The sequence below is a fragment of the Saccostrea echinata genome, unplaced genomic scaffold (assembly GCF_033153115.1).
Source record: "Saccostrea echinata isolate AGI-Se365-2 ecotype Australia unplaced genomic scaffold, CSIRO_AGI_Sech_v1 ptg000025l, whole genome shotgun sequence".
NCBI lineage: Eukaryota > Metazoa > Mollusca > Bivalvia > Ostreida > Ostreidae > Saccostrea > Saccostrea echinata.
This window is the reverse complement of record NW_026889774.1, coordinates 7,214,733-7,286,821: the sequence shown is the minus strand read 5'-3', so window position 1 is coordinate 7,286,821 and position 72,089 is coordinate 7,214,733. Positions and strand designations below refer to the sequence as shown.

Here is a 72,089-nt window from a genome sequence, read left to right as displayed (position 1 = left end):
CAATTTTGCTCAACGACATTTTTCTGACTTAATTTGAATAAATTTTTAATAAGATTACATGAATACATGTCAAAATTGACTTTCTTTGCCCGTTGCTATGGAGAACCTGTTGTTGCTATGGAGATAAATAATTATACAATATTCAATAATTTGCTAGGAAGTCCTTTAATTCTACTATTTTAAAATATGTTGATCGTTTTTGTAGATAACAATTCATTTGATTTTTCCATAAACTTTTTACATTGTTTCTCATTTTATGTATCAAAATGCCCATATTTGTGGCTAGGCAACAGATTTGATTTTCAAAAAGGCCCATGGATTTGACTTCAAATTCTGAAAGAGAAATTCATCTGCTTTTATGTGAAATACACGCAACAGCTGTATTAATCGGCCTTTTTTTAAATTTGGCCTTGAATATTGCCAAAATCACGAAAAATGCTGAATCAGCAGAAATTGCAAAACATGTGTACCTTCCAATGGCTAGCACAGAACTAACTTAAGACCTAAATTTCTTTCATTGCATTATTAAAACACTTTAAATGTGTATCTTTATTACACCAGTAATTGAGAATAACTTTCATGGTATTAAAATTTTATTTTAAGTCTTAAAGATAGGTGAATTTTTGTCCATCAACATGGAAAAAATTGCCGGTTGCTAAGGAAATTTCTTTGGCCGGGTTTCCATGGTAACCATGACTCAAAACATTTTTCATTTTACATACATTGTTCATATTGCAAGAGAAATTTATGAGTGAAAAATCATCGAATTCTGAAAACCTTCATGTATCACTTTCATACTATTTCGTCTGAATTTTATGTGGACTGGTACTTAAAAAGAACCAAAGCTATTAAAACGTAATCAATTTTTTAGCACTACGAAATATGTAATAATTTTTTCTTTAAAAAATTCAAAATCATTATCTCTGTTTGCTTTGTGCAACGTTTGACTGAAATTTTCTCTAAAGTTGGTTGATAAATGTTTAAAAAATACAATCATATATATTCAAACGACTGAATATGAAAAGTAAATCAAATATCTTTTGCACAAAGGACGTAAAAAATTCAAAAGTGGTTAGATTTTTTCCCAGCAAAACATTAAAAACTTTGAAGAACGTTTATAATTGTTTTGCATAGGAGTGAGCTCTTATAAAATCTATCATTTGCGTTCTGTCCAAATTAGATTATGAAAACTTTGGTGGAATATGACAATCTGACACAGCATCTCATTACAATTGATGTCAATGTTAACTAGTTTATAAATAAATGAGAAAATTAGAGGAAAGGTAGTTATGACAACACAATCCTAACGTTAAAATGTAAAACTCCGATCTATCAAATGCAAAAAGCTGTAAAATGTTAATTATGAATTGGTAATGAGACAAGTCTCTCATTCTGGTATCTTCTTTGTAGATAAGTAAAAAAATATTAAAGTTTAACTGCACAAGAAGGCAATTTGAACTTTTACAGTTTTCGCACAGAAAGAAACGGTAAAATGAACTTAAGATATGGGGTTCCCATAAGAGCTCTTTTCGCTTCACGATGAAAAAATCAGAGAATCACACAGCTCTGATTGTTTAGCAGATGTGCACCGACAACATTATAAAATTGAAGGGTACTGCAGAGTAACTCGATCGATAGTCGTCTTGCAAGAGAAACTCAAATTGAAAATGCATCGAGTCCAATAAGTATAATAGTATAGGTTCACTTTTCCAATCATTTCTATCTGGGAAGAAATTAATATATGACAATAAGTACAACATTTACCTACACAATACATACAAAATTATCTTATCTGCTTTGGACTGCGAAAATTTTACTTTTGTATAAATGAGGCTTAAGACAGAAATGAAGGTATATAATATTGCAAGTCCGGTGGCAATGGGGCAGAGGGTGGCCAGTGCGATATCGGTAGCATTCCTATGTCAGTTATAAGCACAGCGTACATGTTTGTGAGAAGCGAGCTAGAGATGATATAGAACACACGGAAATAGGAAGCTACTTATTAAATACGTGGTGATGAAATAAGAAACGCGTTGCATGGTTGTCGTGACAGTATGGTATGGTGCATGTAGTAAAAACACTCTCATCGTTTTTTCACGCACGTTTCTGCACACATCTACAAATTAGAAAAGAGGAAGTCCTTGCAATAAAAGTCCAGGTGATAGATGGGGTGGATGTGTGGATACCTTTCTCCCTCCTGTCACACCCTAGGCCTTTCCTCCCCTCCCCCTTTTCCTTGTTTGCTCCATATTTCATTTAGCCGTTGCGTTTGTATGAATTATTCAAATAAAATTAATGTTTAAAATGTGCGGTTATATATATATATATATATATATATATATACACACACACACACACACACACGAAATTTGGTGGGGTGGGTGGGTATTTCGGTCTTTCAATATATTGAGAGAATTTATTGATTTTAGAGCCGATATTTTTTTTAATAATCCTCCATTACATGTAGATTTGTAGAAACAATCTATCAAGTAATCCACCCACCTAATTTATTTATTTACAATATCGCTTTGTACAGCATCCCAGAAAAATGTTCGACTATACAGACGAATGTACATGATTTTCTCAACCATCATTTTATGCATGGGACTTACTAAATCTATTTACTTAGTTGAAAATTTGAAGACAGTCCTAGTTTTTAAGACACACATTGTGCAGCTCAATTACAGTCAAACCTCGTTATCTCGATGGGACCGAGAAAAAACTTCGAGATATTCGAAGGTTCGAGATATCGAGGGCAAAATACTTGAGAAATATGTGGTTAGGACTTCCCAATCTCTTCGACATATCCATGGTATTCGAGATATCCGTGTTCGAGATACCGAAGTTCAACTGTATAATGATTACACAAAAACAATTATTTATTGCAGGTTTTGGTCTCCAAACACAACAAAGGATTCTTCAAGTTTTTAAGAGTTGGAGAAAGTAAATTCATCTTCAGTATATAAATTTATAGATTCTTTGTATTCAGTATAACAGATATCCTTAGGCAATGATTTCGTATTAATATGTAAATAAGATATTGATTCAAATTACAAGTCTAGAAATGAAAAAAAGAATTGTCCGATAACAATGGAAAAATGATGTCATTTCTGAAGAAAAAAATTCACCGATAATTCTCCGGCAGTAATTCTACCGATCAATATACACAGCTGTTGATTCAACTTTACGCCTTCGTAATAAAGCAGAATGAAAATATTTAATGAAAAATCCAGATTTCGGTAGACCGAAAAAATTACTAATGGACGTCTGGGTACAATTTCTATAGCTAATACGGCGCAGTGTATTTCAAAGATCCTAATAGTTCATATATTCAATAATCCAGTGGTAATAATTTTATCATACTTTGTACAAGGCAAGGGTCGTTCCAGATAATTTTTTTCTCTTGCTAATATACCTTTTTTCTCCAGGAAAAAAATATTTCACTCTGTGGTAGAAGATATACAAATTTCTTCAATAAAGATTATACTAAATGTCTTACCTTTTATGTTGTATTCATAATAAACATTTTATCTCCTAATACAAATAACTAAATAATTTTTTGAAAAGCAAATAAACAAAAAACAGCAAACTGCCTGTGTGGGAGAGGTGTAATTCACCGCATACCTCTGCTAATTTTTACATTTTCATCGTTTTAAACAGCTTCCTGAAAATAGAGACTGCACCATTAAGTGATTTGTTATCGTATTCAAAATAATATCAACAGAATGTTTGAAAGCATTTTATACCAAAATATTGCACATTTATTCCATTAATAAACCAACGAGAGGCCTAAAGGCCTTGATGGTCAACTGTTATTAATGCGGTACGTGTTCTTTTTTAAGTTTTGTTTTCAAAATTTTTAGAACCCTTCTTATCTTCTCTTATTTACATTTGCAAATATTTTTCTTAGATGAACCTATAGAAGAGAAAATATGTTCAATTCTGTATGAACTTATTAGGGGGTCAGAGGTCATGGCGTGACCGAATCACACAGCGAGACGATATCTTGTCTACATATTTCTGTCACAGTGACACTGGTTTCGGAACTTCTGAACCGTCAAAGCGATGAAAAAGATAAAATTATTGAAACATATATTTTTTTTTCGTTCAACAAATGATCGTTAGATCTTTCTTCGGTGTGAAGAATGTTTCTAATTAGCCTAAAATCACGCTTACCTTTTTAACCCGAAATTCCTTTGAAGGTATGTAAACTGAAGACGATAGCACCGCTTTTGACTTTGTATATAAAGAACTCGTACAATAATAGTAAGATAATTCCCAGTAGCGATCATTGTTTTTTTCATTATGAACAGATATTTCCTGAACTGGACTGCTAAACATCAATGTAAGTATTCAAATGTTGGAGCGAGGCGAACTCTCAAGACCAAACAACTTCTAGGTCATTGCGCGTCACAACATAGCAATACGGCGGGCCGTTCGTGTAATAAATGCAGTTCTATTCAGAATATTCGTCTCAAATGTAAATAAAAGTAATAAACAACAATGTTAAAAAGTTCACTGGGAAATGAACTTGGTTGGTACGTGATCAAATCTTCTGAGAAGCCCTTCGGGCTTCACAGGATTTGATCACGTGACCAACCAAGTTCATTTCCCAGAGAACTTTTTAACATTGTTGTTTATTTCTTAATTAAACATACAGAATTATTTCATAGTACTAGTACATTGACAATTTCGATCTCTTCTATTAAAAAAGATTTATAAATTCACATAAACAATTTAACTTTTTGCCATGATTCTGCATTTCATGAAGATGACTTCTTGTGCATGTGTGTGTGTATGATGGGTATAAGTAGGGTGTTTATGATTGACTCGTAATCTCAATCGCCCATGGTCCATAAGAAGGAGATATTGTTTTATATTATATATCATTATAATCTAAATTCCATTTTTATTCCTCTAACTGGTACCATTTTATGAACAAACTCGGGTTTACAACTTATGTGAGGAGGATGCTTCCATATAAATTTGACAACTTCGATCTCAATAATCCTTGAATAAAAAAATTGAAAAAAAATCTATATTTTCAATTTTTTAAAATCCACATCCCCCCAACCCCCAGGCACCATAATTTGCATAAATGTGAATACATGGGAAGAAGATTGTATATAAATCTGACTATGTGTGACTTTGCAGTTATTGAAAAAGACTCATTGAATTTTCTCTTAAATTCTCTTATATGTAAAACTTTGAACTTCATTTGTCTGTGGCTTCATCTTGCCTCTTTGGACAAGGTTTCTGCAGACTGAACCACTTCAAGATCACAACCGACTGAACTAAATCTTAGCAGTAGTTATACAATGATCATGAGTTGGAGGGCAAAGTACCCCACCCCCATTAACAATGACTGAAAAAATCGTACAGTGCAACAGAATATTTGTCGCTAAGAAACATCGGACGATTATCAACAGAAGCATCATTTGGTAAATCATGCATCCTAGCAGGTCATTAGTGAAAAATAAAAATGTTCTACTACCATTTTCTATACATCGTAGGCAGCGAGATCTGGAGCATATGCGACTTTCTCGCTTCATAGTAACCCACTGAGATCTATCAGTTAGAAGAGACAACTGTCAGTCATCGGACGGCACAATGAACGATAGAAAGCTGCGTTTAACCGATTGAGATGAGATACGCTGTCAGACGTCCTACTTATGTCAACAGCAGTAATGTCTTTATGCTGTTCGCCGGGTTAAATTATTGTATAAGATGAAAAGATCCCGTATAAACTAAATATTGTAAGGAAGTACACGTTGCTGCAAAATGGTTGTGACTTTGTCTTAATTTAGTTAAACTGGTCGATCAAGAATTAAGAGCTTATGCGATCATAGTAAAGTGACCATCTGTCTGTCTGTCCGACTATAAATATTTTAAATTCTTTTGATAGAGTTTAGATCTCCACGGTTACTTTAAAAGTTTTTTGATGAAATTCAATGTTGTAGTTATTAAAGTTTTGGCCTTAATGTAATCAGTATGATACATGTAGGCCTACTAAAATTTGGGTTTGGACGTTGTACAGTACCTGGCCATAAGTCTGTCATAAAAATGGCTGCCAAAATATCAAAATTCAGAATGCCAATTATTTTTCTTAAGCGTTGGTAAAAAAAATCACTCTAAACAAGCCGCTGTTGAATAGTTTCTTTTTATAAAGTGACGTATTATCTGTCAAATAGTTAGCAATTGACAAGATGGCTACTAAAGGTAAACAAATGTCTACCCCTATGAAAAATGCAATAATAACTATGTCTGAGAGTGGATATACCCAACAGGACATTGCTACTATTCTTTCTGTGAGCCAGACTGGGATTTCCAATTTTCTTAAGCGATACAAGACGCGTGGATCCAGTGAAAATAAGCATCGAAGCGGACACCCTATAAAAACTGATGTACGAGGTGATCGTAAGCTACTTCGATGTGTGAAACTCAACAGACGGCAAACTTTGTCGGAAATAACTGATGGAGTCAACTCAAAATTACCAAATTCCATCTCTTCACGGACGGTAAGAAGACGTTTACGAGTTTTTAACTTTACAAGAAGAAAAACAAGGAGGACTCTAACAATTTGGTCTGTAAACCGCACTCGCCGTGTAAATTGGTATCGTGGTAAATTACACTGTACTGTGAATAATACTTGGAAAAAGGTTATTTTCAGCGATGAAACAAAGGTTGTGATTGATCAGAATAAGCGAGTTTACATCTGGAGAAGACCGAATAAAGTATGGGCGACCTGAGTGACTTGGCGTCAGTGGAAACGGAAAGTACTCGTCGATGTTTTGGAGAAGTTTACATGTACTCATGAAGGAGTCGGAACATTTACAGAAGTAAATGGGAATATTAATTCCCCAAAATACATAAACATTTGGATACAAATTTATGCCTGTTATTATGCGTCATTTCCCGAATGGTAACTATGTATTCCAGGACGATAATGGAACGGTTCACTCCTCTAAGGTGGCAGGGGATAGTTTTTTTTAATGCCAAACATGTGCCGAGAGGGTACTCATATACATGCGGCCAATAAAAATATATACATGGGGACAGTTTCCTGGGGGCTAATTACTTACACTTCATATGCCCACAGCTCACAAATTATGTCAACATATAACACGCAAACTACCTATTAGAGTGCACATGTACCGAAAATGCACTTGGGGACTCCCCAAATTTTGGCTTGTTTTTCCAAGATTTGGGCCTCAGTCCATCCGTATGGCCCACCCCCAGTCCCAGTATGCTGTAAATCAATGCATGCCCTAATGAAAATTCACCAATTGATCTGGGGCCATTCACCTTCCCTCTGAGATACACACCTTTTTCTAAACCCTACTGCTTTCCAGCTGAATTTCCTCTGCAACTGTCCCCGTGTCTTAGTTTCGCATTTACAACTCTGTATATGCTAAGCATCATAGTCACACCTACATGTTGCACATCATTTTTTTTTCAGCAAGCACTCTGCTACACTGCAAATGTATCCCATAATTATTCATATCATTTTTCTACATAAAATATCACATGAAACAGGGGATATCTCAGTTTTTTAAAAGAAATGAGCAGGTCTTTAGTACGAAACTATCCCCTGCCACCTAACGCCACGAAATTATGGAAAACCGGAAACGAAATTAAAAGTCTCACTTGTCCATCACAATCTCCAGATATCAATGTAATTGAAAATATGTGGAGAACCATAAATTTTGTCTTCAGAGACAGGTACACAATATTCCAAATCGTGAAGACCTCATCATGAAAGTAAAGGAAATATGGCGGTCATTGCCTCAGCACTACATCCAGAGCCTGTACGCTTTAATTCCAAGGCGAATTCGACAAGTTATTAAATCTAAGGGTCATGCAACTAAATACTAGAGATAAAGGGGTAAGTACTTAATATTTATGGATTTTTTTTTATTATTGAATTTTGCGTTTACGTTATTCACGTTACGTTACGTCAGATATTTTATGACAGACTTATGGCCAGGTACTGTACATAGTACCACAGTTACCATAAATAAATTTCTGTAAAATACTCTAAAACGCTACACCTCCTACAACCTTGGTACACACGAGATTTCACTAAAATACACATGTACATGTATATATTTTATTTCACGAGATGTTATAATAGTAACTGAAAACAGCAAATTCTATGTAGTATTATACTTATATTTAATTCCGATGATGATGCTATAGTTATTTAAAAAACAGAAATTTCAGTCAATCTAATAAAAAAAATAATAAATACAAAAAAAAAAAACAAAACAAAACTTGGCACTCAAGTTGATACACAAAGGTCCACAATCCTTTCAACGAACTGTGTTACAGTTACTTTAAAAAATGCTACTGTACCAAGCAAGGCAGAATTACCTTATTGAAAGGGGTGGTGGTGGTAATTGACAACTTACTTAAAAAATCTTTCACAAAAAAAGAACCATTATTGAAAAAATCAAAATCAGAAACCATAGAACTACAATTTTTTTACATTCATGTAATTTTTTTTCCTTTGTGCTGCTGTAGGTAATGCGTTTTTGTTATGTTCATTTGAGAATAAAGAGAGAGTTGAATGTGCGGGTTTATTGTCTGGAATGGGCATGTCGTGTTAGGCTGTTACTGTAAAAGCCTTATACATGTGTTAAGTCGACAAACAGTCATTTGCTGTCGTAATGCAGTAAAAAATTTATTTTACCGATATCGAGTGTAAATCTCAGATTTCACATTTCAAAGAAGCGTTAATACTCCCTTAAATGTCCGAATAATCAGTGCTGAATAAATATTTCTTAAATATAATCAATATTCTAGGTGATGTTTTACATATATAATACGATCCTCTTGTCAGCATTGTATATTGGCATACGAAGAATTTATTTTAAACTTATCATTATTAGTTTATATCCAATTTTGGTATCGCTAAAGCTCAAAATCTTTATACACATATGAATCTCAATACTGTATCTAATGTGCTTATTTAAGTTTTTGTGATATTTTTGCAAAATCAGTTTAAAGTTTTGCAAAATCAAAGCTAGTGTTCTCACATCTCTGTTTTCAGTCAAATTCATTAGCCTATTATGCAGTTATTTAGACGCAGGGGAGAGTGTGGGAAGAAAGAATCACCTTGGGCCTCTCCATCTTATATTGACTTTTGTAAACATTTGCCATTCCTAGTGACCGCTATGTGTAAAAAAAAAAACACTAAAATACCGATTGCAGTGTATAGATAATCATCCCTATTGAACGTCACATACGAGTGAGAATAGAGTGAAAAAGAAGATGGGCGAACAAGACAAGCGTAATGACTATAGTGCGAAAAACATGAAGGTGAAACTTTAAATCTAAATTATAACAAAATTTTCTTTGATATTTCATCTCAAAATTAAAGTGTACTTTTAAATTATATAAAATCTCCACAATTTGCAAAAATCTCACAAAGATTGAAATTATTTGCCTTTGAAATAGCATACACACTAAAGATGGCAAAAAGGATCATTTTCTGTAACACATTTTTTCGATATCAGTGGGTCTTCGCTCCGTATTTTTGAAAGTTTATCCTCAAAGTCTGCGTAAAATTATACTTTTTTGGATAACAGAAACATGGAGCAAAGACCCGATATACCTTAAAAATGCGCTTTTTTGACTCAACATCCTCATCTTTCCGAGATATACTTGAAGTCCGTTTAGTCAAGGGTCATATCACAAACATGAATTAAATGTCACAGTTCATCAGGAGCTGTGTAGCGTAGTGGTTAGCGTGTTAGTCTCAAAAGAAAAGAAAACTCAGGATTTTTATTTTGTTAACCCCACGAATACCACATTATTTTTTTAATAACAGAATAATTTTTGCCGAGAAAATTTTCCCCAGAAAAGTTTTGTTTATCATAATGTCATAAATTTCAATAATGAGAATTTTTCTCTAAATACTAAATTCATAAATTGATTATGAATTTTATATATCTGAAGCTATAGGCATTCTGCGCGCCTTGTTCACCCATCTCGACCTTCTCGCAAGGGACATAAAACAACTATCAATCAAACATTCCTGTAGACAATCATCGATGTTTATTTATGCATTTTGCATTTTTCTTGAAATCTCAACTTGCGAGCTCACCCAATCTCGATCAGAAGTTCAAATTAAAGTAATGTATAGTGTAGATTCACTGTACCTGTTATCCTTAAATATGCCGGATACATGTGAAGAATATTGTAAGAACAAAAACTCACAAGAAAAAAACAAGATCTTTTTGCTGAGACAGACGTTTCTATTATTGATGAATGGGAGCAAAAATGGAATGGTGGCAAATAGCATTTGTTGATTCAATGTCTCACAGAATCGTCAGATAATGACTGTATTTGTGACCCAATGCCTGTAAAATACTTCACTCTTGACATATGTGTGTGTCTTGAATATATTTACCAATATCCATGATTTAGAGATTTCTTGTACAATGTATTGTACTGTTGGGAATAATGATTGTATTTCAAGGAAGCCATGATAAAAAAGTCAATTCCCAAAGCAGCAATGGATGGGCTATTTAATTGCAGTTTCTTATAATTGCACATGGAGATTCATTACCAATTAAGTTTCTCAAAACACAAACCACTTTTAAACCGGCAAAGCAAGTCTTAAATAATTAGTATGGTTATTTCGAAGGATATTTCTTCTCATTTTCGTGAACAATAATACGTCAAATTTATAACCAGTGTCTTGTTGCAAGACATTTTCTGTATGAAACATTCAATAATGTCTAAATTACACAGAGTCTCCTGTGATGCTGATCACTATTAACTGAGGAATTTATATGTAAAACGTTTATTAATTAATATTGCGTGCATTAATATCGAGGAGATAGGTCGAAATGACATAAATCAACATAAGAATTATCACATTAGTGCTTAAAGTCGATTATATTACATGACCTTTAATTCACATTTGAGACTGATTGACTGGACATACCCCTTTGGTCACACCACAGACCCTGATCGATAAGAGATAATGCAGATATTGGACAGTACTATGAAGCTTTTTGTCGTGGGTCCATATTATTTGTGCTCGATGTTTATAAAGTAAATCACACAGCAGGAAAACAAAAATAAGTGAGGTTGTAGAACTTAATAATTCCCCAGAATACCAAACCACACAACAACCTTCAATATCCTTACATATATAGAGACAGAGACAGAGAGAGAATTTCTTTTTAAGCTTCCAACACACACACATAGAGATACAGAATGAGGCTTCTGACTACATATTTCCAACACACACACTCACTTAGAGAGACAGAAAGAGGAAAATATTAGCTTGAGTATGATTAAATTGAGATTCAAAAAATAAAGAATGTGCAAAAAAGGGGGGAAACGTTCCAAAAATTTACGAGAAATTTTTATCTTTACTGGCCACGATATAGTACAGAAAAAAATATATTCTTTAAAAGGACCTCCTTTCCTACCGATTTAAATAAAACATAAAACAAGCAATCTAATTGTAGATGGACAGTGTTGCCGTGGTAACGAACTAACATATGAGTTTGTTAAATTCTTTTAAGTAACTCCTTATTCCTCCTACAGTTTCGGTAAGATTTTACAGCAGTAAGGAGGTTCTGATAGGCATAATGGTAGTTCATACTCGCAGTTCGACTATCGTTCATGACGATAAAATAAAAATAAGTTTCACAATTAATATTGAATCAATTTTCTAGCGAGTTTCGCTATTTTCATCCCCCTCTCACAGTACAACTCATGTAAGGGTAACTCTAATAGATAAATCAAATATATCGTTTGCTTAAAAGAATATGAATAATAGAGGCCATATCGTTGGTTAAACGCCCCATATGGTGTAAATTCTGATATTTGATAAGGAAACATGACAGCGAAGCAACATAATAAAGTCATCATCCATCAAACAAATCAAACATTCAGCGAGTGCTGTCTCTATTTTCAAGGACTTGAATTCCCTTCGTGTATTTCATTAAACAGAATGTGATACAGCACAGATACTTATTCACAAGTACAAAAGTAATTACTTTTAAATTTTCTTCTACGAAATAATATTTTGAAAAGCATACAGGAATATGCATCTGTTCTATAGTCGCTCTGTAAAAATATATCTTTACAATTAGTAAATACCTTAATAGAAATCTTACCTTTTTTCATATTTTCTACCTATTCTGCCGAAACTGTTCAACATATGTCATGTGCATATCCCGCCGATGACCAGGGCGAATTATCAAGTGTTATAAAGTTCCAGTGTTGAAAATTCATTGCCATCTGTTATGGAATGCATGATGGGGAGGAAATAATCGTTAGTACAATAGTTAATTAAGATGTCCATTGACTAACATCAAAGAAGTTTGTGTATAAATGTTTCAACTAACATTTACCGTTCGATAGTATCGGTTTATATGGCATTTGTAACTGACACCTACTTGTAACAAAGCCTATACTAATTCATATTGTGTAAACTTTTCTAATCATACACAAAATACCGTATTCATACTTTTATTTCATTCATGATTACAAACAATGATTACATACAAACAGGTTTCTTAAGTTCATTGGACAAACATACATGTACGTAGTTCACAAGAGAAGCTTTTAATTAATGGTAATGCATACAATGAGTGGCAGAAATGGTGGGCCTTGAAGTCGAATAAATTTACAGATTGTGAAATGTTAAACAGTTTTCTGTAATTATTGCATAAAGATAAGGCTTTTTCCATTTGAAAACTTTATGAAGGAGTCAAACGGTATAAAGAGCAGGATTCCATTGCTCTTCCACAAAACGTTTGGGAATTGTTACATCAAATTCTTTGCTCTTTCATCCGTCCGTTATATATCTGCAGCCCCCTTTTCAATTACCCCACATTAAAAATAGTTTTAAAAGAACAAGAAGTCTCTGATGAGACTGTAGCTTTACTGGTTTGTACTACAAAGTAGCACTTTGACTTGAAACGTTAAAACAGCAATTAATAAAATTACATTCCTTGGTTAGGTCTTTTTTTGTGTGGCAAGATTTGTTGCAATCAGACTGAAACTGTAGAAGAAGTAGCCTTTTAAAAGAATTTTACAGAATTTTTAATTTTAGTAACCATTGCAACATCATACATTAAAGAACCTACTAAGTCATTTATATATCTCAGTGTAGTCTTCTAGTATGCCAAGTTATATTATTAAAATGAGACCAACTGTAGGAGGTGCATCTTCCCACGTCAAGGGTTTCTGATCCACTCCGCTCCACATAAACCCTCGACCGAATTGACTAAGTTTGATGGGGTTTACTGTCGCGCCATCTAGTGAGATTTCGCATTTTGAACCCTACTGACCTCTGCTTTTGGCCAATCAGAGTAAGCGAATTAAACAGAGATTTCGAGACAATATTGGAAGTCGGTAATAAATTCTACACAACCCAACTAAGGCCGCGATAAAACCTTTATCTATGCTATTTAATAATAAGGACGGTATTGTTGGGACTAAAACTGTTTTCCTGTTTACTATTTGATTTCAGGTTAAAGAAAACAATGTTTTTGATTAGTTCATGCAAACTTTGCATGATGCCAATCGGAGAGCGCATTTGTAACCCCGTCAAACTTAGCCTATTCGGTCAAGGGTTTATGTGGAGCAAAGTGGTTCAGAAACCCTTGACGTGGGAAGATGTAGGAGGAGTAGTTTTTAAAAGTATTTCGCAAAATTTCTATTATAAGTGACCATGGCAAGACCGTTAATTGAAATCAAAAAGCGATATATAGTATTTTGTATCTTAATGTAGACTACTTGAGTGCCAAGTAATATTGAAACCAGAGCTTTTGAAGTGCATTACAGAATTTTTTATATATAGTAACCATGGCAAACACCGTTTATCGAAATCAAAAACAAGATAGAGAATTATGTATATCTGTATAGTCTATCTGTAAACTAAATTATATTGAAATTGAAATTAAACTGCAGGAATAGTGTTTTGAATTTTACAGAAATTTCTATTTTTAGTAACAATGGCATCACCCTTCACTGAAATCAAAAACCCATACAGAATTATATATCTTAGTGTAGTCTCCTTTTATGCCAAGTTATACTGAAATCTGACCATAACTGTAGGAGAAGTAGTTATTTGAAAGTATTTCACAGAATTTTCTATTTTAGTAACCATTTTTAGTAACCAAATCGCCCGCAAGGCGCAGTGGTAGAGCGTCAGACTCTGCTCTAGAGTCGCAGTGTAAGAGTTGATCATTACGTCGCGGGTTCGAATCCCACTGTGGGATGTGGAGACCGGTCCTTCGGATGAGACCGTATAAACCGAGGTCCCGTGTCGCAGTAGGTGCTGGCACGAAAAAGATCCCTCACTGCTCAATGGCCCTAAAAGCCGAGCGTGTATACTTCTGTGCCAAGTGATACTGAAATCGAATTAAAATTGCAGGAGAAGTAACGTTTTAAAAGTATTTCACAGAAATTTCTATTTTTAGTAACCATGGCAACACCGTTCATAGAAATCAAAAACCCGTATAAAGAATTATGTACCTAAGTGTAGTCTACTTGTGTGCCAAGTAATATTGAAATCGTTCAAAACTTTATGAGTAGCGTTTTGAAAAAAATTACAGAAATGTATATTTTTAGTAACCATAGCAACACCGATCATCAAATTAAAAAAAAAACTAATAAAGGCAAATGTATATCTCAGTGTAATCTATTCGCATGCCAAATTGTATTAAAATCAGACCATACTGTAGGAGGAGGAAGTTTGAAAGTATTTTACAAAAAATTCTATTTTTAGTAACAAAGTCAACACATTTAACAAAATCAAAAGCAGATTGAAAGAATAATGTTTCTCAGTGTAATTTACTCATGTGCCAATTTATATTGAAATCAATCCAAAACTTTAGGAGGAGTAACGTTTTGAATGCATTTCACAGAAATTTCTATTTTTAGGTCACCAGAGTCACTCAGGTGACCGATTGCTATCCGTTTTCGTCCGTCGTCGTCCGTCGGTCGTATACTTTTGAACATTTTTAGCATCTTCTCTGAAACCACTGAGCCATTTTCAACCAATTTTGGCATATAGCATATATGGGTGAAGGGGAGTAAAAATTGTGAAATTCATGGCCCCTGCCCCCCTGGGGCCTGAGGGGTGGGGCTTAAACCATCAAAATTAATGCAATCTTTAAAAATCTTCTTCTTTACTGCTGGACATCAAGCAGTCAGACTGTTGGCATGATTGTAATAAACATTGAGCCCTCTACCAAAATTGTGAAATTCATGGCCCCAGGGTCAGGGGTTCTGGCCTTAGGGCGGGGCTCTAATGTTTGTTTGTATGTTGTTTTAACGTCCCTCTCGAGAATTTTTTCCTCATATGGAGACGCCACCACTTGCCGGTGGAGAGCTGCAAATTTTGTCCTATACTCAGCACTTACGGCCATTGAGCAGTGAGGGATCTTTTTCGTGCCAGCACCTACTGCGAAACGGGACCTCGGTTTATACGGTCTCATCCGAAGGACCGGTCTCCACGTCCCACAGTGAAATTCGAACCCGCGACGTAAGGATCAACTCCTTACTTCGCGGGGTTCTAATGATTATATGGTGAAAATGCATTAATTCTTTAAAAATCTTCTCCTGTTCTCCTGGGTATTTAGACGATGAACTAAGTACATAATTATGATAAGCAAGAGTGCCCCTTTCAAAATTGTGAATTTCATGGCCCCTGGGTCAATGGTTCTGGTGTTACGGTGGGGCTCTAGTGATTATATAGTGAAAATGCATTAATTCTTTGAAAATATTATTCTCTGCTCCTGGGCTTTGAGCCCTTGAACTAAGTACATAGTACTCATGAGGATGAATGCCTTTTCCTAAATTGTGAATTTCATGGCCCCTGGGTCAGGGGTTCTGGTATTAGGGTGGGCTCTAATGATTATTTATTGAAAATGCATTAATTCTTTGAAAATCTTCTCTGCTCCTGGGCTTTAAGCCGATGAACTAAGTACATAGTAATGATGAGGATGAACGCCTCTTCGTAAATTATGAATTTGATGGCCCCTGGGTCAGGGGTTCTGGTGTAGGTTGGGGCTCTAATGAATATATAGTGAAAATGCATTAAATCTTTAAAAATCTTTTCCTCTGCTCCTGGGTACTTAGCCAATGAACTAAGTACATAGTTTTGATGAGGATGAACGCCTCTTCGTAAATTGTGAATTTGAGGCCCCTGCATCATGGGTTCTGGTGTTAGGGCGGGGCTCTAATGATTATATAGTGAAAATGCACTAATTCTTTCAAAATCTTTTTCTCTGCTCCTGGGTATTCAGCCTATGAACTAAGTACATAGTTATGATGAGGAAGAGTGCCTCTTCCTAAATTGTGAATTTCATGCCCCTGGGGCAGGAGTTCTGGTGTTAGGGCGGGGCTCTAATGATTATACAGTGAAAATGCATTAATTCTGTGAAAATCTTCTCCTCTACTCCTGGGTGTTCAACCTATGAACTAAGTACATAGTTATGATTAGGAAGAGTGCTTCTTCCTAAATTGTGAATTTCATGCCCCTGGGGCAGGAGTTCTGGTGTTAGGGCGGGGCTCTAATGATTATACAGTGAAAATGCATTAATTCTGTGAAAATCTTCTCCTCTGCTCCTGGCTGTTCAACCTATGAACTAAATACATAGTTATGATGAGGAAGAGTGCCTCTTCCTAAATTGTGAATTTCATGGCCCCTGGATCAGGGGTTCTTTGGGGGGGGGGTGTATTTATTATATACTGAAAATAAATTAATGCTTTGAAAATCTTCTCCACTGCCCCTTGGTATTAAGCAAACAAACTAAATGCATAGTCATGATGAAAAAGGGTGCCTCTTCCAAAATTGTGAATTTAATGGCCCCTGGGTCAGGGGTTCTTGTGCTTGGGTGAGGCTCTGTTGATTAATTAGCAAAAATGGATTTATGCTTTGATAATCTTCTCCTCTGCCCCTGAGTACTAAGCAAACAAAATAAATGCAATAATATCAATGTAAATGTATTAAATATAATTATAAGTAAATATGCCTTTTCTTTGCTTCTAGGTATCTAGGAGGCAAACAGAGTACACAATTGTAATAGGCAAAGTAAATGAGAGTTACTCCCCTTTGCTAGATGTTGTTAATCAAGTAATCCTTGTTTATAATTTAATTAAAAGGTTATTTGATTGAATGAGAATACAAAAAAGAATGTTATATATATAGAAACAAAATAAAAATTAATGTTTGGTTTAAATGAGCAAAGCATGCTCAAAGTCAGATTCTTGCCTGGAAAGCAATATAAAAGATTGACATAAAGATTATTTATATATTTAGCAAAAGTTGTAATTGTACACATTATGTTTACACTGTGGTGAGCTGTTTGACAACAGATGAGTTCTTGTCACTGGTAGAGTCATGGTTGACAAGAGACTGGATAAAGTTGTTTTGTACTTTATCAAATTGAACAAAGAATCACTGAGAGCCAGGGTGACTTATTGTAATTAGTGACAAGTGGCAAATAGCTACGTTATATACCGAAGTCTGTTTGTACTGAATTGTAGCACTAGGCAAGTGACAAAAACATATCCATATATATTGAATACCTTACACAATAGGTAAGTGTCCATTGTATTTGTATATTTTGCATTCATTATCATCCCTGTAAGACTTGGGAAAACCAAGTATGATCCCAAGGAGATCACTCGGGTCTAGCACATAACAGTAAGCAAGGGTATTTTTACCAGAGTTTTGAAATTCTTGTGCAACATTGCTTCTTCTATCAGTTAATTTCATTTTATACTTCTGTGGATCCTTTAGAGTGTTGTATTATACTCAGGTGACCATTATGGCTCTTGGGCCTCTTGTTAGTAACCATGGCAACACTCCTCACTGAAATCAAAAACTGATAAGCAGAATTAAATATCTTAGTATAGTCTACTTGTGTGCTGAGTAATATTAAAATTAGAGCAAAACTGTTGGAGGAATAGCGTTTTGAATGTATTTCAAATGACCTTCTACTTACAGTAACAATAGCAACACCGTTCATCAAAATATAAAACCGATAGGCGATACACACAATTATTTACCACACTCGTGTGCAAAGTGATATTGAAATCAGACCTAAAATGTAGGAGTAGTGTTTCGAAACAATTTCACAAAAAATCCATTTTTAGTCACCATGGCAACACTGTTCAACGTATTATAAAAAAACCGATAAACAGAATTATGTATTTCAGTGTAGTATACTTGTGTGCCAAGTAATACTGAAATGAGACCAAAACTGTAGGAGGAGTGGCATTTTGAAAGAATTTCACAAAATTTCTGTTTTAGTCACCATGGCAACACCATTCATCGAAATCAGAAAACCGATATTAAGAATTGTGTATCTTAGTGCATTCTACTTTTGTGCCAAGTTGTATTGAAATCAGACTAAACTTGTATCGGAGTAGCATATTGAAAGTATTTCACAGAAATTTCTATTTTAAGTAACCAAGGCAACAGCATTTTTCGAAATCAAAAACCGATAAACAGAATTTTACATCTCAGTGTAGTATATTTATGTGCCAAGTTTTATCGAAATCAGACCAAAACTGTAGGAGGAGTAGCGTTTTGAAAAAAAAATGTTTATAGACAGACGGGCAGACACCTTATCAATCGCATACACTGTTCTGGTCTTCGGCCAGTAGAGCTAAAAATTGGAAGTGATAGTAATGCTGAGGTTCCTGACAACTTTAAATAGACTACTTTATTTTCTTAATTTTGAGTCCTGGTTTTGCCATACTGGGTTAACCTATTCCTCTGCCCAGATTTTAGTAAAGGGCTAACTGTCATAACACACCATTGAATTTCATACAAAGTATTTGGCGTTTGACCTTCAGGAATCCTGTGTACGAAACATTATTAGCCTAGAAATACCTACCACAAACACTTTTTTTATTTCCTATACAGAAGAGTAACATTGCTATTTTTTCAATACTTCTTTCAATAAAATTCTTAATAAGAAATTGTAATTGTGTAAAAATGTAATAATAGACTCTTTAAAATGTTCCCAGAAACTTTACAGCAACAATAAAATCTAATCTTTCTAGAACTTTTAAAACTTTTATTGAACTGTAAGGTTATATTTTCTCGATTTTTTTCACCAAATTATTTGGCTTGGCCAAACATAATGTTAACATATGTCACTTCTTTAGTGAGAGACACTCATTTTAGCAAGATATTTGAATTTTGGAAGAAAAAAATGTTTGTGCTATTCATTTTTTAATGTCTACGATAAAGTCCGCTGGACAAGCTACAAAGATACGCACATAGAAATATTTTCTTTCTGTTTTAATTTACTTATATATATATATATATATATTTAATTCTAGACAAAGATGCATTCATCATTACACGTTCTTTTTCAAAAATTAGCAAAATAAGTCAAGATTGAAACCATAGATTATAAAAGCTATTTTGTCCACATGAGTTGACATGGTATGTTTTTTCTTCTTCAAACGGCTGCCCAGCTATTACATGTTTTTTTAATGAATTATCACAACGGATTCCCTTTTCTTGTATGTAGAACTGATGTCTGTGTGCTTAAGAGAGACCTACGGTAAATCTTTGTAAACGTACACAGAAATGATTAGGTCTTCCTAGTCTAACGTATCTGGAATGAACACTCCATCCTCAAAGACGCTCCTAGAATGTATTAAAACAGGGGGAAAATGTAATACAAGTGGAATTCTGGTTCGCAATTTATACGCAAATACTCCTGTGGCTTGATTCAACCTTGAATAACATCATAATTCAACAGAAATCAATCATTTCAATAATTTATTGTTTGGGCAAAATCAGTATCATGCGTAAACAATTGTATGTTTAGTTCTTATTCAGTCATTTGAATACGCAGAATGGTACACAGTGTACTGCCCATTTATCTATGGGATCCTAAGGCGTACTGTATGAGCAACACAGACCGGTTCTGGAAAGCGCCTTCCAGCACCAAGACTGCCATGTTGCCACAAAAATTCTGTATGCCTGGTGTCTAAATATAGACACGAAAAAGCTAGGGTCCTGGTTGGTTTGGTAGCTCCAATTCAAGATATTGACAATATCCAGCACGTCATACCTCAAGCAAAGACTGCGGAATTCGGGTTTTGAGGTAATGCATAGAGATTGCCTGCAGCAGATGCGGATGTCCTTATAAATCTGTCCTCCCACACTAACACCATAATACACTTGAATTGAAAATACCTGAAATCTGCCAAGTACCATTTTGTTGTTCCATTACAAAAGTTCGCATATATTTATGGCAAATTGTGATTGCTGTCCAAAGCCTTTTCCTCATTTTATCTGCGGACTTGTTGTCAACTGCAGCCTAAAAGTAAAATTGAGCTTGAAAGTATACGTTTTGAGGATCAAGCCCCGTCCTCATTTCATCTGCGGACATGTTGTCCACTGCACCCTAAAAGTTATATTGAACTTGATAGTAAACGTCTTGAATATCAATAGCTAATATATGGCGGGGGCATAAAAATACCATGAGATTGATGCATTTCACCTGATCTCTTGTATTTTCAGCAGAAAGCTGTGCAGCCTTAGCCTCATTTCTACTCGGTCGGTCTTCCATCCTGGCATTTCGTGAACTATTTCCAGCATATGGATTCAGAAGAGAACTATTGAGAGAGAGAGAGTTAATAATAATACCCACTTCCGATCTAGGAGGTCCTCAGTGGTAGAAGGGTGAACATCATAAAATCAATGACCAATGCACCTAGGATGAACACTCAATTGACACACTTTCTGTAGCATGTCTTAAAATGATATAGGGTTAGTGCAATTGGTGAAACCCTTTCTTTTGCAGGGGCCGTCACGGTGGCTCAGTCGGTAAAGCGCTCGCTCTCTGATCGGAAGGTCGTGTGTTCGAATCATGGCCGCGACTGACCCAAGTCGATAAAAAGTAGATTGCAACTGTTCCTTCGCCAAGCGCTCGGCACTTTGAAGGGAAAATTGCGGGTCCTTCGGATGAGACCTTAAAAACGAAGGCCCCGTGTCACGATAAGCGTTGGCACAATAAAGATCCCTCACTGCTCAATGGCCCTGAGTGCCGAGTAAAGGTCTAAATTTGAAGCCCTTCACCGGTATATGGTAACGTCTCTATATGAGTGGAAAAAAATCTCGAATTGGACGTTAAACATCATACAATCAATCAATCAATCTTTCGCACGGACAGCCCCTGCATTTGCCTCAGACTTCACATTGACAGCATTTCTGCGAAAAATACAACGACAGTGAGGAATCTTTTACGTCATCCTAAGGACCGGTCTCCACGTCCCGCAGTGGATTCGAACCTGCAACATAAAGGTCAACTGCTTACATCGCGACTCCAGAGCAAACGCCCTAACCACTTCGCCGCGCTGGCGACAATAATCCATGATTATAAAACCATATGTATAGGAAAATATGAGGATACTTGCATAATACCCGTTTGAATAAATGGGTCCGCTTAAGATTTGTTTGTACTTCTACTTTCACCTAAAATAATGACAACTCCTTGCCAATGTTATTAGGGCGCTTGTTTTATTGGTCAAACGCTTAACAGACTTTGATAGTTTTATTCTTTATTTAATTTTTATTTATTGCGTGCATGCCATGTCAAATCGTTTCTAAAGACGGTTTTTAACTTAATTATTAACCAATCTAAAACAATTCCAATATTTAATGTGGCCCTGGAACATTGTCATTGGTTTACAATTTTTCAATTTCAGTTTAATTAAATAAAAAATGAAACAATGACGAAGAAAAGCAAATTTAGCTGTTAAATTGTAAATACATAGTAGAACGTCTTGCTTTGCGACTCGCAACTCATTAAAAGTATACATGTTATTAAAATCATCATTTAAAATTCTTCACTAGAAAATTAATATTTTGGATGTTAGCGATTCAAAGTTTGAATTTTTCAATATACATTTTTGATCACCCATTCTCTGACGGCACAGGTGTCAATCCTGGTCAAGCGAAGTACTTATTGTGAAAAACGGCTCATTTTTTGCGTCTATTAAACCTGAAATTAGAAATTAAATAGAAATTAAATAAGTGATAATTAAGTATTTGACAGCTAGCAAGGTATAATTTATGGCATTTGGATGCGTTAGCACGATCAAGAACCCTCACTGCTCAATGGCCTTGAGTGCCAAGTAAAGGACTAAATTTGAAGCCCTTTACCAGTATATGGTGACGTCTCTGAGTGAAAAATTCTCCATGGGACGTAAAACAACATTCAATCAGTCAAACACAGTTGACCGAGATTAAGAAAAAAATTAAAAAGACAATTCTTTAAGGTCAGCGATATTCAAATAGTTATTAGAAGTGTTGTAGAGGAGTCATTTAATAACTATCAAGAAAAGATCGAGATGAAAATGAACAAGAAAGTAACAAAACTTGGGGAAGAGAGTGAGAAATTACATCAAGAAAACGAAGATTTGCTGAAAGAAATTAGAATCAAGACGAAGCTTGAAACTTTAAATGACTTGCACAACAGAAAAGAAGAAAACGAACAGATAACAAAGTCAGCAGTTTCAAAGGAAATTATAATTACTAATATTCAAGGAAGAATAATATCAAATTCTAGGTCTTTCAGAAAAGCAAGGGGAGGAACTCCTACAAGTTGTCAATGAAGTAGGTTTTGTTTGTTTGTTTACTGTTTAACCTTCCCCTCGAGAATTTTTCACTCATATGGAGACGCCACCGGTGGAGATCCGTAAATTTTGACCTATATTCGGCACTTCAGGGTCATTGAGCAGTGAGGGATCTTTTTCGTGCCAGCACCTACTTCGACTCGAGACCTCGGTTTATATCATGCGAAGAACCGGACTCCGCGTCCCACAGTGGGATTCGAACCCGCGACGTAAAGATCAACTCCTTACTCCGCGACTTTTAGAGCAAACGTTCTAACCACTGCGCCACGCGGGCGAATTAAGTAGGTGAAAAAGATTGTAAAAAGTGACATTTTGGAGATGCAACTTGTTTTAAACAAGTTAAAAAGCAGTGATCGAGCAAAAAATAAAGGTGACGAAGAAACGATCTGACATTAAGATCTAATTAATTAAATTTAGAGAATGATGTCAGGACAATATAGCAGATGATGTGGCACAAGATAATGCAGCGCTTACATCAAGACTAATATCCGCTGCCTGGTACTTCAACGGATCCATTTATGGACAATGTGGGAGTCAGAGAATTAAATTTGATATTTTCGATGACATCGATAAAAATAAATACGGAAAAGTTGGAATGACCCGTGTTTGGCTTTTTATTTAGTCGGACGCATGCATGAAATAAATTCGTGAAATTCTTGTCATGTTAACTTGACCGTTCACGGTAGCTCAGTCGGTAGAGCGCTCGCTCCGTAATCGGGAGGTCGTGAGTTCGAATCTCGGCCGCGACAGAACCAAGTCGATAAAATGGGTAGCAACTGTTCCTTCGCCATGCGCTCGGCACTTTGAAGTGAAAGTTGCGGGTCTTTCGGATGAGACCTTAAAAACCGAGGCCCCGTGTCACGGCAGGCGTTGGCACGATAAAGATCCCTCACTGCTCAATGGCCCTGAGAGCCGAGTAAAGGTCAAAATTTGAAGCCCTTCACCGGTATATGGTGACGTCTCTATATGAGTGAAAAATTCTCGAATGGGACGTAAAACAACATACAATCAATCAATCAATCAATCATGTTAACTTAACAACAAGTTGCTGTCCTTTAAAAAAGGACTGCAATACGTGGACCTTATGCATGTGTTTCTAATCGAAATCCGAAGAAAATTTTTAGATTTATTGAATATACATGTACACATTATCTAGAAGTAATTAGATTTCATTTTTTTATCTTGAAATTTTCATCGTTATTTAAGTCTATTTTGCTCAGTAGAGTTGCAATAATAAAAATATACAATGGACTTAATATGAAATGTTGATCCAGGTATCTATCACAATTGAAATGAACCACAGAATTAAAAGAGGCTTTGGCGTGCAGGTATCGTAATAGTTGAATTTTAAGTCCATTGGCCGATCCAGAGGGGGTGGGGTGGGGGTCCGGGGGTTGGAATCTCCTTTTGATTTTGCTCAGAGAGAGAGGGAGAGAATGTTTTTGTAAGACCATCTTTAAGATAATGTTTGTTTGCCCTCTCCAGACTCAGGGTAAAAATAATGGGTCGGTAGGTAGGTAAGAATTTTTTTCTCAGAAAATTTCAACGTAATTGTTGACGGGATAAGAGAATTCAAGAATAAAAAGAAAAAAATATCGTTTTCCGGAAGTTAGAAAAAGATATGAGTCGGGCCATTTTCAGCCCGTCGGTCGGGAGAGGGCAAACAAACATTATTTTTTAGAAGATGTCAGAATATATATATTTTTACCTCTAATATTTTCAATAAAATGAGTACTTAATTCAATCTCTGCCTTTCTGCTCGGTAGATATAGTTTCGCGTATTTGCTTTCCTCCGTGTACTTTCACAACCCCGGCCCATAAATAACATGTCACTTTGATATCATCGGAAGAAACCGAAAACTTGTGGATCCGCCCCTATACTCGAGCCTTAGATGGGCTTAAGTTATCTAAAACGATGATAGGTCATCGATTTAAAAACACAAAAATATGTTATTTTTGTAAATAACCAAAAGTCTCTGTCGAGACTAGCTCTACTGGTTTGTACTTGTAACAAAGGAAGAGAAAAGTAGCACTTGGACTTGAAACTTTGCAGTAAATAAATAATAATCCTTGTTTTACTCTCTTTTTGTGGCAAGATGAATTGAAATCAGACTAAAACTGTAGAAGGAGTAGCCTTTTAAAAGAATATTAGAGAAATTCTGATTTTAGTTACTATGGCAACATCATTCATCAAAATAAAAAAAAAAACAAAGACAATTATGTATCTCAGTGTAGTCTACTTGCATGCCACGTTATATTAAATGAAATATATGGAAATAACGAACAATATTCAAGCTCAAAAGTCCATTAAACATTACAAAATAGGTGCAGAGCAAACAGGGACTTCCAAAACATCAGAAGTGGGATCAGGTGCCATGGAGAAGTGAGCATCCCCTGCCGACCGATCACACCCGCCCTGTGCTCCTTGTCATGATCGGGAAATAACGGAAAAATCCGTCGACAATTTAGTATGTAAATAATGGCCTAACAATTAGTATGAAAAACGTCAGTCAGCATTTGACTCAATGATAAATGGTATTTGCTGACAAGGTCATTGTATCGACCATAGAACTTGCGAAATGATGACTTTAAACGAGACTGCTGATATTCTTGTTTCATCAACTTGTTTGTCAAGAATTTACCTCGTTTTAGAAATTGTACATACGTAGAGCATGCTCTTGCGTATCGAATCAACTGAGAGATATAAACCCCGTATGCAGGTATTGAAGGTATATTGCTGCATAAGTAAGGGAAGCTGACGATTGAAAAGTTAAAGTCATCACGTTTTTCATAAAGCTCGGTTGTTAGATTACCATTAACGTCTTTTTCAAGTAAAATAACCAAATATGAAACAGGTGTGTCAGACACTGTAGTATTTTTGTCTCAAGCTCACCGGGATATATCGTATCGACATAAGAATGGAAATAACCATTGTTAATTGACAATACGTCGTCGATAAATCTAAATGTCGAGTTGAAGGCCACAGCAAGTGTTTTCTTCTTATCACGTATAAGATTTTGGACAAATTCTACTTCATATGAATACAAAAAAGATCGGCTAATAACGGAGCACAATTGGTACTCATGGGAATTCCAATAGATTGTTGGAAGACCTGGTCACCAAAAACCACATACATATTGTCAATCAGAAACTCAAGCATCTTTTTAATGTCAACTTCAGAGTACTTGTCTGTACAATCAGAATGTTTTTTAACAAAATGATTTTGCAAATGATCAATGACAATGACAAGGTATTGAAAAAGCAGCTGTCAAGATCGGACCACACTGTAGGCGAAGTGATGTTTTGAAAGTATATGAAAGAAATTTCAATTTTTTTTGTAACCATGGCAACACTTCACCAAAATCAAAAAATGGATACTCATAATTATGTATCTCAGTGTAATCTACTTGTGTGCCAAGTTATATTGAAATCAGACCAAAACTGTAGGAGGAGTAGCGTTTTGAAAATATTTCACAGAAATTTCTATTTTTAGTAACCACGGCAACACCGTTCACCGAAATCAAAAACCGATACACAGAATTATGCATCTTAGTGTAGTCTACTTGTGTGCCAAGTTATATTCAAACCAGACCAAAACTAGGAGGAGTAGCATTTTGAAAAATTGTTTACAGACGGATGGACGACGGACACCTTGCTATCGAATTAGCTCTTCTGGTCATAGGCACTCCCCAGCTTAATTGTTAAATATAAGTACTATACTATAAACATAACAAGGCATGAAACTAGCCTTCATGTTGGATTACGCTTTGGGGCACTTTCTGACTAATAGCGAGAATTTCTCGCCCAAGTCGGACTTTTCTCAGACATCGGAAGCCGTCATTTATTGAAATCAAATCAAATCAAGTTGAATCTTGCAGTGCGTTCGTCGCATTCACGCCTTTTCTAACATTTCTCTGCAAACCAGGTCTCCTCGGCCGGAACTTAGAGGTGTATGGGGATATAGATGATTCGATCGTCGTTTACCTTCAAAGTGCATCTCATGGAAATATAACGTTTTTTTTTTTTCATAACGAACGAATGTACTGTGAAATAAATATAATTTGACATCAATAGGACCTTGCAAGATTTTATATACATTTTCAGGTTCATAAAAAGTTTTTTTTTTTCAGTGTGTGTGTGTGTTGGGGGGGGGGGGCGGCAACCGAACAACAATTTGACAAGAAAAAATATTATTGAAGGAGGACAATCGAAGTTAGGTTTGTTTTCTATTGCATAGTATTAGTATATTCATGTATTGGCAAAATTATAGGGGCGAAAGGAGGGGGCACGTTTAAGGAGATGAGTCTTCAATACAGAGGTGGATTCGACCGGGGGGGGGGGGGTAAAATGTATAGTAAATAAATATAATAAAAGAAATCGGATATTTGCAGAAGTAAGTTCTGCACGAAAATTGTGAGATGTATTGGAAGAAAAGGAATTGTACAAAGGGAAAAGTCTTGGCTTTTTTTTATTTATTTTTATTTATTTATTTATTTATTTTTTTTTTTTGAAAATTCGATGATGAGACACCAAAACAGAATAATACAATTTAGAAGACGACAATTTGATTCTAAAGGGGGGGGGGGGAGGGGGGCTGGCATTTTTTTCGAGTCAACATGTTTATTTTGGTGTCATTAAAGGACAGATTATTTATTTCCAAGATGATTAGGGACAGTTTTTTTTTTATTTCTATTACACCAAAAAAAAAGTGGGTAGGAAAAAATATAAAGAAAAAATGAGAAAATTAGAGTATGTGCGGGGGGTGGGTGGGTGGGGTTACCATCACTCAAATGATTTATTTTCTTCCTAGTGGAAAATAGATTTTTTTCAACATTATCAAGGACAGATTTTTTTCTCTCCCAAATCTGCTAGCACCTATCGGAATCAAATAGTTGTCCCCTCAGAATCACGAATTGGATCCTTTACTGTAGTTGTCATGTGCAAATTCACACTTTATAATCTTACACATGAAGAAATTGATAGTTTAGCACTTTGTGTATATGTTTGTGTTTATATATGGTTGTCACAGTGAAATCAGCGCGGGCGGGACTCAGGAACTTCATTGTAATGACATATACATAGTAAACTAGTCTTTTAAATAAAGGGATTTCAAAAGGGGGGGGGGGTCAAAAAGATTAAGTGGCAATAGAAACTCATAGTACTTGTAGTTAAAATTAGTATTAAAGCATAAGTTTTATCAAGACTTTCTTTTATATTGAATATTTTCCCCCTTTTCTATTTTCTTAAAAATTTGAAAGGGGGTGAGTGACCCCCTCCCCCGATAAATATGCCAGTCTTCAAGACTGCATATATATATATATATATATATATATATATATATATATATATATATATATATATATATATATATACAAACCATTGGCACTGCCGACTTATAGAATAACCGGTTGACATATTTTTATAAGTTCAAGTATCTGCTAGACTTCTTTTTATCAATACAAGTAATAAAAATGCAAAGAAAAATCGTTTGTCTTATTGTTATACACATACTTATATTTCACAATACTGTTTTGTTCATTTTTGAAAATCCAATGTTAGTTTTTCGTGAAATATCGTTCTCGTACTTTGAAGGTAAACGACGATCGAATTATCTATATCCCCATAAACCTTTAAGTTCCGGCCGAGGAGAACTGGTTTGCAAAGAAATGTTAGAAAACGCGTGAATGCTACGAACGTACTGCAAGATTCAACCTGATTTGAATGACAGCTTCCGATGTCTGGAAAAGTCCGACATGGGTGAGAAATTCTCGCTATTAGTCAGAAAGTGCCCCTAAGCGGAATCCAACATGGAGGCTAGTTTCATGCCTTGTTATGTTTATAGTAAAGTAGACAAATATTTTTAAACAATTAAGCTGGGGAGTGCCTATTTCCTGGTCTCTGACCAGTAGAGCTAAAAACATTTTTAGAAAAAAAATGTTTATCTTGAAAATGTCTTTATATTCAAAGATATTAAGTGTTAAATGTCGGATTATATTCTGTGACGAAGGAATAATGTGTGATGCTCCGCAGCCGCAACATTTTCTATACGAAGATTTCGCGCTTTCGTTTGCGTAGGAATCTCAGGTAAGTTTTACGACCGTTTGTTTGTTTGTTGTTTAACGTCCCTCTCGAGAATTCAATGCATCCATGGACGAGTTCATTGGTTACTCTGAAAGGTGAGACAGGTTAACCTTTCTTTAACAATTTCTACAATGATCTGCTTACTCTGAGTGAACTAGTACTTTCATAGCAAAAATATTTAATTCTATCCCCGATAGGCCTATAGATTTTGACATTAAAAAAATTGGGCTTTTTTCGATAACCAATTACGGCTGGGACTTGACATCTGTTTTGGATTTTTACGGAAGATGATAGATGGTACACGTGTAGCACAGACCCGTAGTACGCGGGATTTTTTTTCCGGATGTTTCTCCCCCTCCTCTACATGGTAAAACGTTGCTTCACTATATTTGGATTGCTGTATATCAGATTATTTTGCGATGTCTGAGATTGGGCCCTTACGAACCTGGATGCACAAAATTAATGCCGGTGAAGACTATTATCTTCGTTGAATTAAGTTTTTAATTCAAGCTGTTAAGCGCTCTAAGTTCTTTTCACGTTTTTAAATTCTTCAACCATAAAATGTTTAGTTTGTTTATAGGGATATATGTATAAAAGCGTAAATTCGGATCATGGATACGATTATGAATAAATGAATAAGATGTGCAGATTAGCCATTGATTGGCGTATTCTGATTCGAACAGGGCGAATTGTTCTTTTCAAGTTATTAAGCTCTCCAAGTTCTTCCTACTTTTTAAAATGTTTGTACCATAAAATGTTTAGTTTGTTAATGCCGGTGAAGACTGTACTATGTCTGGTGAATTAAGTTTTTAATTCAAGCTGTTAAGCTATCTAAGTTCTTTCTACTTTTTAAAAATGCTTCTACCATATAATGTTTATTTTGCTTATAGGGATACATGTACAAAGAGTAAATTCGGATCTTGGATACGCTAATAAATAAATACGATGTGCAGATTTTGAGCGAGGTTTCCCAATGATTGGTGTATTCTAATTCGAACAGGGCGAATTATTCTTTAGGAAAGTTGTCTTGTTCTAAGGACAAACTCTCTAGCATTCTCGCGCATTGGTAGTCTGAAGTAAGCCCATGGCATCCGGTTTAACCTCACTTATATATTTTCTGCGTGGACCTCAAGGTCCACGCAATAAACAAGTATTCCTTTAAAAGGAATGATCGGCAAGGATCAGAACCTCCCCCCCCCCCCCCCGCGTTCTACAGGTCTAAAAATCAACTTGGCATAGACAAAATCTTGCAATTCCTTTCCTCTCTGACAGGTACTACATGTATAAATTGAGTTAAGTCGTTCTGAAAATATGGCGCGTAATACGTGCAATGAAAATATTTTTTATGCCGGTCCGCCGAATCTACGGTGCACACTTCGCGTAATAATTCTCCCGATCATTTTACACAAACTATGCCTAACAGACCGCTGAGAAACGTGGTTAACATACCTGGTTACATGTATGATTCTCGTAGAACTTTTGATGAAATCCCTGATGACTCTTGATTTCTCCTATATTCAAGTTTCTCCTTCTATTGAAGGTGTTAATCATCAAGAAATATTTAATGGGATTTTAAATGATGAATCAATTTAGTTTACAATTGATAACCGTGTTAGCAATAATGACTGGGATATCCCAGTTAAATGCAAATGAAAAAACTGGTCCAAAAGCAAACGAAGCACTGGGAAAAGCTGTAAATGCAGCGATCTCAATTAAAACTAGCAAAGAAAGTATGGTCGAGTTGGAGAAAAAAAATGACAGATCAGATAATTGTAAACTATTGAAATTTCCCCCGTGTCATTAAGGATTTTTGGGATGCAATGAATAAGCAAGCCCATTCAGATGATCTCACTTTACAAGTAATTCAAAAATTTTAGCAACGGGTAGAATACCTTTAGTACAGATAGCAGGTATGTGTGTAAATTAAAAAAAACTTTACACCCGAACTTGTAAAAAGATGTTGACAGATTCTATAAATATGTTTGGCAATGCTTTTTACAACCTTTCCATGAAAAGAAGAAATGAAATTAAAAATGTTTTAAATTTCCTATATCGAAACATTGCTTCCTCTGAGATTCCAGATTTTTTTGTTTGGAGACAATTATGTTTCTAAACTTAAAGAAATTGGAGACATTACAAAGTAACCAATCGGACTGAAATTAAATTATGATATAAATTATAAAGTTAAACAAAAACCTGCATGTCAAGACAGGGGTATCAACCTATCACAAACCAGTACAGAGGTAGAAACCGCCAGTATGCATACCCTTCCCAGAGAGGCAGAGGTCAAAGGGGCCAATACAGAGGCACAATGAAGAAACCATACAGTTACAACAAGTAAAGTTGAGAAAGCTTAATAAACCTTACTGGCAAAAATCTACCTACGATAAATGGATTTTAAACACAATTGATCCAGGATAAAAATTGAATTTTTTCAGCAACCCTTTCAAAAAGACATTCCAAAGCAAATTCAACTTAATGCAGTAGAATCTGAATTGGTATCACAAGAAATAAAACAATTGATTGATAAAGGTGCAATTGATTGATTGATTGTATGTTGTTTAAAGCCCCTCTCGAGAATTTTTCACTCATATGGAGACGCCACCACTTGCCGGTGGAGAGCTGCAAATTTTGTCCTATATTCGGCACTTACGCCATTGAGCAGTGAGGGATCTTTTACGTGCCAGCACCTACTGCGACACGGAACCTCGGTTTATACGGTCTCATCCGAAGGACCGGTCTCCACGTCCCACAGTGGGATTCGAACCCGCGACATAAGGATCAACTCCCTACTTCGGGACTCTAGAGCAGACGCTCTAACCACTGCGCCACGCGGGCGACCAGGTGCAGTTGAAGTAGTATAAGATATTTCGTATGCCTTTATTTCAAATATTTTCTTGTAACAAAAAAGATGGTAATCTAAGACCAATCATAAATATAAAACATTTAAATGAATTTGTTGCGATATTATCATTTTAACAAGAAAATTTATCATTTGCTTTAGAACAGATTCAGAAAGATAATTATTTTACTTCGGTTGATTTAAAGGATGTTTATCTTAGTGTCAGTGTTCACCCAGATTACAAGACATTTCTTTTTTTTTTTTTTTGGAATGGAAAAAATTCAGATTTGCAGTTTTACCTTTTGGGTTAACATCATGTCAAAGAATATTTACAAAGATATTGAAACCTGGTTATGCATTCTTTAGGGGAAATTGTATAAGATGTTATTATTACATTGATAATTCCCTAATCATGAATGGACATTTTTCTATATGTCAAGAAAACAAATAAAGTTACCTCGGAATTAAACAGTTTTGGCTTTAAAATCAATGATAATAAAAAAAAAATCTGTAACCATCCCTTCGCAAAGAAGTGTTTTCTTTGGGGTTATTTTAGATTCAGTTGATTTTAAAGTCTATTTGACAGATGAAAAATAGAGATTTTAATCCAAAGCCAAATTATTCTGTCCAATCCAAGAATTCAGATAAGACAATTGGCCTCATTGAAAGGTTTATTGGTCCATACGTGTAATGCAGTTTTTCAAGGTCCTCTGCATCACAGGACTTAAGAAGGAGATAAAGATCAAAATCTGAAATAAACAACGGTGATTATAATTCATTTATGATTTGTTCTGCTGAGAGTATCAATGAAATAAAACGGTGGTGTAAAAATTTACAAACACTAATTGGAAAAGATATCAGATCTAGACCAATTGATTTATGAGTGGAGACTGATGCATCCTTGCTAGGTTGGGGTACTAAATTTCAAAACAAAATGACAGGAGGTAGATGGACATATTCAGAATTATCATACCTTATAAATGTTTTAGAATTGATGGCTGTGTATTTTGCTTTTAAATCATTTTTAAAGAGTACAATTCAAAACATTTGTTTTAAAACTGACAATACAACCGTGGTTTATTACATTAATGCAATAGCTAGAATGCATTCAAAACAGCTCCATGATCTTTCAGTCAAAATTTGGAACTGGTGCATAAAACGTGTTATCATTATTTTGGCCCAGTTTTAGCCTGGGTGTGAGAATATATATGCTGATGCACTTTATAGGGAATTTGCTGATTCTACGGAATGAATGTTAAAACATATTTTCTTGAGAATTTGCAAACAACTTTTTAATTCAGACATAGATCTATTTGCTTCACGTATTAATAAACAATTGGGAAAGTTTGTTTCCTGGAATTTTGGATCCTGATGCATATCACACTGATGCTTTCACTTTATCTTGCTCAAACGTACGTCTATATGTTTTTCCACCTTTTGATTAAATTAATCGGTAGAATAATCAATACAAGATGCCCATGGGCCACATCGCTCACCTGAGCACACTAGCTAGGGAGAAGCAGAAATCGGTTCAGTATTGAAAAGTTCTAATAAGAGGGGGGGGGGGGGACTTAAATTTACACTACCTCAGGATGATTCTATATCAATATTGGCTTTGCTGTTCTTAAACAGAAGAATTTTAAAAGATTTTTTCCCCATGTTTTCCTATTAAAAACTCTGATTGCTCATTTTAGCTCCACCCTACCCACCGTAAATTTGAATCTACACTACCGGAGGATGCTTCTATAATAATATGACTAATCATGACTTTGCTGTTCTTGAGCAAAAAGATTTTTTGAAGATGATTGCTATATATTCTTATGCAAAAACTTGGACCCTCTGTTGGGCCCCCAACCCCGGGGGGGGGGGGGGTCATTATTTAAACAAACTTGATTCTACAATACCTAAGGTTGCTTCTGTATAAATATGACTAATAATGAGTTAGTTGTTCTTCAGAAAAAGATTTCAAAGATATTTCCTATGTAATGGTATGATCAGCTCTACTATATAGGTTTTCCTTTACTCTGTCTGAGTTAAGGATTGGAATGATTATTAAGACGCTCTGTTTGAGGGTTTATCACACAGTACTTAAATTTCTCTCATCTAGAGATGGGGACTGAGGAAGGTGCTACTTGCACCGTGTTTCTCCCCTAGAATCCCATTGATAGATAAGAATCAGTTGTCTCAATCTTCTTCAGATTTACTACACCCAGAGCTTAACATCGATTCCCTAGGATACTTGCCACTGGTGTTTATAACTTTTATTTTGCTCTTACCCTTAAGGTTTTCCATCCTCTATCCATAACATAATACTCTGATATATTAATTTTAAGCATTTTACAGTAGAAAATGATTTACCAAGAGAAAGTTTTAAAGATGTAATTAACTAAGCAGTACGTACTTAAAGGTCAACTGAAAAGGTTTTCAAAGTCTGTTTAAACTACTTATTTAGGAAGTTGATACCTAAAAAAGATTTTTTTTTTTTACCCGTTGAAACACAGGTAAAAATTTCTCATATCCGAAGCTCAAGTAAAACGGTCCGATATGAGATATCTGCCCTTTAGTGGAACATGGCGTCGCCCATAATGTACGAGTCTAACGAAAGTGACACGGACGAAAGTATACCTGAAATAGACTTAACCCTTAAACTGACTGTGCAGCCGTATCAATAAGAGCCAGTTAAAAGACAAGAAACAACAAGACAGCCGTTTGACGATGAAAGTGACTCGGGGGAGTCGGCACAAGGCAGCGTCCATAGTGATGATGAAATCTCTGAACAACTGCCGTCAGACATGCACTGGTATACAGTCATACATGTATTTTAAGTATTAACTTAAAGTATATGAAATGATCAGCATAAAAAAAAGTTTAAGAACCTTGAATTTAGAGGTAGATTTTAAGTATGCTGATTCTAGGATTAGTACTTCCATGTTCATATTGGTATACTGGTCCTACACGTAAACACGATAGGACAGCTTTTGCTGGACGAGAATAAATTAAAAAAAATAGGGCTTCAAAGCCTATGGAGATATAAAATATAGTATGAATTTAAAGAAATTTAATTGTTGTATGGACAGTGTAAATTGGACTACATTTACTACTAAGTATTTTTCATGAATTAACATTTATATAGTTATATTCATGAAAAGTATACTTTATTTACATGAATGCTAAAAATTGCAAATATGGGCGGTAACATTTTTTATTTTGGGAAGCAGGTGTTCCTGTAAAAATTGCATTACTATGCCAACTGCAAGAGAATGCAAATGTTGCCGTTTTTACGCTGCTATTGAGTCAAGGTTGGAAGAGAGAGGAGAGACCTGCGTCACAGAACATGAGGGTTTTGCAGCAAACTGTCTCAACAGATGGGTTTTAGAGACATCCTTTTATGAATATCTAAAACATGGACCACTGGAAGAAAATGAATTAGTACACAAGTAGGTTTTTTTGTACATGTAAAATTGTAAAATGTAATCTTGATAATACAAATAAAGAAGTACTATACATGCATGTAAATACCTCTGGTCATTCTGATTGAAAGGAATATTTAATACTGTCTGAACTTATGGAGCACTCAAAAACAGATATACTTTACAATTCTAGAAAGTATTTTAAATGTCATCTTTTTAATGATCATGATTTTATGTCAAAGGATTTGGAATAAAATTAAGCAATTGTTTACTTGTAAGCATGAATGTTTGTGTGTGGATTGGGAGGGGGGGGGGGGGTTGTACCCGGTACTGCAACTGTAAAGACATGCATTATAGATTATACCTTTCAAATAATAGCTTATTTAAAACAAAACAAAATTACTGAATCTAACTGCAAGTGTCGTTAGTTCTGATTATTTTTAAAAAGTTTGTCTGTTCTTAGTGTTTACAGGCATCTGGCATATCGACGATTTGTGCGATGGATATGGCAATGTTTGGGGAAAAACAACAGGAAGATGTTGCCATCATGTGTAGTAACAAAGATTAGAACTGCATTTCCATCTCAGCAATACTGTGGGTTTAGGTGTCGAACAGGAATGTCCTAGGTACACATATTTGGGGGAAAAAAAACAATGGACTCTTTTTAAAGGATTCCAATATAAACAAGCAACTTCATTATCCCTGTATTCATGACACAAAAGACATAATTTTATTTTTACAAGCTTAGAATATTATTGATGTTTACAAGCTTAGAAAGTTATTGACATTTGAGCACAATTCATTTTGTTTGTTCATGATTGTATGGTAAACTAACATTTTTTATTAAACCGACAGATATGGCGCTCCACAAGTTCTGACTTTGGGACATGTTGGTACGAGGATGCAATTGGAGCAGGACAGTTCACCATGGCAGCCTCACGACTCTTTCTGGACTCACTGTACGAACCAAACTCCAGTCTCACTTTGATCACTTCTTGTATCAAAACCATTGCATAATCTTTAAACAAACAGAGAAATAAATTTTAAAGAAATGTATGTTAATACAATGTATGAATAAAATTAAGACACACTATTACATACTAAATGTATTAAGTTATAGGAAAAGTTTTAGAATTTTTACTTACTGTATGTTTGCTTTACTTTGACTTCCTTTGGAATGCCAGCTCCATTTCTGCCTTTTGGATATGACACAGAATAAATTAGCTCTCCACTTTTGTTTACAGCTTGATCCCGGCTGGAGTTTTCATTGAAGTGCAGGGCTGCAATGTAAAGTCTGGAAAAAAGAAGAACAGTGGATTTCATGAATTATGATTAAAATCTTTTCTAAAAAATTCTGAGCATTTGAGTTTTGAATAAAAGAAAAAAAAAATACTTACCTGGCCTTCATTGTAGCATAAAAGAAATGCAAAGATTTGGGTGCAAAATGACACACTACAATGTGGTAGGCTTCAGGTGCTGAAGTTTGCTCTGCAGGGGAGAGTTTCTTAATGTCTTGTACCAGCAGTCTGCCCTTAACAACTTTTTCCATCTCCTGGAAAGCTAGACTACCTGAAATAAGGATACTTTTTTTGTAGTTTAGATCAATATTGCTTCATAACAAAGTACAGACTTTCATATATTTATGTATTGTAGAATATATATGTCACATAATTACACTGTATATCTGCAAAGTACAGACTCAAAATTTTTTTTTTTACAAGCCCATGCTTACATAGTTACCTTTCTTAATCCAATCTCTGTCCTCCAGGTCACCATGTAAGCACTTGGGGAATCGCTTCCCATGACCCTCATGAACATCAGTGATGTGGTTGAGGATAGACAGCCATTTCTCAGACACCAATTCACCATCTCCTTCACTAGATGCCGCACTCCAGTATAGGTGGTTTGAAACTGACCGGGCCCAATCACCCACTTGCTTGTACTTCTTCTTCTTCCCAATAGCCTCCAACTTTTTAAACACCCCTACAAAACACAAATACATGTAATTTTTAAATGATAAGTATATATAGCTATTCAGGTAAATAACTTTAATTAGGAATACCTAATGCATTAATGAATTGTATAAAACTGTAAAGTGAGTTTACCTTTGGCCATATGCCACACATCAAACCAATGGTTGATCTCATTTCTTTCTTTTTTCATGTAAGCTTTAATCTGGGGATGTCTGTCAGTAACAAGGTCACTAATAACTACTCCCTCCTCTTCCACTCTCTTAAGGCACCTCGTCAAACCCTCCATTTCCATCCAATATGAACTTTTGACTTCATTGCTCTTAAAAAGTTAAGCATATAATGTTTTGAGAACTCATTTTAAACATGGCATGCTATTCAGTGCTGAATGTTGATGTCAACATTTCCACTTTTGGGCAAGTAATATATGCATGCAAGTGCAGTAAGGTAAAAAATAACAATAAAAGGTATTGCACTCTTCTTACCTGAACTAGTTGAACATCAAGTATCTGTCTCAGCTCCAGATCCATCAAACAAAATGATCCATATTTAGCTGTGTGTCCTGGTGAACAACATCTAGCATCTCCCCCAACAACAACAGCTACATTTTGTTGTCTTATTACATATTACAAATATTGCATCTTGATGTGCTTTCCAAACCCTTTCAACAGCTGGTACAAGATAATGCTGTTGGATGTTGTGATAGGTTCTCTCTGAGAAACGGATATATTAGCATGTTGAAACATGGTCAAACTTTGATTTATGCTACTGCCACTAATCAAAATTGCTGCTGACAAGACCAAGTTTCCAGTAGGAATTGATCCAGTGAAGGGTTGTGATCCCCATGTGAAAGTCTCCCCACAGACATATACCCTGGACACAAACAACAGAGTTCCAACTGTGGTTTTCTTAATGTCACACTTCTGTCCACAAATTGAACAAATCTGGAGAAGCTGGTCTAAACATTCTTCAAATACAATAAATTTTCTGCTACAGTGACTTGGAGGAACATGATGATGATCTATGTTGTTTTCATCAAGATCAGGTGGAATCCATTCTGAAGCTGCAGAATCTGTGCTGGCCAGTGACTCGAAGCTCTCGTCAAGTTCCTCAGGTGCATCCAATGAAAACATTGTTTCTGTTTGGGTACCAGTCGATATTGTACTGGGCCGAATCTCTGTCTGTATAGAGACATGTCTGCGTTTCTAAAAGTCATGAAGTAAAATTAAAATGAGACATATGAAAATAATTTAATTAAAATATTTTCTCTATAATAAATTGATAAATTCAAAATGTTCGGTTTCAATCAATAGCAAATCAATACAAATGAAACAAAACTTACCACCAACCCATAATTAGTCTGTGTAGACATTTCAAAAGTCATTGTGTGTGCTCCACTTTGACAGCTTGGTTCTGTGTTTAGAGTCTCTGGGCTGTCCTGAAACTGGTTCAGAGGAGGAAGAATAATCTCTGTATCTTCATTAAGGTTCTGAGCCTGATTAAGATTACAAATATTATTAAAAGTTTACCATATTGTGATTAACTTTTCAGTACAGGTAACGTTATATAGGCCTATATATTTTTAAATTTAATTTGTTTATTTACCAAGGCCCCATAGGGCAAAAGGAAAGTTCATTGTAAACACCTGTATATTATCATTATATATATAATTCATGCAGGTATTGTAATGAAATTCGTCATTTAAAGTACAATGTATGTGGACAATTGTACTCTCTACACCACAACTAATAATTGGAACAAATATAGATGCATCAAAATTTCGTAAATCCATTTCAAAACTAAAAAAAAATACTGCGAGTGCACGTCTTTTCTCCAGAACTTTCTATGTCCGACCTTGTTTTGGTACATAGGAAACATCTACATCTGTTGTTTTCCTTTTATGGCCTTTAATGGCTTTAGTATCCAATGGAGTATAGTCAAACATGCTAGGTATGGCATCTTTTTTTAACTGGAGTCGACTATACCCCATGCATCGCGCTCTGGAAGGCTCAATTATAAAACAGTCTGGGGTAAAATGCCGCTCGCAAAGCTTTGAATGTTTGGATGGCCAATAATTAATGGTTTTTAGCTTTCTTACCCGAATCTGGCATAATTTGGGATCCTCGGGGAAGGCAAACATAGACACACCCTGTCCGTATCGGACACAGCACCATATTTTATTTCATGATCCCCTATCGTCTGAAACATGACGTTTCAGCGTCTGTAGTTTCAATATGGCGGGTTCGTGTCAAGGGGCATAACTCGCACAAAATTTTAGGTCAGATTTCAGGTGTGACAACTTTTACCGTAAATATTTCGGAAATACATTAAGATATAACCGAATAACTAATATAGTTTAAATTCTATGGTTTACTTGAAGATAATAAGGGGTTAATTAAATGAAAGTGAAAAATCTTTTCAGTTGACCTTTAACAAAGATTGCATTGAGTCTTTTGAGCAATTAAACAAATCAAATAATATTATATAAATAGTGCACGTTTTTGAGGGTAACAGTTGAAATTGACACCCCAAGGAAAACCATTGTCAACCGACGCGTCAGCGGAGGTTGACAATGGTTTTCCGAGGGGTGTCAATTTCAACTGTTACCCTCAAAAACGTGCACTATTTATTTTATTATACTGAATGTCTTATTGATTTCGGATGTCATAAAAAAAATTCGGAGATCGTCGTTAAGTTCACGCTTAGAAAGCTTTCAAACTCCCCGCTTCTATTTTTCTCAATAAGAAAGCTTCGGAAAAGATTTACCAACCTCTCTATTGTTTGTTTGCTACTCAAAAAGTCCTTTATCATCTGAAGTTTGCACTCGCAAGGATGTTTCGTCTGTCGTTTGTTGTTTTCAAGTAAGCTACATCGGACGCAAGCTTTTATTGACGTCGTTTATTCGGCTTCTTTCAAACGCACAACCGACGTTTTGAGAATTCTACGGTGAACCGTACGCGCATGATTTGAACGCATGTGATATTTTCGTAATGTTACCCGTTGTCAAGTGTGTTGCTAACGCTGAGGGTAACATTACGGATTGTTAAATGCGTCTAAACCAATCAGATTTTAGTATTTAACATGAAAGTATAATAACAATAAATACTGTAGTGGAAAAATGCACTATTAAGACACATTAGAAATAGAATGACAATTGAAAACGATTTTTTTTTTACCAGAGAAGTTTCTTAAAATAGAATTTTTATGCCCCCGGATCGAAAGATCCCGGGGGTATATTGTTTTTGTCCTGTCTGTCTGTTTGTCTGTCTGTCTGTTGTCAATTTTAACCTTGCCCATAACTTTTTATTGGTTGGAGCCATGACTTTCATATTTCACATGTGTATTTCTTGTGACAAGACCTTTCTTTGGGTATCATCATATTTGACCTTGACCTTGGAGTTTGACCCACTTTTGCAAAATGTTATGAGACTTTAACCTTGGCCATAACTTCTGAACAGTCGGTGCTTTGGGTTTCAAACCTCACATGTGTATTCTTTGTGACAAGGCCTTCCTTAGGATACCAACAACTTTGACCTTGACCTTGGAGTTTGACCTACTTTTGAAAAATTTTAACCTTGGCCATAACTTTTGAACAGTTAGTGCTTGGGCTTTCATACTTCACATATGTAATCATTGTGACAAGACCTTCCTTTGGATATCAACCACTTTGACTTTGACATAGGAGTTTGACCTACTTTCGAAAAACTTTAACCTTGGCCATAACTTTTGAATGGTTGGTGCTAGGCCTTTCATACTTTACATATGTAATCCTTGTGACAAGACCTTCCTTTGGATACCAACAACTTTGACCTTGACCTTCATGTTTTACTCACTTTTAAAAAACTTTAACCTTCGCCATAACTTTTGAACAGTTGCAGCTAGGGCTTTCAAATTAAAGATTTTTTATCTTTTGGCCTGGATTTTGACTTGCATTTGAGAAACTTTAACCTTCGCCATAAGCTGCCATACGGGGGCATCAGTGTTTCACAAACACATCTTGTTATTTGTTATTATTTAATGAATACCTTGACTTCTTTATTGCCGATTCATCATCCAACTTCTACATCTACCTTATGAATGCCTGATTTTCCCAAAGCTTTGCCTTATATACCCTGAGGCTAGTATATTCCAAGGGTTGACAGGTCATTCCACTATTTGAAGTCTTCAATGCGTTTTACTCAAATGCCCCTTAACCAGTACACCTATCTATGCCTATGTAAACCTTGACCCACTGTTGTGGCCCCGCCAACTATTGAAATAACGACCACTGTTGAAATAATTATTTCAATAGTAGTTGAGAATGCATTTCAAAACCAAACACTGGTTGTAACCATTATTGAAATAGTCGCCCGCGGGGCGCAGTGGTTAGAGCGTTTGCTCTAGAGTCGCGGAGTAAGGAATCCCACTGTTGGACATGGAGACCGGTCCTTCGGATGAGACCGTATAAACCGAGGTCCCGTGTCGCAGTAGGTGCTGGCAAAAAAATCCCTTTCTGCTGAATGGTCGTAAGTGGCGAGTACAAGTCAAAATTTGCAGCTCTCCACCAGCAAGTGGTGGCGTCTCCACATGAGTGAAAAATTTCAAACTTGAAGATTTATGCACTGTAGAAAGGAATACGCACATTGTGCACTTTATGTATTGTACATTACATTGAATTCGCACATAAATCCAGAATTGGTTAGTAACCACAAAAAGCACACATTTTCCTTAGGCCTTTTCAAAATTTTTAATCTCATAAAACATATCGAGGGGTAATTAAAGCTGCATGTAATGTATCAATGTTGTAAATTTTAAGCCAGTATAAATCTGTGGGCAAAATTTGTTTGAAGTAATTCTTAATATAAAATATATACCCTGATTTTACTGGGGAGGAAAAGCTGTGTTTTGACTTTTTCTTGCTTCTTTTTCTCTTGTTCAGGATTTGTCTTCGAGCTTGACCCCGTTGAAGCTGACTGACTCGATGCTGGCTGACTGGATGAAACGAACAGCTGCTTTACTTTTATAGGTGCTGGCGAATGCACAATGTAATTTTTTTTTATATTTCGGATTTCATATTTTGGGCTGCTCTACATATAGGTCACCTTAATATTTTTGTCGTAAGGTTCTAATTAACTCGTATCTATCAGCATAATCAAGAATTTCTAGGAGCTGGTCAAAAACCCCGAAAGTTTCCCCATATAAAGTTCGACATTTTTTCGACAATTGGCAAAGACGACAGCATAGGTTGACACTGGGCGCCGCCATTAACCGAAATAAAAAACGTATTTGATTAGGGCAATTTGATTGGAATCCCTGGAACGTTAAAGCGCAAGGATTTGAAAGCTTAGCTAAATCTGCAAAGGGGGAGAAGAGGGTACTGGACACTTGGCGAACGTAGATGAGGTTTCATCAAAGGAGAATGTACAAGGCATTCTAGAAATACTAATGACCCATCAACCCTTAAAACAGTTGTACAGGATTCCAAGGGAAATCTTTCAAAGAGAGGCTATTCTGACGAAGAAATTAACCCAGTAGTTGAAGAAACAACACAAAAGGAAAGACAACTCTTTTTAAGAAATAGAGAAAAAAAGCTTAACCATCCACACGTCATAGTTACAAAATTTAACCCTTGCGTCAAAGGATTAAAAAAGCGTATTTAAAGTATTGGAATGGTCCTAAGTGCCGAGTATAAGTCAAAATTTGCAGACTAGCAGACCCAAAAAGCATGGACTTATACAAATCGGAACCTATCATTGCGTGTAGTAAGCATAATAATATAGAAGATCTTTGATTGATTGATTGTTTAACGCCGAGTCGGCAATATATCAGCCATGTTTTGGCGGATAACTTTTTTAAATACTCGGTTTATGAAAGGTTTTTGGTTTCTCTGGCGGCCCCCAGTGAGCCTACTCTTTTTCGAAATCCAGAGAAACGATCTTTTACGTGCCAAGGGGGTTGTAATCCTTGACACGGGGCACCATTTAATGTCCCGTCCGACGGACGTAAAATTTAAAAATATGTAAACTGTTCAAAATTAAATTGATCTATGAACATGTATTTCTCATCAAAACTGTTTATTTTATTCTAAATTTTACCGTAATAATCAGTGTCTTGTATATTCTAAAATTTTATAAACATTAACATTTGTAAAAAGTTCATACATCGTTCTCACATTACCAAAAAGTCTACTTCGAATAGGCGTAAAATCGGAACATTCTAAAAGCATGTGGTTTATAGTTATCGGACAGTCACAGAATATGCATTCTGGCTGAGACTCCCGATTCAACAAGTATTCATGTGTAATTTTTGAATGACCAATACGTATTCTTGAAATAATTACTTCGTCTTGACGTTTCAGACCGAAGTCAGATGATCTGTTAACTTTGTTTTCAATAGCATAAAGCTTACTTTCATCACAAAAATCCCAATAGTTTACAATAAATATGGAATCTTTTAAATGGGACCCCTGATGAGGCATATTCTCTCGCTGAAACACTCTACAACTACCATTATAATCAAAATAATATCACCTTTATTCAATCAAAGTGGTTTAAAGTGTCGGATCCTAATAACTCATTATCAAGTCTGGTTGATTGATGTTTATTGAAAACATTTGAATTAGGAACAATGTTCCACCGACATCATCCCGCGCATCGCATATCTATTACAGCGATCGGCTTGGTCGATTTATTGGGCTTCTTCCTCTGACCACCTTGAAGCATCACCTAACATCTCTTTTTACCAAATCTCACATCCGTTTATTTCCAACAAATTTGTCACTTCAAAAAATTCAATTCAAACAATACCGGACGACACAATAAATTCTACCAAAAGAAGTTCTGTACTTTACTCACTTCTCACCACAACTCATCTGAACCTAGAATATGCTAAAACGCTTCCACAGACTCTCTCGGAAAAAATGGAAAAATCAACGTTCGATTTTGAGCTTGATGATATACAGGGACATCAAGAGGCGGCATCCAACATTCCGGACCTGGATATTTCAATAAATCTGACGGAAGAGCCCAAAAACTCTACCGATGGGTATTTATCTACCGAACTCAAGGAAAATCCAGGAGGCTCTTAGAAAAACGCCTGATCCTCTCAAATAGAGGAGAAACCATCAACTGCGGTCTCCGCACAGGTCATTATCCTCCGTGGTTTTCTGCAAAAATTTCCTGCAATCTTAATCTAGGAAGAGAGGATAACGAACAAGAAGTCTGTGAGCCAGTGCTCACTAAAAATACCCCCGCTCTGATGTGAATACACAAGTTCAGTTGTGGACAAACACAGTGATAATCAGGAAATTGACATCGGATTTGTAAAAAATGAAACCCAACATATGGCATCCCTAAACAAACACTGTGTTAAAATTTCAAGCACCTGCGATGAGTAGTTGCTGAGAAAACTGCGACCAAAATTTGTTATGTATGTATGGTACGGACAGACGCACGGATAAACAGGAAGTTGACATCGGATTTGTATCAAAATTAATCCCAACATATGGCATGCCTAAACAAAGATTGTGCTAAAATTTCAAGCATCTGCGATGAGTAGTTGCTGAGAAAATTACGACCAAAATTTGTTATGTATGGTACGGACAGACGCACGGATAAACAGGAAGTTGAAATCGGATTCGTACAAAAATGAAGACCATCATAAGGCATGCCTAAACAAAGATTGTGCTAAAATTTCAAGCATCTGCAATGAGTAGTTGCTGAGAAAATTGCGACCAAAATTTGTTACGGACAGACACACACACACGCAGACATACAAGGGTAAAACAGTATACCCCCTCTCCTTCGGAGCGGGGGTATAAAAATTTGAATAATTCTGGAAACAAACTGCTGAAAATAAAATCAAGGAGTCTGCACAAGCTGTCGTCAGTTACATTGATGGCGACATTAGAGAGAAAGAAGCTAGTATCCACAACTTTCGAAGATCAGCTCTGCAACACTTGAGAACAGTAACCACAGACTTTGTCAAAGAACAAAAGCAATTTGATGAAATTATCGTTAAAATTAATACCCAGCATACTAAGGAACTTGAAGAATTCCGGGACAAGCTGCACGCCCTATCTTACAACCTCGGGAACACGAGACCCATCGCCCATCTCAAGGAAAAAGCCAACAGAACCATAAATATGGCCAGCAACGCCGTAACTATACATTAAACTATAAGGGCCATCGCTACCAAACTCAAAGAAGCAAACCATATTAACTATGTGCACGTATATGACAATAGGAATTACAAACGCTGACTAATTTTGTGAAAATGATTAATGTACACTTATTGAGCAAGTAATGTATTTGATAATACATACAACTGTCAACTTTATTGTTGATTTTTAAATTGATTTCATTTTTCATTTCATTTCATTTTATTCACTCACACCAACATCAGTGGTACATGAGGTACAATAAATTAGTCGTCGTAACTGTAACAAAAATAATAAATATAATTATGATACAATAGCATAAATGAGGGGCATATACATATGTACATAGTATAGCAATAAACATACAATGAAAGAAGAAAAGAAGAAAAAAATGGTATGATAACATTTAAATTATGGAGGACAGACAGTGTCGTTCATTTTAGATATAAATATACAAAGGTTTTTTTAAAGTTTTTAAGTTTGTCGTTGACATAATTTCAGAAAACTTAAGTGTATTTGGCGTTTTACAAAATCTGGGATGTAAAAGATTCTTTTTGATGCTGTTCAATGTTTTACATTCTAAAATGAAATGAAATTCGTCTGCTATTTGCCCTGTATTACACAATTTACAAACACTTTCATCCAGTGGAATATTTGACCATCTACCAGTTTCAATTGGGAGGTGGTGGTTTGAAGTTCTAAATTTTATTAGTATTTTTTGGAGTTTACTAGGTAAAATACTTAGATATTTTTCAAATCCAAAATCACTCTTAAAAATTTTGTAAATTAGACCTTTCTATGAATTATTTATATCACTATGCCATTTTTGAATAAATTGGTCGCTTAATCTTTGCTTTACTGCTGCAAGTACCCAATTCCTGTCAATGGGACTTTGTTCATACCAAATGTTGGAGAACCCACAAGAGGTTAAAATTTTATAAATGAAATCCACCCATAGGTTTTTTGGACCTCCTTGAAAATATTGAGAACATAGATATTTATACAAAACACAAACTATTTTGTTTTCTAAAGAGTTCGGGGTAAGTAATTTTAACCAGTAGGAGATCATTCTTGTATAAATATTAATATACAATGGGAATCGCCCAGTCTCCCCATACACCATATACGAGGGCGTACTACTCTTTAAATGGAAAATATGTTTTAAAAATTTTAAATGTACACGTTCAATGATGTCGAGATTTTCATAACCCCAAATTTCACAGCCATAAGTCAAAATTGGAACAACAACTTTATCAAAAAGATCTAACTGACATTCAATTGGTAAGTTAAATTGTCTTATCTTCCTTATAACACCATACATTGCTTTCTGTGCTTGTTCACATAAATGTTTTTTGGCCTTACAAAATGAACCTGAGCGTAAAAATATTATCCCAAGATACTTGAATTCTTTTACATTTTCAATTGCATTATTATTATAATAAAATACCTTTTTTGACATTGGTCCTTTAGAAAACACTAGAATTTCTGTCTTACTAACAGTAACATTAAGTTTCTATTGTGAACAATACAAATAAAAATCATCCAAAGCCTTTTGCAAATCTACATCTGTTTCAGCTAAGATAACAGTATCGTCTGCATATAACAAAATGAAAAGCTTAAGATACCCATATAATTCTTCTTCAATAGCGTCAGTTATGCTTTGTAAACCAATAATATTTCTGTCCGAGAGAAACTCTTCTAGGTCATTAATATATAAGGAAAATAAAAAAGGCGATAGATTTTCACCTTGGCGAACACCAACATTACAGTTAAAATAATCTGTGATTGTGCCATTCAGATTTATCATAGATTTAATTCCTATATACATATTTTTGATGTAGTTAAAACATTTTCCACTAACCCCACTCTTAAATAGCTTATGCCACAATCCAAATCTCCAAACCGTATCAAAAGCTTGTTTAAAGTCAATGAAAGCGCAGAAAAGTTTTTTCTTTCTTTGAAAAAAAAATCTGACATAAAAACTGTAAGGTAACTATATGATCTAAAGTTGAGTACCCTTTTCTAAACCCTGTTTGACTCTCATTAATTAAATTTACTTCTTCAGCAAATGTTTCCAAACGTGTGCATAAAATACTTGTAAATAATTTTCCTAAGCAGCTCAATAATGTTATGGGTCGATAATTTTCTGGTTGTGTTGGATCACCTTTATTTTTATAAATAGGTTTAACAATGCCAATTAACCATTCATCCGGGACGGTACCTGAATCAAATATTAAATTGAACAGTTTTCTATATACGGGTAAAAATATAGTAATTGTTGAAGTAATATGTTCATTAAACACTTTGTCAAAACCACATGCTTTGTTATTTTTAAGCTTTTTGACACTGTTCAGTATTTCTTCATCACTGATAGCACAATTTAGGATATCAACTGAAAAATCATTTGAAAAATTCGCTACATCTTCCTGTTCATCTAAGTTATCAGGAACAACATTACAATTTTTATCTTCATTCATATCTTTCAAAAAATTATACATGTCATTTATATCAACAGCACATTTCTTATTTTTAGGTCACCTGAGTCACTCAGGTGACCTATTGCTATCCGTTTTCGTCCGTCGTCGTCCGTCGTGTGTTAACATTTGAACATTTTCAGCTTCTTCTCTGAAACCGCTGAACCAATTTCAGCCAATTTTTGCATATGGCATCTATGTGTGAAGGGGAACAAAATTTGTGAATTTCATGGTCCCTGCCCCCCTGGGGCCTGAGGGGTGGGGCTAAAACCATCAAAATTAATGCAAACTTTAAAAATCTTCTTCTTTACTCCTGGACATCAAGCAGTCAAACTGTTGACATGATTGTAATAAGCATTGAGCCCTCTACCAAAGTTGTGAAATTCATGGCCCCAGGGTCAGGGGTTCTGGTGCTAGGGCGGGGCTATATAGATCATATAGTGAAAGTGCATTATTTCTTTGAAAATCTTCTTCTCTACTCCTTGGTATTATTGAAACAAATTAAATACAAAGTTATGATAAGCAAGAGTGACTCTACCAAAATTGTGAAATTCATAGCCCCAGGGTAAGGGGTTCTGATGTAAGGGCGGGGCTCTATTTATTATATAGTGAAAATGCATTAATGCTTTAAAAATCTTCTTCTCCGCTTCTGGGTATTATTTAAACAAACTAAGTACATTATTATGATAAGCAAGGACACCTCTTCCAAAATTGTGAAATTCATGGCCCCAGGTACAGGGGTTCTTGTGCTAGGGTGGGGCTATATAGCTCCTACAGTGAAGGTGAATTATTTCTTTGAAAATCTTCTTCTCTGCCCCTGGGTACTATTTAAACAAACTAAGTACATTGTTATGATATGCAAGGATGCCTCTTCTAAAATTGTGAATCTCATGGCCCCAGGGTCAAGGATCCTTGTCAAAAGGGGGGGGGGGGGCTCTATTGATTATATAGTGAAAAATCAAAATTTCTTTGAAAATATTCTTTTCTGCTTCTGGTTAAAAAACAAAGAAGCTAAGTATATAGTTATGATGAGCAAGAGTGCTTCTTCCAGAGTAGTGAATTGCATGACCCCTGGGTCAGATGTGCTGGTATAAGGGTGGGGCTGTTGATAATGTAGTGAAAATGCATTAATTCTATTAAATGATCCTGTCTGCTCCTTAATGTTAAGCAGTTAAACAAAGTGATTACTTATGATGAGCAAACTTGAAACTTCTGGTCCCAGGGTGAGAGGCTCTGGTGTTTCTCGGTGGTGAAGGGGGGGGGGGGAGGGAGGGGCTCTATTGATAATATAGTGAATCTGTAGTGAAAATGCATTATTTCTTTAAAAATCTTCTCTGCACTTGGGCATATCAGACGCAAAAAGTGTAAAAGTTGTAATAAGGAAGGGTATTTTTACCAGATTTTTGAACATCTGGACCATTTGGTCAAGTGTTCTGGTCCTAGCCAGGGCTCAATTAATTTGCATTCTACTGAGAGGAGTTATTCGCCTTTGCCGTTTACTTTTGATAATTAATCATTGTAAATAATGTACATGAAAAATTAATAGAATAAGAGAATTATGCAAGAATTTTTATTGTATAATACAAAAAGTATTTTCATAGTTTTAATGATCATGTGGACTTGTAAGTAATAGATAAATAAAAATGAGACAAAAATAACTTGTCTTATTAAATGTTCATCAAAGACCAAGAGAGGCCAATGTAAGAGATTACAACAAGGAATTAAAATAGTACAAAAGCACTGATAGTTTGGTAATATACTGTATGGTGATAGTGATAATTGGGGAACAGATTAGAACCTAATTTATGAACTGTTAATGAATAGTAGACTAATTATTTTGTTGATCCTGGTCACCCTATTTTTCTTGCTTTTGGGCAACAAAGCTTCACCTTTCATTTTATTTTAATACTCTATGGATCCTCTAAATTGTTGTATTGTACTCAGGTGACCGTTAAGGCCCTTGGGCCTCTTGTTATCAGATGCATTCAAAATTTTCCAGTAATTCATTTGATACCATATTTGTGAAGGCGTGACATAGATCATATGTTACTCCAATAAATTTATATAACCTATGAAGTTCTATCCAAGAATTAGAACTCTACAAAACCCTCTAACTTATCACACTCTGATAACTAGACGGACCAGTGCAGATTAGGCCCAAAAAAGTCTTGTTTCCTGCTACCAGCCTGAAAAAAAAATAAGGTAGGTAGGTAGGAAAATTATTATTATTTTTTTTTCCAACGGTATTTTTTGGATATGAACTAATACAAAACCAAATTAAACATGTCATAGGTCAATATTATCTTATAAAATTAAATTTCATGTCTTTTGATGCACAACTCAAGTGGTATTTTATGAAAGTCCATTTTTAAAACATAGAATTTCATGAAATACCACTTTAATATATATTTTTTCAGTTTTGGAACATGAAATTCCTGATTTTTTTTTTCCAAAACTAAAAACAAACACTTTAGGGTCGGGTGCAAAAAAATAGGGTAGATCGGGTAGCAGGAAACAAGACTTTTTTTTTTTGGCCTTACATAAATATTGCATGTAGTTGAGTGTAACATTGAAAATTTTCACCCCAAGAAAACCACTGTCAACCTCGGCTGCACCTCGGTTGACAATGGTTTTCGAGGGGTGAAAATTTTCAATGTTACACTCAACTACATGCAATATTTATCATATTATACTGAATGTTTTATACAAATACAATCATATAACAGTGAACCTTGCGCGCATAAACTCGGCGCAGTCACTGTTTTTTGGAATATCACCCGTCGTCAAGCAATGTTGACTGTTGCTACGCTGGAGGGCGTGGCTTCGTCATTCAGCGGGTAATAGGGTTTTTTTAACAAATGTTTCTCGACGAATCAGATTCAACTTATTTACATGAAAGTATAATATTAACATTTATACTTCTCTGTTACAACGTCCACACGTGTAGTAGCCTCGATAATTTACAAACTCGATAATAATTTCCTCTATTAGAATGGCAAGGCGCTTCAATAGACAGAAAAAAGACACATCAAAGAACGAAACGAATCAAACCATACTTTGCTAACCTCAGACGTATCAAAACGTGTAAACACCTAGTATTAAGGTAGTAGGATCATAGTCATAAACCTTGGATATGAAGAAATTAGTTTGAGTTATCATGGACAACACTTCATCCATTATTTTAAAAATGTTTTCATGCAATTTTGGTCGCCCGCGTGGCGCAGTGGTTAGAGCGTCTGCTCTAGAGTCGCAGAGTAAGGAGTTGATCCTTACGTCGCGGGTTCCAATCCCACTGTGGGACGTGGAGACCGGTCCTTCGGATGAGACCGTATAAACCGAGGTCCCGTGTCGCAGTAGGTGCTGACACGAAAAAGATCCCTCACTGCTCAATGGCCGTAAGTGCCGAGTATAGGACAAAATTTGCAGCTCTCCACCGGCAAGTGGTGGCGTCTCCATATGAGTGAAAAATCCTCCAGAGGGACGTTAAACAACATACAAACAAACAAGAGGCCCAGGGGCCACATCGCTCACCTGAGCACTGTGTCGAGGAAAAAAGCAAAAATCAGTTTAGTATTGCAATGCTTAAATGCATAAGTGGTCCCGACCTACCCCTAAAAGGGAGGTGGAAAATGATTTGAGCAAAACTGAATCTACACTAACTAAGGATGCTTACATATTTTTTTTGACCAACTGTGACTTTTTTCCTACAAGTTTAAACTTTCATTGTGGCCCCTACCTACCACTGAGGGTCATGATTTGATCACAACTTGAATCTACACTATCTGAGGATGCTTCCATATCAGTATGACCAATCATGGCTTTGCTGTTTTTTAGAAGAGGATTTTTTAGGTTTTCTCCTATGTACTCCTATGTAAAACTTTGATCGTCCATTGTGGCCCCACCCTACCCCCAGGGGTCATGATTTGAACAAATTTGAATCTACACCACCTGAGAATGCTTCCATAAAAATATGACCAATCATAGCTTTGCTGTTTTTGAGAAGATTTTTGAATATTTTCCCTATATATTCCTATGTAAAACTTTGATTGCCCACTGTGGCTCCACCCTACCCCTGGGGGTCATGATTTGAAAAAAACTTGAATCAACACTACCTGAGGATGCTTCCATATAAATATGACCAATCAATACTTTGCTGTAATTGAGAAGAAGATTTTTAAAGATTTTCCCTATGTATTCCTATGTAAAACTTTGATCCCCCATGTGGCCCCACCCTACCCGTGGGGGTCATTGATTTGATCAAACTTGAATTTACACTACCTGAGGATGATTCCATGTAAATATGACCAATCAAGGCTTTGCTGTTCTTGAGAAGAAGGTTTATAAAGATGCTCCCTATGTATTCCTATGTAAAATATTGATTGCCCACTGTGGCCCAACCCTACCCCCAGAGGTCATGATTTGAACAAACTTGAATCTACACCACCTCAGGATGTTTCCACATAAGTTTCATCTTTCTTGGCCCTGTGGTTGTGGAGAAGACGATTTTTAAAGATTTTCCCTATGTATTCAAGTGTAAAACTTTGATCACCCACTGTGGCCCCACCCTACCCCTGGGGGTCATGATTTGAACAAACTTGAATCTACACTACCTGAGGATGCTTCCACATAAGTTCCATGTTTTCTAATACAATGGTTCTTGAGAAGAAGATTTTTGAAAGATGCCATAAATTTTTCATGAATTCGGAATTATCTCCCCTTGGAAGAAGGCATGGCCCTTCATTTGAACAAACTTGAATCCCCTTCACCCAAGGATACTCTGTGCCAAGTTTGGTTGAAATTGGCCCTGTAGTTCTGGAGAAGAAAATGTGAATATAGTTTACGACAACAACGACGACGACAGACAACGGACAAATTTTGATCAGAAAAGCTCACTTGAGCCTTTGGCTCAGGTGAGCTAAAAACATGCAATTTTGTCCATTGTCCAAACATATAACCGTACCCTCTAAACCACTGATGCATCCTTAATGGACAGAAAGTACAGATTTTTTTTAACCCTAAATAGTCAGTCAGAGAGCAATTGAATGTTTCTCGTATGCAACTGTAATACACCTAAATATAAGCAGTGTAGATGGCATATATGCCTTTTTTTTACTTCAAGATCTGAATGACTATCCCCTATATCCTTGATGTCCAAAATGCCTACATTATGTATGATATCATTTTTCAAGAGCATTCATTTGGCTCCTTGCATTTGAACAGAATTTTTAGAAAACTCTTTAAGCAGGTGTAATGTTACTAAACATGCCATATCCTAGTACATTAAACCAAGCAAGCCGCCCCTTCTTTTTAGAATTCGTGAAATTATTGTTTTTACAATTTTCAATGTAGTTCTTTGCAAATTATTGATAAAAGGGACCTTACTTATTTTTCACCATAAAATTTCTCCAAAATTCTTATATTTCATATAGTTTATGTATTATACATATTATTGTATCGTTATTTCCTATGATATCTAAATATTTTAGTTTAAAAGGCAATAAGATACATCAACACGTGCATATCTGCACTGCTCTTTATTTTGAAGTTGCTTACCTTCGTATCTATTATTATTCATAAAGGTAAATGAAGAAAAATTAATACTGGTTCATAGTTTCCATTGTATCCTTTACTGTGTTGAAAGTGAATTCTCAGAAAAATATTGGCATGGTTTTTTCGTTCACATTTACCTTCACTTGACCTAGACAACTGTTCGAGATCAGCATCTGTCACATTTTTGTCCTTCCCTGAATAACTGTGGCCATTAGCAATCTGTTGACTATCTGTTTCCGAAACATAGCATTTAACAAAGCCATCACTGCTTTTCTATTTATACATAGAGGTGAATCTAGCCGTTCAAGTAAGCGCACCTGCTTTTAGTTTACCTTAGTAACATAGGCTTTTTTGGTTGTCACCGCTTAGAGAATTCTACATAGGAGATCATTCTCAATGACTGTTTTATAAGTGAAAAAAGTTATGTCCTGAAACCTCTCTTCTCTGGAAAACCTTGCCTTTCCAATGTCCTTAAAGATTAATGTAGTTTTTAAAATCAATTAAGATTTCTTATAGAACACCTGTGAAGCTGCAAAATATCACGAATGTTGTAAGCAGAAACAAGCCAGGATGTGTTGACGTCAAAATCACGGGCATTACAAATATCACTTCACCACCATAAAAAAACTGGATTTTCGATTCTACCCACCACAGCAAGAAAAAGACACAGTGCAAAATATGAAAACTAACAAACCACAATATGCCAAGGTATTATTTAACTTCAACATCTTCACAAATTTAATCATTAAATTTAATTAGATAACACAGGCATCCTTCAATTTTTTTTTTTAGCTCAGCTGGTTAGAAAGCAGTCCTGAGAGCTTATGCAATAGTAAAGTGTCAGTCTGTTCGTAAACAATTTTCCAAAATGCTACTACATGTAACTCATAGTTATATATATATATATATATATATATATATATATATATATATATATATATATATATATATATATATATGTTTTTTTTCAATGAACGGGGCTACAATGATTACTGAAAATAAAAATTTGTGAAATTCTTTCAAAACACTACTACTCTTACAATTTAACCTGATTTCAACATAACTTGGTACACAAGTAGCCTTAACTTAAGTTACATAATTCTATATATCTGTTTTTGATTTTGATGAATGTGGTTGCCATGGTTACCGAAAATAGAAATCCCTATGAAATTCTTTCATAATCCTACCCTTCATACAGTTTAAGTTCAATTTCAATATAACTGGGTACATAGGTACTCTTTAAGAGTAGCATTTTGAACAGATTTTGCTTTGGCTACTAAAAATAGAGATGATCAAATCCTTTCAAAAAGCTACTTTTCCTACAGTTTCCCCTCAGCCCCTTAAATTTCAAAATGGCCCCACCTTTGACCTTCCCAGGGACTCCACAACTGGACTGTACTCGCATAACTCTGCCTATTAATTCTTCATTTCCATGAAGGGTGTTGCCATGGTTACTAAAATGGACACTTCAAAGAATTTCTTTCAAAATGCATTTCCTCCTAAAGCAAAGCTGTTTACTTTTATGGAAATTCCATGTTTTATCTCAGATTTTTTGTATTAAAATACAGATTATGGATTGGCCTCTCAACATTGCACCTCTGTCTTATGCCCGTATTTTTTCCCCCTATTCTTTCGATGTTCTATTGATAATTTATCAGTGATAGGGATATTATAAATACTTAAAAACCTTTATTATACTGATATATATATATTCAGATTGCCATTAATGCTGATACATCCTAACAAAACAATTATTCACTCAAAAACAATGTATTGCCAGCAAGAAATATGCCTGAATAGCCCAAATTGCAGAGAGAAACCATTAAAATTACTGAAAACTGCAGAATATGGTTAACAGTTCTGCTGAAATTCTGGTCCGATTTCAAGAAAATTTTGTACACAAGTAAACTTCACTGAAATACATAATCAATTTACCAGTTATTTTGACCAGATGTTACCTTGGTTACTAAAAATAAAATTTCTGTGAAATTCTTTCTAAACACAACTCGAGCTCTTACTACAGTTTATGTCGCACTGCAATTTAACTTGATGCAAAATAGACTTAACCAAGGATCATAATTTTATTATGCCCCCCTTAGGAAAGGAGGGCATATTGATTACTGCTGTCTGTCGGTCCACCAACAGTTTCCGTTCATTTCTTCGCAGAGGTTACATATACTGAAATGAAATTTGGTATACAGATTTATCATAAGAATATCTAGGTCAGGTTCTGTTTTGGGTACAACCGAGCAATTTTTGACAGAGTTATGCCCAATGGACTTAGAAAAATTCCAATTATTTGCAGTTTCCGTTTATTTTCTCCGCAAAGGTTGAACTAATTAATTACCGATATATCACGAGAAACGTGTTTTGGCCAAAGATGTGATGTAGAAGACTTTTTCTGATAGATGCATCTCAGACAGTAACAATAGAAGACCTCTATTGATTTTAAGTTCAAAAGGTCAATTCATTTCCATGTACACTGCCCATAATGTATACTGCCCATAATAAAGGCTTGTGCACACTATAATGTATGCTGCGGGGGGGGGGGGGGGGGAATAAGTGTTTCACAAACATCTCTTGTTTATTGCTGTTTGCCACAGTTACAAGTCCAAGTGCTTCTGTTCTACCTTCAAAAAATTTAAAAAAAAAAAAAAAAAAAAAAGAGCCACAGTCTGATCATAGACTTCTGGTTATTTTCTTTTTTCTTTATTCTACACTTCAACTTCATTTTTTTCAGACTTCTTTACTGGCCAAAGTAGTAAATGTGGGAAAAGAAAATGTCATAGAGAGCACGAAGAAGATTTTAAAGAAAATGGATTGTGTTGTTGCTGACAAAACAGACTCTATCAAATTGACAGTTTGGGAAAAACATACACAACAAATTGAGCTTGGAAAAACTTCCATTTTCAAGAACATTACCATACGTTTGGAATGATACCAAGTTTATCGCAACTTCCGTTGTTACCAATATAATACGAACTGCAGACATTGGCCCAGTGGATAATGTAGAGAAGTTAGATCTTGAGGAGAAGAAAGTGAAACTCAGAGTCGTGTCTGCCTCATGTGAAGCTCTCAACAGCTGCCCACTCTGCAACGCTACTGTGGATATCAATGAAGATCTTCCCACATTTAAATGCAAAAAATGTTCAATGAGGAAAAAAAACCCATAAATTTGAAGAAGACTTTACAATGCGATGTTTTTGTGGAGGGTCCGTCAAAGAAATTTTCAATCATACAGTCAATTAAAAAAAAACAATCATATCACAAAATCCTGTACTACTGTAGATCCTATAAGGATGCTCTTTTGGCAGAAAATGTTAGTGTTGAAATACAGGGTAATTTTTTTCCGACATTACAAATACTTGACTTAAAAAATATATCCGTGGGGTGATCAAAAAGTTCGCGAACTATCTCTATATTTACAAATCAACAATTCAGATCAAGAATGAAATTTGGCACACATATAGTCAACAGGTTCTATAAATAGCAGGTGTCATGTAATGGTTTGTTCCATATTTATGACGTCACGATGTGAAAATATCGTCAATATGTAGGTGACTTGTGACAAAAAATGGTTGACTCAGTCGTACTCGAGCAACAAACGGCTGTAAAGTTTAAGGTGTATCTTGGAAATTCATTTTCAGTAGCATATTATAATTTGTACAACGTTAATGAAGACAAAAGACTTGCCAGAAGTTTAATCATTAATTGGATTAATTGTTTAAGTGAAAAAGGGAGATGATTTGTTCCGTTGTCCAGTGAAAGCAAACGAGGAAAGAGATGTGTCTCTAGTTGAGCAATTTGTTATGAAAGATCGCAAAGTTACAGTTAGAAAAATAGTTGAATATCTTAACAACAATAAAAATTATTGAATCCCTAAAATATCATTTACTTGAGACTTTAAACATATCAGATATGATAAGAAGGCGCCCATACTTTATCCACATTGGATTGATTGATTGTATGTTGTTTAATGTCCCATTCGAGAATTTTTCACTCGTATAGAGACGTCACCATATACCGGTGAAGGGCTTCAAATTTTGACCTTTACTCGGCACTCGGGGCCATTGAGCAGTGAGGGATCTTTATCGTGCCAACGCCTGCCGTGACACGGGGCCTCGGTTTTTAAGGTCTCATCCGAAGGACCCGCAACTTTCACTTCAAAGTGCCGAGCGCATGGCGAAGGAACAGTTGCTACCCATTTTTTATCGACTTAGGTCAGTCGCGGCCGAGATTCGAACTCACGACCTCCCGATCACGGAGCGAGCGCTCTACCGACTGAACTACCGTGAACGGTTATCCACATTGGATAAACGACGCTTCCAAGACAGAGGACAGGTTATGATGGTCACCATGCTCATTCTGGGTAAGGGTATCCTTATCCACCCATCCTATTGCCGAGATTTGGTGATTTTTGAGAAATTGATGGTTCTTGTAAAAAATAACTTGCGTGGTAAGAAATATAAGACTCGGAAAAATCTTTCAGCTTCAGTGAACAGAATGCTACGGAGCATGTCACGTGACCGCCTGGATCACGTGATTTGCGCATGGGCAGAACGGTGGAAGATGTGCATTAAAATCGGAGAGGAATACTTTAAAAAATAATTAACACTGAAAACTAATTTTTTATTTCTTTTATGGAAGTAATTCAATTAGTTCGCGAACGTTTTGATCACCCCTCGTTTATATCGAGAGTTTTCTGCACAATTACAAGAAAATGGACTTCTTTTTTCATAAACAATTGGTTTGTTATGGTATGCATCTACAAGCTTTTTTTTTAGGTCACCTGAGTCACTCAGGTGACCTATTGCTATCTCTTTTCGTCCGTCGTCGTTCGTGGGTCGTAAACTTTTGAACATTTTCAGCTTCTTCTCTGGAACCAGCAAACCAATTTCAACCAGTTTTGGCATATAGCATCTATGGGTGAAGGGAACAAAAATTGTGAAATTCGTGGCCCCTGCCCCCCTGGGGCCTGAGGGGTGGGGCCAAAACCATCAAAATTAATGCAATTTTTAAAATCTTCTTCTTTACTCCTGGACATCAAGCAGTCAAACTGTTGGCATGATAGTAATAAGCATTGAGCCCTGTACCAAAATTGTGAAATTCATGGCCCCAGGGTCAGGGGTTCTGGTGCTAGGGCGGGGCTATATAGATCATATAGTGAAAGTGCATTATATCTTTGAAAATCTTCTTCTCTACTCCTGGGTATTATTGAAACAAATTAAATACATAGTTATGATAAGCAAGGGTGACTCTACCAAAATTGTGAAATTCATGACCCCAGGGTCAGGGGTTCTGGTGCTAGGGTGGGACTATATAGATCATATAGTGAAAGTGCATTATTTCTTAAAAAATCTTCTCTACTCCTGGGTATTATTTAAACACATTAAATACATAGTTATGATAAGCAAGGGTGACTCTACCAAAATTGTGAAATTCATGGCCCCAGGGTCAGGGGTTCTGGTGCTAGGGCGGGGCTATATTGATCATATAATGAAAGTGCATTATTTCTTTGAAAATCTTCTCTACTCCTGTGTATTATTTAAACAAATTAAATACATAGTTATGATAAGCAAGAGTGACTCTACCAAAATTGTGAAATTCATGGACCCAGGGTCAGGGGTTCTGGTGCTAGGGCGGGGCTATATAGATCATATAATGAAAGTGCATTATTTCTTTGAATATCTTCTCTACTCCTGTGTATTATTTAAACAAATTAAATACATAGCTATGATAAGCAAGGTCGACTCTACCAAAATTGTGAAATTCATAGCCCCAGGGTCAGGGGTTCTGGTGCTAGGGCAGGGCTATATAGATCATATAGTGAAAGTGCATTATTCTTTGAAAATCTTCTTCTCTTCTCCTGGGTATTATTTAAACAAATACATGGTTATGATAAGCAAGGATGCCTCTTCCAAAATTGTGAATTTCATGACCCCTGGATCAGAGGTTCTGATATTAGGGCGGGGCTCTATTTATTTTATAGTGAAAATGCATTAATGCTTTAAAAATCTTCTCTGCACCTGGGCATATCAGAGGCAAAAAGAGTAAAGGTTTTAATAAGGAAGGGTATTTTTACCAGATTTTTGAACATCAGAACCATTTGATCAAGTGTTCTGGTCCAGGCCAGGACTTTATTAATTTGTATTCTACTGAGAGGAGTTATTCCCCTTTGCCATTTACTTGTGATAATTAATCACTGTAAATAATGTACTTGAAAGGTTAATTGAGTAAGAGAATTATGCAAGAATTTTTATTGTATAATACAAAAAGTACTTTCATAGTTTTAATGATCAGGTAGACTTGTAAGTAACAGATAAATAAAAATGAGACAAAAATAACTTGTCAAAGACCAAGAGAGGCCAATGTAAGAGATTTCAACAAGGAATTAAAAGAGTACAGAAGCACTGATTATAAGTTTGTTTATGTACTGTCTGGTGAGAGTGATAAATGGGGAACAGATTAGAACCTAATTTATGTACTGTTAATGAACACTAGACTAATTATTTTGTTGATCCTGATCACCCTATTTTTCTTGCTTTAGGGCAACAAAGCTTCACCTTTCAGTTCATTTTATACTCTATGGATCCTCTAAATTGTTGTATTATACTCAGGTGACCGTTAAGGCTCTTAGGCCTCTTGTTTTATTTCTGAATGCTTGTCTACAATTATGATTATGAAGTTTTTGTTTTCCTGAGGGAAGATTGTTGGTACTTGCATTAGCCTGTAAACAGAAAGTTTAAAGTTTTGTTGCATTGCATCTACTTCATTATGCGACAATGATGCATATTTTATCAATATTGTTAATTGTAACGGTACTTCACCCATAAAATATACACTCGCCTAAAGGTACATACTCCAATCCTCAGCTTCTGAAAATGAGCAATTGAAAAATCTTCCAAAACATATTTTAACGAATCAAGGATATAAAAACTCTTCCTTGAATTTAATTTTATATCACAGTGATATAAATTATTAATTGAACTTGCAAAAAATAAAAAATAAACATTTTCCAAAGTTAGATTTCTATATATTTAAAGCATTCACAAGTATAAGATATGGATTAACAAGAAATGTGTACACGTTGGTCTGCAAAACCTCTCAGATATATTCACTAATAACTTTTTAGGTCACCTGAGTCACTCAGGTGACCTATTGCTATCTGTTTTTGTCTGTCGTCGTTCGTCGTCAATCGGTCGTAAACTTTTGAACATTTTTAGCTTCTTCTCTGGAACCACTGAACCAATTTCAACCAATTTTGGCATATAGCATCTATGGGTGAAGGGGAGTAAAAATTGTGAAATTCATGACCCCTGCCCCCCTGGGGCCTGAGGGGTGAGGCTAAAACCATCAAAATTAATGCAATATTTAAAAATCTTCTTCTTTACTCCTGGACATCAAGCAGTCAAACTGTTGGCATGATAGTAATAAGCATTGAGCCCTGTACCAAAATTGTGAAATTCATGGCCCCAGGGTCAGGGGTTCTGGTGTTAGGGCAGGGCTCTAATGATTATATAGTGAAAATGCATTAATTCTTTAAAAATCTTCTCCTCTGCTCCTGGGTATTAAGCCGATGAATTAAGTACATAGTTATGATGAGCAAGAGTGCCTCTTCCAAAATTGTGAATTTCATGGCCCCTGGGTCAGGGGTTCTGGTGTTAGGGTGGGGCTCTAATGAATATATAGTGAAAATGCATTAATTCTTTGAAAATCTTCTCCTCTGCTCCTGGGTATTAAGCCAATGAATTAAGTACATAGTTATGATGAGCAAGAGTGCCTCTTCCAAAATTGTGAATTTCATGGCCCCTGGGTCAGGGGTTCTGGTGTTAGGGTGGGGCTCTAATGAATATATAGTGAAAATGCATTAATTCTTTGAAAATCTTCTTCTCTGCTCCTGGGTATTAAATAAAGTAACTAAGTACATATTTATGATGAGCAAAAGTGCCTTTTCAAAAGTTGTGAATTTCATGGCCCCAGGGTCAGGGGTTCTGGTGTTAGGGCGGGGCTCTTTTGATTCTATAGTGAAAATGCATTAATTCTTTGAAAATCTTCTTCTCTGCTCCTAGATATTTTATAAAGTAACTAAGTACATAGTTATGATGAGCAAGAGTACCTCTTTTAAAATTGTGAAAGCCATGGCCCCTGGGTCAGGGGTTCTGGTGTTAAGGCGGGACTCTTTTGATTATATAGTGAAAATGCATTAATTCTTTGAAAATCTTCTTCTCTGCTCCTGGGTATTATTTAAACAAACTAAGTGCATGGTTATGATGCATAAGGATGCCTTTTCAAAAATTGTGAATTTCATGGCCCCAGGGTCAGGGGTCCTGGTGTTAGGGCGGGGCTCTATTGATTACATAGTGAAAAAGCATTGATTCTTTGAAAATCTTATCTGCTACTGGAGATTATTTAAACAAACTAAGTGCATGGTTATGATGCATAACGATGCCTTTTCAAAAATTGTTAATTTCATGGCCCCAGGGTCAGGGGTTCTGATGTTAGGGCGAGGCTCTATTAATTATATAGTGAAAATGCATTGATTATTTGAAAATCTTCTTCTCTACTACTGGAGATTATTTAAACAAACTAAGTGCATGATTTAATAGGCAAGGATGCCTCTTCCAAAATTTTTAAATATATGGCCTCAGTTTTTGGGGTTCTTGAGGAGAGGGGGGGGTCTTTTAATTATTTAGTGAAAAAGCATTAATTCTATTAATTAATCATTAATTAATCCTGTCTGCTCCTTAGTGTTGAGCTGATAAATAAATTGCTTAGCTATGATGAAAATGGGAGCTTCGAACAGAATTTTTAAATCTTGTGGTCCTAGGGTCAGGGGTTCTGGCATAACGAGGGGGGGGGGGGCTTTTGATAATATAGTGGAAAAGTGTTAATTCTTTGAAGTCCATAGTTATGATGATGAGGGTAACTCTTCCAAATTTGTAAATTTCTTGACCCTTGGTCTTGGGTTCTGGTGCTAGGGTAAGGCTTTTGAATGTGTAGTGAAAATGCATTGTACCTGTGAAATTCTTCTCTGCTTCTGGGCATATCGGAAGCAAACTGAGTAAAAGTTTAAATGATATAAGTAAGCATATTTCTACCAAATTTTTGAACATCTGGACCATTTGTCTAAGCATTCTGGTCCTGGGCAGGGCTCTATTAATTTGTATTCTACTGAAAGAAGTTATTCCCCTTTTCCATTCACCTTTGATTATTAATCACTGTAAATAATGTATTTGAAAGGTTAATAGAATAAGATAATTATGCAAGAATGTTTATCATATAATTCAAAAAGCACTTTTTTAGTTTTAATAATCAGGTAGACCTGTAAGTAATAGATAAATAAAAATGAGACAAAAATAACTTATCTTATTAAAAGTTCTTCAAAGACCATAAGAGAGGGCAATGCTAGAGGTCTTAATATGGGTTTAAAAATAGTACAGAAGCACTAATAGTTTGTTAATAGTCTGCATGGTGATAGTGTTAAGTGGGGGACAGATTAGAACTTAATTTATGAGTTGATACTAAATACTAGACGAATTATTTTGTTGATCCTGATCCTCCTACTTCTCTTGTTTTAGGGCAACAAAGCTTCATCTATCAGTGTATTTAACTTCTAAATTGTTGTATTATACTCAGGTGACCGTTAAGGCCCTTGGGCCTCTTGTTATGTAAAGAAGTCTCCAAATAATAAAAAGAATGACAGGTGTAAAGTTTATTGGTAGTTCAAAGAAGCAGTGCATGAAAGACAAACCTCGATCCCGATATCAATCACTGTAATTGAGTCACACTCGATCAGGATCGAAGTTCACCATTGCATTCTACTTTAAATTTTAAATAGCAAAGACGTGGATAATACTGATTACAAAGTATGGATTCTCTAGATCGAGCAGTTTCACTTGCGAACATTTAGGTAATTGTTCTTGTCAGGACAGGAAGCTAGATAAAATTTTGTTTTACGTGAAATGCAATATGGTTCTTTTCTTTTCAAAAGCATTGTATGCCGTAGAGTACTCAGGTGACCTTTAAGGTCCATAGGCCTCTTGTTTTAATATTGATTATTGTGCATGGTTTTTAAATTTTGAGATACCCCTGCATGAATCCAGGAATAAGCTACTGAATACACTTAAGTCGAAATTTCGAATGAGTATAATTTCTTAAATAATTTTGATAATCAAAATTTCCATGATGTGTTTATGGTATGAACTTGCAATTTTTTTTAACACATATGTGATTTATATTCAAAATTTGGACTTAAATTTATGGTCATGGGGCCAGATGCCCGTGTTTAATAGAAAACGGGGTGGGGTTCAAGAAAATGTTGAAAATTTGATAATTATGAAATTCCAGGAGGAGGCAGACCCCTCACCTTTATATCCGCCAGGGGTATACAATTGTTAAAAAAATACGTTCAAAATTTTTCGACCAATAATACTGATCTCGTCAAAAATTGACAAGTTGCAGGTTCTTATCCGTTCTTTTGTGTCATCTGCAATGACCTTTAGGAGATGTTGGTTCGAGTACCGGCCAACACGAATTCCTGCCCAATGGTGCACTGTGGTGGCGGTCTGAAACTGAAGTGCTGCCAAACCAGTCCTCGCCGTAACTGCTACAGCCCTGTCTTTCAACCTACAAACGGTACACGTATCTTTTATAAGGAAGGATTTACTTGTACCTACTTGGCCATGTATTACACAATTATGGCCATTTTCTATTAACTGGAAAGGATCGATCTGCTCTGCATTCAACATGTCGAAAAAGCATGTCTCTGTCTTGTTTCCCGCGAAACGTCATATAATTCAAGATGCGACCGTGACGAACCTTGTTATTCTTAAGTTTGGAGAATTTATGAAAAGAAAGGTTAAAAACGTCAAGTGCCTGTGCTAGAACTGTCCAAAATGGACAAATGCCAAAAAAATGCCCGCTGGGTTTTTCAGAGAAGGTGCCAGGTGCCAAGTCATTAATACCAGTTTTTGATGGATCTTAGAGGTGTTCACAATTTGTTTAAACATATAATAGTGAAAAATTACCGGTAATTGTTAATTATATTTTTTAATGAATGAACCTAAGGCGCAACCTAATAATACATCAATACTAATGATAACATTGTTTTTTATTACATTGAAAAAATAACAATTTTTCAAGAATTTCTCTATTAGAAAGTATAGATGCCTCAAGGTATTTATCTTTTTTTCTACATTGACAATTAGTCAAGATCATGACACAACCTCAGGTCATAAGCAACATTTGTGTGAAGTGGAAACTCCCAACATTATTCTCCATAAGAAAAGTACGGACCGGACACGTGACCTTGAACTTGCCCAAATGACTTTCGATCAAGGTCATGACACTTCCTCAGGTCATAAGTGTAACAGACTTGTGTTGTGTGGTGATGGTAAAATAAACAACAAGGCTGTTTGTTCGAGTTTGAACAAGACGGATCTCTTTATTATGATGAATCAGTTAACAGTGATGGAAAGGTAAAGAAACCCATTCAATGGGAATAGGTAATACTGCAGCACATCTATAAGCTGCATACACTAGACAGACAGATATTGGAATATTCATGCAAGTGGAAATATAAGTCTCAACGTCAAAAGGTCTTTTATGACAACTTGAAAAAAACTCAATCACCAAGATATGACTATACCTTTCCACTGCTAAATCAGAAAATCACCAAAAACACAAAGGAAACTTGGAGGGAAAAACAAAACCCAATCCAAAAGCATGAGACAAACTAAAAATACCAATGAAATTAAAAGATACAAAATGACCTTGGCCAGAATATTATAACAGCCCTGAGGCTAACTCTGGACCTCTCTGGAAAAGAACAATTTAAAAGTCAATACACTTTACTACAGATTAAATGAATAATTATTTAATTCAGCTGTAGAAGTGTGCTGCAAATAAAAATATATACATAATTAGATCATATGAATAAATGCACATGCAATATGCATTGCTATGCACATGTGCATAATAAATAAAAACATGAGTCTGTCGCATTCTCCCCCTGGTGCAAGAATGGCGTCCGCGCCATTGACCAAACCCGAGAATGTAACACAAAATTCTGAAAAAGATAATATCGGCATAAAATAAGGTTAAAACATCACTTACCTGTGATTATGGACATAAGAGCTTTAGTAGAATCTTGATCCATGGTGTCAAAAACTCCACTAGCAACTAATGTTTGCAAGTATTTTGCTCTCTGCAACCATTCTGGTGACTGAATCTGGTGTGACATAATGTAGTCTTCTGTCCATTTAGGCCTGACTCTAGTTCTAGTTGATCGTCGCTGTGGGGGAGTAGGATGTTCCACTGTCTCATTAACAAAGGTATCTTCATCTGTATCCTCAACAGAATGATCTTCCTCTTCTGCTGGTTCTTCAATAGAAGGAATGACTTCTGTTTCTTCAGCAGGAGGATCTTGTAGTGAATCATCCTCAGGAACGAGTTCTTGAAGCACATCATCTGCTAACTCTGACTCTGGACCTTGGTCGACATCATTAGTAGAATCACTAATGGACAATGGAGCGTCCTCCATATTCTGGTCTCTTTGAGTCTTGGTACCGGTACCCAGTAAGTAATAGTCAGATTCATCGTCATCATCTTCCTCTACTGTAGGTGATATGGATGGTTTATGAAATGAATCTGTTCGTTTCCTGCTCGTCCTTGGTGCTGGAACTGGCGCTGGAGAAGGGATTTTTGTTCCAATGGGTAGAAGCAAATTTCGATGCAAGGTTTTACATCTGCCTTCCCCATCCTCTCTTTTAACCCTAAAAACAGGAATATTGATGTTGGGTTCATCCATGATGACATAGAGATGATCTTCCCATCGGTCAGCAATCTTGTGCTTCCCATCATAAGCTACCACTTTCACCAATACTCTGTCTCCAGCACTCAGTATACCTCCCCTTGTCTTTGAGTCGTAAAGGGCCTTGTGTCTCAATTGGCTATTCTTTGTTGCTGTATTGGCTATTTTGTAAGCTGTTTCCAGTCGTTGTTTCAGGCTTTGAAAATACGACGACATACTTTTGGTCTTTTCCCCATTGTCCAACCCAAACACTAAATCAACAGGTAGGTTTGGTTCTCTTCCAAACATGAGATAAAATGGAGAAAATCCTGTTGTTTCATGTCTGGTGGCATTGTATGCATGGATCAATGGTCCTATGTAGGCTTTCCAGTTGGACTTTAGTTCTGGTTCAAGTGTCCCAAGCATGGATATTAAGGTCCTATTGAATCTCTCGGTGATCCCATTACCCATTGGGTGGTAAGGGGTGGTTCTTGACTTTGAAATACCTGTAATTTGACATAATTCTTGAATTAGTTTGCTAGAAAAAATTGTACCTTGGTCCGAATGAATTTGTCTTGGAAGTCCATATGGAATAATGAAATGGTTCAGGAGGGCATCTGCTGTGGTCTTGGCGGTCTGGTTTCTGGTTGGGACAGCAACTGCAAATTTAGTAAAATGATCAGTTATAACCAAAATATTTTGAATTCCACCTTTAGATGGTTCTAGGGTTAAAAAATCCATACATACAAGCTCTATGGGTTGTGTTGTAGATATACTGACCAAAGAAGCACGTTGGTTGTCAGGTGTTTTGAACTTCAAACATCTATCGCAATGGTCAACACAAGTCGCTATGTCCTTGCGCATCCTTGGCCAGTAAAATCTCTCCATCACCAATGCTGTAGTTCTTTCTCTGCCTGGATGTCCCATTTTATCATGCAGGAATTTCATTAGAACAGGAATGACCTCTGAAGAAACCAGAACTTGTTTATGTTCTCTATCATCAGCACTGGTGACTCTGACTAGCAACCCATCTACAATCCTTAGCTTACTGAAATTCTTGTATATGATCTTATCATGATCTGTAGTCATGGTATCTTTCTTGGGCCTAGTTCCATTCCTTACATGTAGATATAGTGACATCTCTTTTCTGTACGTCATGAAGATCAATATGCTGGAAAGAATCAGCATCTGAAGGCTGTAACTGGTCACAGGATGCTATTGTCACTGGTAATGACTCAATCAGAGGGTGATCTTGTTGTAAGTTACAGATGACTTTCACTGTTTCACTGTCTATAACCTCTGAGAGCCTTGACAATCCATCAGCATTATTTTTGCCTGGCTTATATGTTATGGTGAAGTTGTATGCTGATAGAGCTGCTATCCAGCGATGACCAGTTGCGTCTAGCTTTGCTGATGAAAGAACGTAAATCAATGGGTTGTTATATACATAAATAGATCATATGAATAAATGCACATGCAATATGCATTGCTATGCACATGTGCATAATAAATAAAAACATGAGTCTGTCACATAAGCAATCTTTGTAGTAAAATGGGAACACGCCGAGTTTATCAACAAGAAAGATATGGACCGGACACGAATTGTGAACTTTTCCTTTCAGTGACCTTGAATTTGCCCAAATGACCTTGGGTCAAGGTCATGTCATATCCTCAGATCATGAACAATCTTTGTTTGAAGTAGGAGATTTTAATGTTTTTTCGTAAGAAAGATATGGACCGGCCACGTTTACACATACGGACAAGGCGATTCCTATATACACCCCCCCCCCCAACTTTGTTTGCGGGGGGGGGGATAATAAAAAATATATTCTTTATAACGTAACGATTGAAAATTAAAATTTAAATGCATGATAGGGAAACAATATCAAATTTCAGATTTAAAATCTATGTGTTTACTTAAACTTCAAATACGACAAAGTAAAATTCTGTGTAAAGAGAAAGACCTGAGGCTTTGTCTGTCATAATTTACGATATTTATTTCATGTTATGCAATGAAAACTTACGAGATTTTTACATCGCTCATTTCTGAAATCTTTAGGATGAACCTTTTAAGTGCTTAGTCCCATTGTTATGGTAAGAAGATATATTATTTGTTTGTAAAAAAGAATTCTCCTTAAAAAGTTAAAACTTTCGTTATATTACCATCTCAGAGTCAGTGTCGTTTTAAAGATATTAAATTTTAAAAAGTAATTTTTTGGGACACACACTCACCCACACACAAAATTGAATTCAAAGCTAACGCATGTGCTGATTGTGCAGTAACTTGGGGAAAAAAATGGATGTCAAACGAACACGTTAACTTGCAATCCAAAATAAATTAAAGAGATCAAAATGAATCAATCTCTGGCAGAAAAAGGCACCGAATGATGCAGCTGACGCAATAAATTATCGACATAAAGGAAAGGGTGGAATATTCTTATTATGATGAAAATAGAGCGAAACTCGCCTGCTATGTTGTGGACAACGGCAATGCAAACTGTACGAAAAATTTCTAGACAGCTGTTACAAAAAATTAGCAAGGCGCAACCGTACGAGTATACGAGACATCTATTTCAAACGAAAGAGAGAAGGTACATGTACTTTTAATTGATTAATTGTATGTTGTTTAACGTCCCATTTGAAATTTTTTTCACTGATATAGAGCCGGTGAAGGGATTCACATTTCGACCTTTACTCGGCGGTCAGGGCCATTGAGCAGTGAGGGATCTTTATCTTGCCAACGCCGACACGGGGCCTCGGTGTTCAAGGTCTCATCCGAAAGACTCGCAACTTTCACATCAAAGTGCCGAGCGCTCGGCGAAGGAAAAGTTGCTACCCATTTCTTATCGACTTAGGTCAGTCGCGGCCGAGATTCGAACTCGCGACTTTCACGGAACGAGCGCTCTACCGACTGAGCTACCGTGACGATCATGTACTTTTGGATAAGCAGATTTGGGTAAAGACGATCACCTTTATTTCCTCATTATTTTCAATTACTGTTCGTACGTAGAACAGGCTCTTGCTTATCAATTCATTAAGAGACATAAACCTCATATGCAGGCGATAATGATACATTACTACATGAACATAAATAAGGAAATTTGAAAGTGGAAAAGTTGAAGTCATAACTTTTTTCATAAAGTATATTAATCATTTTTTAAATTTTTTCCAAATAAAGCATCCAAGTATAAGAATGATGACATTGTGTAAGACTTTGTAGTGTCTTTTGATGCGATATATCGAGTCAACGTAGGAATAAAACTGAACATTGTCAATTGATAAGACGTCGTCGATAAATCAAAATATCAAATTGAAGGCCACGGCAAGAGACTCCTTTTCATGTTGAAGCTTTTGAATAAATTCTGCTTCGTTATAATAAAAAGGGTTCTGCAAATAGCGGGTACAAGTAGAAATTATGGGAATTCCAACAGATTGTAGGAAGACCTTGTCTCCATAGATATTCTCAATGAGAAACTTCAAGCATCTTAATAGTATTAACCTTGAAGTGTGTAGATCAATTTTTTCGAACAAAATAAATTTGCAAATGACCAAATTCAGTAAAATTGTGCCATTAAGCATGAAAAAAATGATCACTAAATTTTATATGTAACATGTGCATGTGAATAAAACATTTCTGATAGTTTCCTGTATTAACGTAAATCACTGGAATATATTTCACCAAAAAGATGCTAATTTGGCCCCTTAAATTCATTAGGTATCATCTGAAATCGTTATGATAAATAAATTTAATCATCTGCATCATTAATAGTTTCGATTTAATGATTTGCATTCCATAAAGCTGCTATATTAAAGGAAGACAGAAATGATAATGTAGGTATCAAGAAAATGGAAATTAGGAATTCTACAGGCTATGATAAAAATCTTAAGTCTCAGTCGCAACTGCCACTTCACGGGGTGTCAACGGCTAAAAACGCCAATGAATGCACGGCAATCCCTCTCGATCACTTGAAACTGAGTATGACTGGACCAACCAGCGCCTCTCTATCCTTTCAACCAGACCATGAAGCACAGCAGCCAGCCACAACAGCAGTATCGTCTTCTTCAACAAGCTGTATCTGTCATGTCCATACTGCTGCTTCTTTGCACAAAAATGATGTACTAGTAGTATTTGAATATTAACGCGCTTTATTTATATAAGAGAGGGCATTCAAACCGAAAATGAAATAAAACTTGCAAAGTTACGGCCATATACTGCGTCCTGAAGAGCGAAAAGGACAATGGATGTAAGGATAACGTACGTGTCTCGCACTTTCAAAGGACGTTCTTCACTACTCTTGGTTCGTTTGCGCATAGATCTATCTTACATGTACGTAGGTTGCAAGATTGCCACTCCCTTACTACTTAATCCTGAAAAAATGCTGCGTACGTCTTACGTCACTCTTGCGGAAAGCACGTCACACTTACAATGCTCTTACTCCCACCACACGCACTGACTGCTATCTTTTTATTTCTCACTCTCTAAGACTCACATGTACGACAAAAAACGCTGAAGACGCATTTTTTAAATAACACTGTCACTTACACTGCGGCTGCGTGTAACTGGGACTTTATGCATTTGTAGGAGACGGAAAATAAATATTCTATTCCATAGAACAATACATTTTCAACAGCAAATTTTATTTCAAACAGGAAAAGCATAAAGGGCTTCAGGGTTTCATGGCAACAGAACTTTAACGTAATTAATCATATTTTGTGAAATATTAAATTTTTTTATTTCATTAGAACTATGCGAGTTAGTGACACGAGATTTCTAAGAGATTCTCAATACTTTAACGTTTCAAAATACCTTGTAATTAAATACATTTATATCATGGTGAAATTATTTTGCAGGTTAATATACTTATATTCTTTGAAATAAAATGTGTATATCAAGCACTTTAAAAATATTGCTTTTTGTTTGTGACCAAAAAATTTAAGTTTGGCGAGAATTTTTCACTCATATAGAGACGTCACCTTATACCGGTGAAGGGCTTCAAATTTTGACCTTTACTCGGCACTCAGGGCCATTGAGCAGTGAGGGATCTTTATCGTGCGAACGCCTGCCATGACACGGGGCCTCGGTTTTCAATGTCTTTTTCATCTACTATTCATGAAAAAGAGTTGCAGTTCTTTATCGAAAACAACAGATTTTTTTCTTTTTTGTATCACTTTTTGTGATGAAAAGTGATAGTAGTGCAACTTTCAATTGCATCCTAGTGTAAGTGTACTGTGCAAATGTTATTTTGTTAACACGATCATCTGAAAGACTCGATTTTAGCGCCTTAATGTTTTAAGACCGAAATTCAAATTTCACACACAACCACCGAGTCTTCAAGAATTTCGGTCACAGATCGTCTCGAATCATTAACTAGACTGTCATATTTTTCAGGTATATAACTGGACATTAAGCCAAGGTATGTTGGTGCCAAGAACTTTTAACTTTAAACAATATTAAAATCCTTAATCTTCTGATTGATTGATATTGTTCAACGCCGAGTCTGTAATATTTCAGCCATATATCGGCGGTGAAAAGTTGTGTTCAGGTTGAAAGATTGTTTTTTTTTTCATCTGAGGAGTTGTACAGTCTGAAATTACCTGGCATGGTTTGCACTTTCTATCTTTAAATCAACAATTCAATGTGTTAAGCTCTACTTGTGAATGACCAGAAGAGCTTATTCGATAGTAAGTTGTCCGTTGTCCATTTGACTTAAAGTACTTAACATGCGACCGTAAGGGCGAGCTCATACACGTTTTAGGTAGGCTTATTTAAACTGTAACCGGTAGTAGAACTCTTAAATGAATAAATTAACAAAGTTACTAGCCTACTTGGCTTAAAGCAGTAAACTATCTCCAGTTATGTCTGTCAACCCAGGTAAGGGGACTTCTGAACTATGTTCAACGCTAAATGAAAACACAGTTGTAAGTTTTATGAATTTAGTAAAGTGAGAATTAACCTTTACAAATGATAATAAATAATACTCAAAATTTAATCAAGAATAAAGGGAGGAATGTGAAAAACCTATGAAAATAATTTATGTCCCTACTGAGCTTCCATACTTATGAAAAAGGTCAAAAATCCTATAAAAACTGCTACAAATGTCAATGAGTTGGAAAAATGTAAGGGAAATGAGCTACATCACCCAATATGAACTCTACTAATCAACACTCTAGAGTTGAACTTAAAATGA

At 35.7% G+C, this 72,089-nt stretch overlaps 1 protein-coding gene and 3 pseudogenes across 1 annotated transcript; 2 read left to right on the top strand and 2 right to left on the bottom strand.

Annotated features, from left to right (window-relative positions):
• Positions 1 to 19,839: 19,839 nt before the first annotated feature.
• Positions 19,840 to 20,761, bottom strand: LOC133192334 (uncharacterized; annotated as a pseudogene).
• A 9,313-nt stretch (positions 20,762 to 30,074) lies between these two features.
• Positions 30,075 to 31,069, top strand: LOC133192333 (uncharacterized; annotated as a pseudogene).
• Positions 31,070 to 34,134: 3,065 nt separating this feature from the next.
• Positions 34,135 to 35,548, top strand: LOC133192332 (uncharacterized; annotated as a pseudogene).
• Positions 35,549 to 35,776: 228 nt separating this feature from the next.
• On the bottom strand, positions 35,777 to 37,519 carry LOC133192551 (uncharacterized). Its single transcript, XM_061328545.1, has 6 exons — positions 37,436 to 37,519; positions 37,086 to 37,272; positions 36,721 to 36,963; positions 36,378 to 36,549; positions 36,126 to 36,274; positions 35,777 to 35,998 (listed from the first exon to the last, which is right to left on the bottom strand). The coding sequence occupies exons 1-6, from the start codon at positions 37,478 to 37,480 to the stop codon at positions 35,811 to 35,813; spliced, it is 984 nt and encodes a 327-aa protein (XP_061184529.1). The 5' UTR covers positions 37,481 to 37,519; the 3' UTR covers positions 35,777 to 35,810.
• Between the last annotated feature and the right edge of the window lie 34,570 nt (positions 37,520 to 72,089).

What these genes read in the sequence shown, in the direction of transcription:
- LOC133192551 (XM_061328545.1), bottom strand. Translation starts at nt 37,480, where the DNA reads ATGGATCTGGAGCTGAGACAGATACTTGATGTTCAACTAGTTCAG. An exon ending in TGTGTGGCATATGGCCAAAG is followed by an intron (nt 36,964 to 37,085) that starts GTAAACTCACTT and finishes TGTGTTTTGTAG; the next exon opens with GGGTGTTTAAAAAGTTGGAG. An exon ending in CAGAGATTGGATTAAGAAAG is followed by an intron (nt 36,550 to 36,720) that starts GTAACTATGTAA and finishes TCCTTATTTCAG; the next exon opens with GTAGTCTAGCTTTCCAGGAG.